Source organism: Ranitomeya variabilis, chromosome 4 (assembly GCF_051348905.1).
Source record: "Ranitomeya variabilis isolate aRanVar5 chromosome 4, aRanVar5.hap1, whole genome shotgun sequence".
NCBI classification, from domain to species: domain Eukaryota; kingdom Metazoa; phylum Chordata; class Amphibia; order Anura; family Dendrobatidae; genus Ranitomeya; species Ranitomeya variabilis.
The window spans coordinates 263,036,152-263,108,240 of NC_135235.1; the positions used below are offsets into that span (position 1 = coordinate 263,036,152).

A 72,089-nucleotide genomic window follows, 5' to 3' on the forward strand; every position below is an offset into this window, starting at 1 on the left:
ACTCTCCCACTGTTTTTTTATGTATTTTTTTTTTTTATTTTCAGGGAGACTTTAGAAACCAAATAATATTAAAAAAACCAAAAAATAAATAGGCTTTCTATGGCCCACTGAATGAAAGGGAGAGAGGTGGCACACCCAGGAGTCAAGACTGGCACACAAGCTGAAAGGGCAATATTACTCTCCCACTGTTTTTTTATGTATTTTTTTTTTTTATTTTCAGGGAGACTTTAGAAACCAAATAATATTAAAAAAACCAAAAAATAAATAGGCTTTCTATGGCCCACAATTAGAGAGAGAGGTGGCACACCCAGGAGTCAAGACTGGCACACAAGCTGAAATGGCAATATTACTCTCCCACTGTTTTTTTATGTTTTTTTTTTTTATTTTCAGGGAGACTTTAGAAACCAAATAATATTAAAAAAAAAACAAAAAAACAAGGCTTTCTATGGCCCACTGAATGAGAGGGAGAGAGGTGGCACACCCAGGAGTCAAGACTGGCACACAAGCTGAAATGGCAATATTACTCTCCCACTGTTTTTTTATGTATTTTTTTTTTTTATTTTCAGGGAGACTTTAGAAACCAAATAATATTAAAAAAACCAAAAAATAAATAGGCTTTCTATGGCCCACTGAATGAAAGGGAGAGAGGTGGCACACCCAGGAGTCAAGACTGGCACACAAGCTGAAAGGGCAATATTACTCTCCCACTGTTTTTTTATGTTTTTTTTTTTTTTTCAGGGAGACTTTAGAAACCAAATAATATTAAAAAAAAAAAAAAAAATAGGCTTGCTATAGCCCACTGAATGAGAGATAGCACACACAGCAGTGGCACACAAGCCCTGACTGAGGCCAATATTTTTCTCCCACTGATTGATGTAGTGTTTTTGTGTTGAGGTAGATTTTAGAACACAAATCACGGAAAAAATAAATAGGCTTTCTATGGCCCACTGAATGAAAGGGAGAGAGGTGGCACACCCAGGAGTCAAGACTGGCACACAAGCTGAAAGGGCAATATTACTCTCCCACTGTTTTTTTATGTATTTTTTGTTTTTTCAGGGAGACTTTAGAAACCCAATAATATTTAAAAAAAAAAATAAATAGGCTTTCTATGGCCCACTGAATGAGAGGGAGAGAGGTGGCACACCCAGGAGTCAAGACTGGCACACAAGCTGAAAGGGCAATATTATTCTCCCACTGTTTTTTTAGGTTTTTTTTTTTTTTTTCAGGGAGAATTAGAAACCAAATAATATTAAAAAAAAAAAAAAAAAATAGGCTTGCTATAGCCCACTGAATGAGAGATAGCACACACAGCAGTGGCACACAAGCCCTGACTGAGGCCAATATTTTTCTCCCACTGATTGATGTACTGTTTTTGTGTTGAGGTAGATTTTAGAACACAAATCACGGAAAAAATAAATAGGCTTTCTATGGCCCACTCAGTGAGAGATGGCACACACAGGGATGGCACTGTAGCAGAAATGCCAATCTTAATCTCCCACAAAAAAAAAAAACAAAAAAAAAAAAAAAACTGTCCTACAATTACTATCTCCCTGCAGTAATGTAAGCCAGGTATGGCAGGCAGCAATAGGAGTGGACTGATGCACAAATTAAATAAAAAGTGTGGAAAAACAGAAAAGATAGCTGTGCAGAAAGGAAGGAACAAGAGGATATGTGCTTTGAAAAAAGCAGTTGGTTTCCACAGTGGCGTACACACAGCAATACAGCTATCACGGAGCCTTCTAGGGCAGCCCAATGAGCTACAGCGCTGAGGGGAAAAAAAAAAAAAAATAGCTTCCACAGTCCCTGCACACCGAAGGTGGTGTTGGACAGTGGAAATCGCTGCAGCACAAGCGGTTTGGTGGTTAGTGGACCCTGCCTAACGCTCTCCCTGCTTCTGATGAAGCGGCAGCAACCTGTCCCTAAGCTCAGATCAGCAGCAGTAAGATGGCGGTCGGCGGGAACGCCCCTTTATAGCCCCTGTGACGCCGCAGACAGCAAGCCAATCACTGCAATGCCCTTCTCTAAGATGGTGGGGACCAGGATCTATGTCATCACGCTGCCCACACTCTGCGTTCACCTTCATTGGCTGAGAAATGGCGCTTTTCGCGTCATTGAAACGCGACTTTGGCGCGAAAGTCGCGTACCGCATGGCCGACAAGCACAGGGGTCGGATCGGGTTTCATGAGACGCCGACTTAGCCAAAAGTCGGCGACTTTTGAAAATGATCGACCCGTTTCGCTCAACCCTACTAACTACCAAACGTCCCTAAAGGTTGCAGCACCCTCGGCCAATGAAGCTAGTCAGCAACGCTACATCCCTTCCCTCACTGTAAACCCACCATTTCCCGCACCACCTGCAGTATGTGTGCAGCTTTCGTCGCCAGGCCAAAGCAGTCAGGGAATCACCAGGTTTGCAGTAGGAAACACTGCATGTAGGGCACCGGCAAGAATACCATCTCCAACCCTCTCTCACTCACCCATGTCCACCTGCACCACCGCTAGTTCCACGATCTCCAGCTCTCCAGTCCAGCTCACCCTACATGAGACTCTTGTTAGGAAAAGGAAGTACTCATCCTCGCATCCGCGTACACAGGGTTTGAACGCCCACATTGCTAGACTAATCTCATTAGAGATGATGCCCTAACGGTTAGTTGAAAGCGAAGCTTTCAAAGCGCTGATGGACTACGCTGTACCACGCTACGAGCTACCCAGTCGGCTCTTCTTTTCTAGAAAAGCCATCCCAGCCCTCCAACAGCATGTTAAAGACCGCATCGTCCATGCACTCAGGCAGTCTGTGACTACAAAGGTGCACCTGACAACAGATGCATGGACCAGTAGGCATGGCCAGGGACGTTACGTGTCCATCACGGCACGCTGGGTGAATGTGGTGGATGCAGGGTCCACAGGGGACAGCAATATTGGGACAGTTCTGCCTAGCCCACGGTCAAGGAAAGAGTTGGCTGTAGGCGTTCGCCCCCCCTCCTCTTCCTCCTCCTCCTGCAGAAGCGAGAGCTCGTCCACAGACCGCAGTCACACATCCACTCCATCCGCAGCTGCCACTGTTGCACACCAGGTGTGCCATTATGGGACAGCTAGTGGCAAGCGTCAGCAGGCTGTATTGGCAATGAAGTGTTTGGGCGACAACAGACACACCGCGGAAGTTCTGTCCGAGTTCTTGCAGAAAGAAACTCAGTCATGGCTGGGCACTGTACATCTTGAGGCAGGCAAGGTAGTGAGTGATAACGAAAGGAATTTCATGGCTGCCATAGCCCTTTCCCAACTGAAACACATTCCTTGCCTGGCTCACACCTTAAACCTGGTGGTGCAGTGCTTCCTGAAAAGTTATCCGGGGTTACCCGACCTGCTCCTCAAAGTGCGCAGACTTTGCTCGCATATCCGCCGTTCACCCGTACACTCCAGCCGTATGCAGAACTATCAGCGGTCTTTGAACCTTCACCAGCATCGCCTAATCATCGACGTTGCAACAAGGTGGAACTCCACACTGCACATGCTTCAGAGACTGTGCGAACAGAGGCGTGCTGTTATGTTTTTGTGGGAGGATACACATACATGGGCAGGCAGTTGGATCGCAGACATGGAGTTGTCAGGTGTGCAGTGGTCGAAGCTACAAGACCTGTTTCAAGTCCTTCAGTGTTTTGAGGAATGCATATGGCTGGTTAGTGCAGACAACGCCATAATAAGCATGAGCATCCCGCTAATGCGTCTGCTGATGCAAAGTTTGACGCACATAAAGGAGCAGGCGTCTGCAGCCGAGGAAGAGGAAAGCCTTGATGACAGTCAGCCATTGTCTGGTCAGGGCCGTGTAGAGGACGCAGTAGCGGGCGAAGAGGAGGAGGAGGACGAGGAGGATGATGGTAATGAGTACTTTTTTAATGAGGAAGCTTCTCCTGGGCCAACAGAAATTAGTGGCGTTGCAAGGCCGGGTTCTGTTTTTTTAAGGGAGACAAGTGACGTAGATTTGCCTGTAACTGCCCCTCAAACCAGCACAACCGCAGATTTGACAACTGGAACTTTGGCCCACATGGCGGATTATGCCTTGCGTATCCTCAAAAGGGACCCACGCATTATTAAATTGATGAGCGATGATGATTACTGGTTGGCCTGCATCCTTGACCCTCGCTATAAAGGCAAATTGCAAAATATTATGCCACATGAGAACCTCGAACAAATATTAGCAACCAAACAAGCTACTCTTGTAGACCGTTTGATTCAGGCATTTTAAGCACACAGCGACGGTGATGGTTCTCACACAAGCTGCAGGGGGCTACAGGGCAGAGGTGTTAGAGGTGCACAGATCAGAAGTGGCATTGGACAGAGGGGTTTTCTGACCAGGTTGTGGAGTGATTTTGCAATGACCGCAGACAGAACAGGTACTGCAGCATCTATTCAAAGTGACAGGAGACAACATTTGTCCAGTATGGTTACTAACTATTTTTCATCCCTTATCGATGTTCTCCCTCAACCATCATTCCCATTTGATTACTGGGCATCCAAATTAGACACCTGGCCTGAATTGGCAGAATATGCATTGCAGGAGCTTGCTTGCCCAGCAGCTAGTGTGCTATCAGAAAGCGTATTCAGTGCTGCTGGTTCAATATTAACCGAAAAAAGGACTTGTCTGGCTACCCAAAATGTGGATGATCTCACCTTCATTAAAATGAACCACTCCTGGATTTCAAATTATTTTGCCCCACCTTTCCCGGCTGACACCTAGCTTTCCTCTAAAAAGGTCTTGCTTGTGGACTGGTCTTACTGAGTGTTCCAATCTCTTAATTTGCAGCAGCTGTTTGTCCAGCATACGACATGTTTACACCTCCCCCAATGGGAAAACTCCCCCCACGGGGCCGTGGTCTCGCCACTTGGCGCAACCACCCGTTACAGTGCTGTTTGTCTGAAGAGGTGGGTGTGCCCGCTTTTGGTCGACGGCACTGCCACTGGGTCCTTCATAGTACAATGAAGTGTCTCTGGCGGTGGTGGTGCGCACCCAACGTCAGACACACCGTTGTAACATGAAGGGCCCTGGGACGGTACCGCCGGCCACAATAGAGTTCCCACCCCCCCCAGGCTCAAACTGTGCTCTACCACGTGCAAAATTATCTCGCACAGCTCCACCAATGTTTAGTCTATGCGCTGACATCATTCAATGCCTGGCACTGACAATACCAATTTGTTGACATCTATGATGCTAGTTAAAGTAGTCTGGGTCAGTGTCCTATATTGACACCAGTAAATACTAATTTACTGCCAAATTACTTTGTCAGAAACTCAGCAGATGAGCCCACCCCTGTACCTAAGTATGCCACACTTTTTTTTGTTGTTGTTGTTTTGCGAGACATTAACATCTATTTATTTTTTGTGAGTACTAACTGTGTCAGACACTCCTTGCAATCCTCCTCCGCTGACCACAATGCTGCCTGTGTATCCATGTAACCGATTTAAAACTGCCATGAGCCTATTTTTTGTTATTTTAGGCCTTCGTTAGCCTGTCTGCGGGCCTTCATTAGCCTGTCTGCGGTCCCTCCTTGCAATACTCCTCCACTGACCACAATGCTGCCTGTGTATCCATGTAACCAATTTAAAACTGCCTTGAGCCTATTTTTAGTTATTTTAGGCCTTCGTTAGCCTGTCTGCGGTCCCTCCTTGCAATACTCCTCCACTGACCACACCAATGCTGCCCGTGTACCCCTGGAACCTATTTAAAAGTTCATAGAGCCTATTTATATATTTTATTTAATATTAATGAAGCCATGATGGACTACGCTGTACCACGCTACAAGCTAACCAGTCGACACTTCTTTTGCGAGAAAAGCCATCCCAACCCTCCACCAGCATGTAAAAGACCGCATTGTCCATGCACTCTGGCAATCTGTGAGTACAAAGGTGCAACTGACAACAGATGCATGGACCTGTAGGCATGGCCACGGAAGGTTACGTGTCCATTACGGCGCAATGGGTTAATGTGGTGGATGCATGGTCCAAAGGGAACAGCCTACTAAGTCTGTCTGCAGTCCCTAATTCAAATTGTCCTCCGCTGTCTAAATCTGAGCTTCAACCTTCAGGCTCTCATAAAGTGCTTTTTTAACCAAAAATTGGTGTTTGGGGCCAAATAACTCTGTTTGCCGCTCCCTGGTGTTTCCCTCAACTGAATAAATCTGAGCTTCAACCTTCTGGCTCTCATTTTTTTTTTTTTCTTTTAAATTGGTGGTTGGGGCCTTATGCCTCTGTTTGCCGCTCCCTGATGTTCCCCTCAACTGAATAAATCTGAGCTTGAACCTTCTGGCTCTCATTAAGTGCTGTTTTTTTTAAAAATTGGTGGTTAGGGCCTACTAACGGTGTCTGTCCCTCCCTGGTGTTTGTCCTCAACTGTATAAAGCTGAGCTTCAACCCTCTGGCTTTCGGCCTATAGTATCAGATATTAAACTGCATTTGGCCTTCAACTTTGGTTACGGCCTACTAACGGTGTCTGCCCCTCCCTGGTGTTTGTCCTCAACTGTATAAAGCTGAGCTTCAACCTTCTGGCTCTCATTAAGTGCTGTTTTTTAAAAAATTGGTGGTTAGGGCCTACTAACGGTGTCTGCCCCTCCCTGGTGTTTGTCCTCAACTGTATAAAGCTGAGCTTCAACCTTCTGGCTTTCTGCCTATAGTATCAGATATTAAACTGCATTTGGCCTTCAACTTTGGTTACGGCCTACTAACGGTGTCTGCCGCTCCCTGGTGTTTGTCCTCAACTGAATAAATCTGAGCTTCAACCTTCTGGCTCTCATTAAGTGCTGTTTTTTAAAAAATTGGTGGTTAGGGCCTACTAACGGTGTCTGCCCCTGCCTGGTGTTTGTCCTCAACTGAATAAATCTGAGCTTCAACCTTCTGGCTCTCATTAAGTGCTGTTTTTTTAAAAATTGGTGGTTAGGGCCTACTAACGGTATCTGCCCCTCCCTGGTGTTTGTCCTCAACTGAATAAATCTGAGCTTCAACCTTCTGGCTCTCATTAAGTGCTGTTTTTTAAAAAATTGGTGGTTAGGGCCTACTAACGGTGTCTGCCCCTCCCTGGTGTTTGTCCTCAACTGTATAAAGCTGAGCTTCAACCTTCTGGCTTTCGGCCTATAGTATCAGATATTAAACTGGATTTGGCCTTCAACTTTGGTTACGGCCTACTAACGGTGTCTGCCCCTCCCTGGTGTTTGTCCTCAACTGTATAAAGCTGAGCTTCAACCTTCTGGCTCTCATTAAGTGCTGTTTTTTAAAAAATTGGTGGTTAGGGCCTACTAACGGTGTCTGCCCCTCCCTGGTGTTTGTCCTCAACTGTATAAAGCTGAGCTTCAACCTTCTGGCTTTCGGCCTATAGTATCAGATATTAAACTGCATTTGGCCTTCAACTTTGGTTGCGGCCTACTAACGGTGTCTGCCCCTCCCTGGTGTTTGTCCTCAACTGTATAAAGCTGAGCTTCAACCTTCTGGCCCTCATTAAGTGCTGTTTTTTAAAAAATTGGTGGTTAGGGCCTACTAACGGTGTCTGCCCCTCCCTGGTGTTTGTCCTCAACTGTATAACGCTGAGCTTCAACCTTCTGGCTTTCGGCCTATAGTATCAGATATTAAACTGCATTTGGCCTTCAACTTTGGTTACGGCCTACTAACAGTGTCTGCCCCTCCTTGGTGTTTGTCCTCAACTGTATAAAGCTGAGCTTCAACCTTCTGGCTCTCATTAAGTGCTGTTTTTTAAAAAATTGGTGGTTAGGGCCTACTAACGGTGTCTGCCCCTCCCTGTTGTTTGTCCTCAACTGTATAAAGCTGAGCTTCAACCTTCTGACTTTCGGCCTATAGTATCAGATATTAAACTGCATTTGGCCTTCAACTTTGGTTACGGCCTACTAACGGTGTCTGCCCCTCCCTGGTGTTTGTCCTCAACTGAATAAATCTGAGCTTCAACCTTCTGGCTCTCATTAAGTGCTGTTTTTTAAAAAATTGGTGGTTAGGGCCTTCTAACGGTGTCTGCCCCTCCCTGGTGTTTGTCCTCAACTGTATAAAGCTGAGCTTCAACCTTCTGGCTTTCGGCCTATAGTATCAGATATTAAACTGCATTTGGCCTTCAACTTTGGTTACGGCCTACTAACGGTGTCTGCCACTCCCTGGTGTTTGTCCTCAACTGAATAAATCTGAGCTTCAACCTTCTGGCTCTCCTTAAGTGCTGTTTTTTAAAAAACTTGGTGGTTATGGCCTACTAACGGTGTCTGCCGCTCCCTGGTGTTGTCCTCCACTGTATAAACCTGAGCTTCAGTCTTTAGGCTTTTGGCCTATAGTAGCAGATATTAAACTGCATTTGGCCTACTAGTGTGGTTGGGCCCTTAAAACAGTGTCTGCTGCTCCTGGGTTTGCTACTCCACTGAACAAAGCAATGCCGCCTGTTTAGTCCTGTTACCAATTTTGAACTGCATTTAGCCTACTTTATTCTTTGGCCCTATATCTGTGTTTCCTCCTCATCCTGCCCATTGCCCAGCCACTGCTAGATGAGTCTGCTGGTACATTGACCCAGACCACTACATTCCCCTTGCACTCTACACAGCCAGAATCTGACCCTGCTGAAAGTAAGGTTCCCCTTCCCGCATGTTATACCACCTTACACAGGGACAAAGAGGAAGGTGCAGATGAAAGTGCAGGTTCCTTCATCAGGTGGGGGAGCATACTCGTTGGCGACGTCACTGGCACAGGGCCCCTCAGAGTACGCAAAAGTGTCGCTGCCGGTGGGAGGCGCCCCCGCCGTGCAAACACACCGCCGTACTTTGAGGGGCCCTGTGCCAGTGCCAATGCGAACGAGTGGGCCTCCCTGCTTGCTCAGGATCACAGCACTTGCAAAGTTGAAATACTTACCTCTCACTGCTCTACTGCCGTGACGTAGTCCACGTTTCCTGGGCCCACTAAAACCTTGAACCAGCCCTACCCCCCACAACTTTTGCCAAATGACCCCCAATTTCCAATGCCCAACTAATATAATAAAGTTAATTAAGATTGACAAGCTTCAAAAACAAGAATGGATGTTTTTGGCATTAAAATGGGCACTGTAGGTGTTTTCCTAGCCTCCACTCACTGCCGACTATGCTTCCCCATTGACTTGCATTGGGTTTCGGGTTTCGGTCTATCCCCGACTTTTAGCGATAATCGGCCGACTGCACTCGACTCGACTCTGGAAAAAGTCTGGTTTCACAAAACCCGACTCGATCTTAAAAAAATGAAAGTCGCTCAACCCTAGTGGGGGACAGTTAAATAAAATAGGAATGGTTATTATTGATGAAAATCACATCCCTTTTAGAATTTATACCTTGGGGGTCTCTAATTTTCAAATTAATGATCGAGTAGGTTTTCCGGGTAAAAAGGAAATATTTATATAAGAGTTCATTCGGACAAGATGCTGATTAAAAGCAGATATCTGTCAAAAATCAATTTGATCTGATTTGATTTTTGTTACTGCTTGCTCATAAATAATTTTTTTTCAAAACTTAGTAAGTGTGAAAAGTTTTGTCTTAGTAAAGGACACAAGTAGGAAAATCGGACATCTGTCTTCTTATAATGACTTTATTGTGTGCATTTATATTATTAAAGATCCAACTCCTTGGTGGAAGACATGAGTGTGAATGGATTTTCTTCAGTATTTTCCCCAGGGATACATTGTGCACAATACATTTTATAATAAAGAAAGAACAATTATATTTTTATACACTTGAATCATGCATTAGACACAGATTAAGGCTTTTTGTAGGATTTAAGCTCTACATAAAACATTTGACATGGCTACTTATCTTGTGTCATACACTTACATCTCTTTGTGAGCTGCAATGAATATCATGGCCTTATAATCATTGTGGTCATTCATAACTGTTCTCTTTTTAACCTCACAGCGATCAATGATAAAACCTTCTCCAACTAGAGCTTTCCTGGCAAAATCCTCATCATAATTCAAAGCATGGAACTTTTGTTTCCCAATTGTGTAAAATGTCATCTCTATGCAACCAATTATTAGAATGTGTCCTCCAGGTTTCAGCAACTTTAAGAACTTCCTGAGATATCTGATGTAATCATCTTTATCTTTGCAGATCATATCCAGAAGCCAAGCACTGATGATACAATCTGCTGGTGGTAAGACGATCGGATGCATCATATTTTCTTTCTCAAGGTCACATTTCACAATATGTTGAAGGGCTGATCGCACTTTTCCTTCTTTGTCCTGTAACTGATCACTGAAATAAATGAGAAAAATTGTGAAAATTATGGTCCCCCAGTCAATACTGAATAAGACGGATTTATAGCTCAGTGGTTAGCGCTGGATCATTGACTTCCAGTTGGGGAAATACTTGAATCCTCCAAGACTATTATATATTGTTTCAATATAATTGTTTTGTTCCGTTCAAATGCATAAATCTGTAGGTCTCAATTCACTTATATGAGGCCATATATAGTGTCTTATCGTTCTCTGTTCATGTATTATACGCTGGCAAAATTTTTTACAAAATAGAAAACTGCAGCAAATAGCGCTTTCCTGTACAGAGAGCCACTGCAAAAAAACGTATACCATTAAATGGTCTGTGAAGGATGAGGGAGACTCCATTTTGGATTTATTACTTCACGCCCCATAGATTATCCAGAGATCTCCCTTGCACAACAGGGGTGTGGCCCCCACCCTTGGGACAAGTACACAATTCCCAAAAGCACAGAACTTCGCGATTTGGCCAGAGAATTAGAGGCCACGTGTTAATAAAGGCAAGGAGAAGCGGAGCTGAAAACCCCCTGATGTCTTTTGTGCAAGGCGGCCAGCATCAATTATCTATCAATGTAAACTCTAGACCGAGCGTCACCGACATCTAGAGATGAGTTATGAGAGTACCGTGCATCTCAGGGTTTAATCCCATATGCCACCAGAATCCTGGGAGACCTCCACACACCCCTGCATCTCATATTTCTCTAGCTGTCTCAGATAACAAGCTATCGAGACTGGCCCTTCAGAACCTCTTAGTTGACCTAAGTTTGGACTCTCCATTTTGGTTTAGCCCCAACTAACCCATTGAGATGTCAGTCGTCCTGCTTGGACCCTTTGAAGTTATGACCCATCCTAGATATTGGGAATTATTTCTGCTAGGAGGTCAAGGGAGGAGAATTCAGTCCAACTCACAGGGGCGGTGGCAAATATGGGAGGAGGCGAGCTAGGGGTTAAAAGCTAGCTGCACACCTTTAGCCTTTGTCATTGTTATGCCATGGAAGCCGCATCACGTCACGCATGGAGACGGACCAGAAACTAAGAAGGTTCCTGTGGATACGAGAGCTTTCCTCCATCCACAAGGTAGAAGAAACGGTAACATGACACATACAGCTAACTGTTATCCCAACCTGTACCCTCTGTATATATTTGTAGTATCTAGTGCACCTTTCGACAATTAAAATGTCAATTAATTTTGGCTTGCTCTTTTATCTCGAAACCCGATTTTCTACATCAGGGAGTGTGGCTAGTACTTTCATACTACCTGAGGTTGGTTTCTAACCCGATATAAGCTTGTTAAAGGATCGGGCTAATATCTAACCAGGAATTGGTGGCAGCATACCATTCCAATGTTATTGGGGGAGGAGTGTGGCAGAGATAGATCGGAGGTTTATATATATATATATATCACTGCAGAGTGCCCCTCTTAGGGTTGGCGGATTGTACTAAATAAATAATAAAGTGCAATCGCAACCTGGGGTCCACCGTGCAGAGATGTAAAACTACTGCTAGTGAGCAATGGTGGAACTAAACGGAGAGCAAAACACCTTGAACGCACAGTGTTAAACGCCACACTGTGTGAACAGGACCAAGAGTACCCAGCACAGTTACTTCACAGAGTTTTACTGCTAAAAGTAAATAAGGTACTAAACCCTGTTAAACGTCACAGGGAAAATATGCTGAGTCCAGGAAAAGAACTCATATGATGCTAGGTGCAAGACCCTGATGCTGTACCAGAGAAGTATAGCCTGAGGGTTGGACTTGCTCTGCAACTCAACCGTGCTAACTGCACATGTGAAGGAGACAGACGGTAAGCTAATGGAAGTTAACAGTCCTAACTCTACCTGCTTGCATAAGCACTCTCTGAGGAAGAAACGTACAGCCAAAGGATTAAACTTGCTCTGCAACTCAACCATGCTAACCGCACACGTGAAGAAGACAGACGCTAAGCCAAGGGTACGAAACCACACACACCGAATAAGAGTGATACTAGCACACCTGTGTGTCCCGCTGACAGCCTTTTAAACCCTAGGCTGCACCTCAAACACTCACACCCAGCCAGCCGTGTCATCACCCATGGGCCAATCCAGAGCTGCCACATCACCAGAGAAGATAACAGCTGAGTACCAATGAAAAGATGCCACATCATGGACATGCTCAGTAAGGTGATTTCTAGACTTAGACTCCAGAGCGGAAGGCTGCACCTGACTATCACTAACTACAATAGACTTAGCTGAAGAGCCAGCAGTAACCAGAGGTATAACATGAGCCTGAGCAAGACACTGGGACCGATGTCTGTGCTGAGCAGCAACCCCAATGGCAGTACCAGAATGGGAGACCACAGCACCAGTCAATGCTTGGGATCTAGAAGCAGGAGAATCTCAGCACCTAACAGCCCCAATAACCAGTACGTGACAGGGAGGACTCTCCAGCGGCTACTTATCCTAGGTGCAGTTCCCTGAATGACCTGAAGGGAAGGGGGTGCCAGAGAGCTGTGACTGTGTAAGCTCTGTCACAGGATGGTAATGGCGGGGAGATATCTGTATCCCCCGGCTCTCGTCTCGTGTTTTCCTCACATGCTCTTTGGTCAATGATAACTAATTCCCACTGGGTGGCTAATCTGAAGAATACATTGGATATATACATTAGAGCTGATCTTTGTATACTGCCATTTTATTCCTCCAACCAAAATGTGACAGAAACTGAGCCTTACTGTGCCCTTCCAACAATACTCATTACTCTACAGCTAAAAAGGTGAATTTTCTTAGTGACATCTAAATTTTAATTTAAAATAGGTTGCGATTGCAAAATAAGGTAGACAAAAGATACACAAAATTACACTAAGACCGCAGTCATAGCATTTGTTATAAGAATAGTACGTAAACTAGCACCATGGGAAATGATGAAAAGGACCACTTGGGGTGATGTCCAGTACAGACCAAAAGTTTGGACACACCTTCTCAATTAAAGATTTTTCTGTATTTTCATGACTATGAAAATTGTAAATTCATACTGAAGACATCAAAACTATGAATTAACACATGTGGAATTACTGTATATACTTAACAAAAAAAGTGTGAAACAACTGAAACAACTGAAAATATGTCTTATATTCTAGGTTCTTCAAAGTAGCCACCATTTGCTTTGATGACTGCTTTGCACACTCTTGGCATTCTCTTGATGAGCTTCAAGAGGCAGTCACTGGAAATAGTCTTCCAATAATCTTGAAGGAGTTCCCAGAGATGCTTAGCACTTGTTGGCCCTTTTGCCTTCACTCTGCGGTCCAGCTCACCCCAAACCATCTCGATTGGGTTCAGGTCTGGTGACTTTGGAGGCCAGGTCATCTGGCGTAGCACCCCATCAATCTCCTTCTTAGTCAAATAACCCTTACACAGCCTGGAAGACTCGCTGCCACCGTGACTACCCCTTTAATTGTGACCAGACCCGGTACCGAGTACCTCACTGCCCTCATATACACTCCTGTATATTTAGACTTATGTAAAAATGTTATGCTTACATGTATTGCACTTGCTCCAGATTTCCCAGTAAAATTTGCTATGGTTCAATATGTTAAAAACTTTAGCTGTGGCTCGCACAAGTTTCCTACACATGGAACTGAGGGTGAAACATCCAAATAAACTCCATTCGATGAAGAACTAAATATTGCTAATTACATGCGGGCTTAATCGCAGTTTGGCAATGCCAATTGCCACCCTGAAATGTCTTTAAGCAGGGACTTATTATTCCCACGTCTGCTAATATAGGTCCATTTTGAAATATCTAATATGAATATAATAATATTGCACACTGGATAAATGGACCAGAATGTGCCAACCTTAGTAGTCCCGCTACTTGCACCTGTTGGTAAGATGTCCACTTTTGCAAAGTCCACGTAAAATGTAGTTGGAATGCTGAAGTGTTCCATTACAGATGACGGCGCGCCTGGAAGATTTAAAGCTGAAGCTGCTTGCTAAAATCCCCACCCGTGTAAGTTGAAGACTCAGGTGAATTCAGTATGCAGGTAAACTTGAACAACCCAGTGTCACGCGACTTCACGATGGTTGTAAGGAAGCCGTTTACTTCACACCACACCAAAAGTTTTTTACATATTGAACCATGGGAAAATTTGTAGGGAAATCTGGGGCAAGTGCAATACATGTAAGGATGAAAAATTTTACATAAATCTAAATAAATGGGAGTGTACACGTCACCTCAAGTGGTCCTTTTCATAAATTCCCATAGCACTAGTTGGTGTACTACTATTGTAATGCATTTTCTTTTTTGCAAACTGTGGAATTGGCTATTCAATCAGCAGCTGGGGAAATTAAGGATATTTAGTGCCAGGGTACGCTCTTTATTATTATTACACAGTCATATCATTTGCACTGTAGAAACAATGACAGTGGAATTCCCATAATTTTTGGACAAATGCTTAACCTGTTTCCTTCTATGTCAGCATGAGCTTGTGTGGCATGGTTCCAATCAAACGCTCCTGTACGTTCATTCACCCATCTTTTCAGCTCTATGATGCATCTGTCTCTCATCTTCAGCACTATGATGTGCTTGAAAAAGTCACAAGCTGCAAACAGATGATGAACCATGGAACCAAGACTGAGGTCAATCAAGATGTTGCCTTGAACATGACCTGCAAAGAAAATCCAAATATTTAAATATTTATACATAGAGATGAAACTGTCACAATATCAGTTACGAATATCTAAATATACTACTTTTACTGTAAACTACATGTGGATTAAACATTTATTTTTTTTTTTTTATGTTTTGTGATATTCATTGACCTTTTTGCAACAAATTCTTCAAGTTGGAGACAGGGCTGTGGAGTCAGTAAGTCAAACCTCCGACTCATCAATTTCCATGACACTCCGACTTCCTCATACATGGCTCATGTTTAAGTTTAAGTGATAAACTTACTGTAGTAAAACGGTAACATCAGGCTTTTAATCATTATTATGATACAATAATCAAGCCTTTTAGATAGAATATAAAATATATTTATTGGAATACAACTTTAGAACAAAAAGCTTTTTGCACTCTGCAGTAAGTGGAAAAAAAACAGTTTTCAACAAAAACGCACTGAATAACATTTGTGCAGTCTACGAATTTGTTCTGAGAAATAGTATCGCCTCCACCAGATCCTCCGTCATAGTGACCTCAAATCTGACCTAATTATTTTAAGGCTAGAGACCAACCTCTATACGATAACTTGGGTTGGTGGCAAAGCAGTAACAACATGGGCAACATCTCTAACAATTTCAGTGTATAAAGGAATTGCCTCGTGCACAGTCAGTTTTGATGAACGATTGAACTCTTTTACTTCTTTGAGAGCAAGTGAAAAATTATGCTGAAATATGGTCAATCGGTTTTCTATGGGAGTGGAATCCTTTTCCTTGTGGCAACACTTTGTCTGCTCCATGTCGTCCAAATACTTTTCGAAATCAAACTCCTCATCTGATGAGGATGAAGAAACGGCAGCAGCAGCACTGGCAGGACTCGAGTCCTCTTGCTCTTTGCCATCTTGCAGCCCACTCATCCTAACTGCTACCTCAATCAGAGCTTCTTTTCCTTTAGTAAGGTGTTAATCTTCCAGCAATATATGATGACTCGGGTCCAAATAAACAGCTGCTAGAAGAATTTCATTTTTAATAGCAGTGTCTCTCTCCATTTCATTGAAGCAGCAATGCCATCTGCAGCCATCTGCAATTAAACCTCCTCTTTGGAACAGGCAAAACAACAAGTTCACTTTATAAAAATGCCAGGAGTTAAATCCTCTGCTTGTAACTTTTTAGTCACTGAAAATGGGTGAAGAAGCAATTCCTTTATATTCAGCCACCTGTGTCTGTTGACTTTCATATAGTGTTACCTGAGGGTTGGCCATATCTACAAGGAAGGGTTTCAGCTCAAGCAGTCGATCAATCATTATATAGGTGCTGCCCCACTGAGTGGCTTGATCCACAATTGCCCCTTTTCCAGCACGTCTCTTCCAGATAGAATCAATTTTAGGGTTTCTGACAGCAATAGCCAACTTCCTCACTTTGCTAATCAGAGTTCCAGCATGTCCATCTTGCAGACTATCTTTTATTGACAGTAGCAGCCTGTGCACAACACAGCACTTGTGATGAATAGGAAAGAGGTGTGAAGCAGCTTCAACAAGGTCATCTAATTGTTAAGAATCATTTTGCTGTTCCTCTGTAGTATTATCTGTTTGCTCCTATGTTATGGGAACAGGACTGTGGCCTTCCATCTACAACATACTGAATGTGAAATGTTCTTCTAGCTGCTGCTCACCTTCATTATTCTCATTCATCAGTTTAATTGTACTTATCATGTTTGAAGCATTATCAGTTACAATAGCAAGAACCTGTTCTTTTTTTAATTCATAATCTTGCAGAACTATTTCCACTAAGGTCTGGAGAAACTGTCTGCTGTGATGAGCTTTAGTATCTTTTACAGTCAGCGTCTTAGTATCAATTTTTTGGCTGTCACAAACATATCAAACGTTGATAGCAAAATAGTTCAATCAGTGACGTGTGCAGGTACCCATTTAAAAACACAATTTTTAATTAAGAAAGCCTTTGAACCCAGGCACTGGATGGCCATAGGAAAACCAACCCTACATTCTTCAGTTGGTCCTGCCATACTGTTTCCTTATGCATTGAATGCAAGGGCCGCCTTGACCCAAATTTGCATGCACCAAATCCACCCTTGGAAGAAACATGGTGGAGGGCCTCATAAGAAAAAATAGTTTAGCAAAGGAAATGTTTTAGCACAGCCAGTGAGGAAGGTGCCTGCAGTAAATTTCCAAACCATTAACTATAGTATATAGTTATACTTGGTACACTCAGGTTTATGTGGTGAAAAAAACAGTTTTAATGTATTGTAAAATACATACAGTAGTCACAGCAAACGTTTCTGTCTTGGAAGACCTTCATCAGTGTACTATTAGAAGTAAGAGCTGGGTATACGATTTTAACCCATTAAGAGTGCACTGGATTTAATTCATCGGATAAGCCAGGCGTGCTGGTTTGTAGAGGTCGTTTAATGGCCTATCAATACTGTATATCTGGAGCTATGTGCAAAGGTGCAGCATCCCTCCAGAACTGCGGTAGACACCGAGTCTTTGCACATAGCTCCAGAACACAAGGAATGGACATTAGACCAGTGGAAATCTGTGCTTTGGTCTGATGAGTCCAAATTTGAGATCTTTTGTTCCAACCACCGTGTCTTTGTGCGACGCAGAAAAGTTGAAAGGATGGACTCTACATGCCTGGTTCCCACCGTGAAGCATGGAGGAGGAGGTGTGATGGTGTGGGGGTGCTTTGCTGATGACACTGTTGGTTATTCAAAATTGAAGGCATACTGAACCAGCATGGCTACCACAGCATCTTGCAGCGGCATGCTATTCTATCCGGTTTGTGTTTAGTTGGACCATCATTTATTTTTCAACAGGACAATGACTCCAAACACACCTCCAGGCTGTGTAAGGGCTATTTGACCAAGAAGGAGAGTGATGGGGTGCTACTCCAGATGACCTGGCCTTCACAGTCACCAGACGTGAACCCAATCGAGATGGTTTGGGGTGAGCTGGACCGCAGAGTGAAGGCAAAAAGGCCAACAAATGCTAAGCATCTTTGGGAACTCCTTCAAGATTGTTAGAAGACCATTCCCGGTGCCGCAATGGAGCCTTCTCAGCAGAGACATCAGTCCCAGCATCTGGCTCGGGCAGATACTGTGCGCTTGGTTACTGCTGCCCTTCCAGGCTCAGAAAAATACCAAATATATTGAATAACGGAGTATAAATCAATTTGTAAACCAAAAAAGCAAAAGATACCCCTAAAATATAACTTTTAATATTCTTAGGTAAAATTATCCTCAGGTAAGAGACAGTTAGTTAATCATAACAATATAATCTTAACACTAAAAAGGATAGAGGTAAGCTGGTGAGGGGGTGACCTTTCCCTTACTCACCCTACCTTACTGGGAAGGTTGGCACCTTAAGTTCGACATAGCACATATATTCATGTAAAAAATAAAGAATTAAAAAAAAAATATGGATATACTCACCCCTCCGGCGGCCCCTGGACCTTACCGAAGTAACCGGCAGCCTCCGTTCCTAAGAATGAGGAGTGAAGGACCTTCGATGACATCGCGGCTTATGATTGGTCACGTGACCGCTCATGTGACTGCTCACGCGACCAATCACAAGCCGCGACGTCATCGCAGGTCCTAAACTTTCTTAGGAACGGAAGCTGCCGGTTACATCGGTAAGGTCCAGGGTCCGCCGGAGGGGTGAGTATATCCATATTTTTTATTTTAATTCTTTATTTTTTACATGAATATGGATCCCAGGGCCTGAAGGAGAGTCTCCTCTCCTCCAGACCCTGGGAACCATACACTGGGAACTTCCGATTCCGATTTCCGATATCACAAAAATATCGGAACTCGGTATCGGAATTCCGATACAGCAAATATCGGCCGATACCCGATACTTGCGGTATCGGAATGCTCAACACTAATAACGATGCTACTCTACATATAACCTCCCTGGCCTTTACTAAGCAGGCCACACGGCTCCCTTGTACTGACTACTAAAGCCAAACAGGAACAGACTCACGATGATGTTGGGGACTCAGGTCCAGTCCCAGGGGGGCCCCCAGCAGTCTAATATGGTTGTGCGCACGGCTTTCTGGCAGCTCTGTGAAGCGTGGTCTTCTCCTTGCTTCTGGATCCTAGGGATGCTCCTGGAAGCTGTAAGTCTCTTTCTCAGTATCTTTGTGGCTTCACAAACTAGCACAGAACAGCCACCTTTGCTGTACCTCGAAAATTCTTGCAAATTTCACAAGTACACTCCGTCCCAGGCTATGGGACCTTTCTTGTAGCAAACAGCACAAAGTTCTCTCTGTAGCAGCTTCAGCTCACACACCCAGTTCAGGCTAAACTCCTCCCCTAATTCTAGGGCAGCTCATCTTCACAGTCTATAGCAGGGGAAAGCAGAACATTCCAACACACCAGACAAGGGGGTGCTGTCTCTTAAAGTGGCAGCGTGTTACTGTCCATAAAAGCACCACCCTCTTACATTTGTGCAGCACTATATGGGGGCCATAACATTTGTGCAGCACTATATAGGGGCCATAATGTTTGTGCAGCACTATATGGGGGCCATAATGTTTGTGCAGCACTATATGGGGGCCATAACATTTGTGCAAGCACCATATGGGGGCCATAACATTTGTGTAGGACTATATGGGGGCCATAATGTTTGTGCAGCACTATATGGGGGCCATAACGTTTGTGCAGCACTATATGGGGGCCATAACCTTTGTGCAGCACTATATGGGGGCCATAACCTTTGTGCAGCACTATAACGGGGCAAGTGTTTGTATGGAGCATCTATGGGGCCATAGCGTTTGTGCAGCACTATATGGGGAAAATGCCTGTATAGAGCATCTTATGGGGCCATATTGTTTGTGCAGCACTATATGGGGCAAGTGTCTGTATAGAGCATCTTATGGGGCCATAACATTTGTGCAGCACTATAACGGGGCAAGTGTCTGTATGGGGCCATAATGTTTCTGCAGCACTATATGGGGCAAATGTCTCTAAGGAGCATCTTATGGGGCCATAATTAACGTGTCTGCAGCACTATATGGGGCAAATGTCTCTATGGAGCATCTTATGGGGCCATAATCAACGTTTCTGCAGCACTATATTGGGCAAATGTGTCTATGGAGCATCTTATGGGGCCATTATTAACCTTTATGCAGTATTATATGGGGCTCCTGATTCAATATGGATATTCAAAAACACTTAACCTACTGATGTCTCAATTAATTTTACTTTTATTGGTATCTATTTTAACATTATGGAGATTCAGGAATGTATCTTGGCTTGGTCATACAGTTTCAATAGAGTTAAGGTTCAAATGGGGGAGGTTTATTTTTTTTTGGGGGGGAGGCGCCAAACTGATCCTTTGCCCCAGGTGCAGGAAAGGCTAGATACACCTCTGATACTACGTGGCTGTGCTATATACTATGTGGCTGTGCTATACACTACGTGGCTGTACTATATCCTGCACCCAGAACCCCCGACATCCAGCGCCCCGTACCCCCGACATCCTGCGACCAATCAGCGACAGACGCAGTCCAGCCATGAATTGACGCGGGATTTAAATCATGCTTCGCTGATTTGTCGCGCCTGGCCGGCCGCTACCAATCAGCGATATTGGCGCGGGATTTAAACACCGCTTCGGTCATTGGTCGTGCCTGGCCGGCCATGATCAATCAGCGAATTGGCACCGGATTTGAACCACGCTTCGCTGATCGGCCTGCCGGGCATGACCAATCAGCGATATTGGCATGGATTTTAACCCCCACTCACAGCGCGACGTACATACATACATATATACATATTCTAGAATACCCGATGCATTAGAATCAGGCCACCATCTAGTTCAGACATAACCACAATTACTAGAGAATTTCACTGCCAAAAATTAGCAGTGAGGCCCAGAGAACTTCCGCTGTAAAAGGTTCTCATGGCCGCACGGCCATTCGCTATAGTAAGCCTATTATCTTGTGTGTGTGGATGTATGCTTGTTCTGGTAAATCCTCCTAAACATACCCTTTCCTAGTGATGTTGAATGGTCCCGAATGATGAAGCAATCTAGCACCAGACAGTGCTATCCAGCTTAGGAGCATGATATTACTGCGTCAACCAGCAGCGACCGCCAGTGCGGCGCCTTGCGCAATTAGTGCGCTTTCCTAGCCCTAGTTAGGGTGGTTAGTGGCATCCGCCAGAACAGCGCTGCACGCACTCAGTGCAGTAAATTATTAGTTAGTTTTTCCCTGGCACCGCAAACCCAGTGCCGAGCTCAAATGGTCTAAAGGGACTCTAACTCTGCATCTTTGGGCAGAGTCCTGTGACTCTATACTTGCATTCCCTCTGCAGTATTGTGGCCCTCTTACGCAACTGGGTTCACTTCCTTCATACTGGGTGAAGCTTACCCGTGTGTGTTCTCATTATACTGCCATTTTCTGTCCGCCATTACCGAGCAGCAGGTATCATCTCTGCACGGCGGACCTCGGGCTGCGAATGCACCTTATTCCATCTTTATAATTATTTGTTGAATTCCGCCAGCCCTAACAGTGGGTGAGGGACCAGTGTATGCCTGCTGTGCTGGGAGTCCTGATACCTCATGCAACAGCTAAAACTGAATTTTTGCCCAGCCATACTCGGGTGACACAAATATCATCTTGGTAGACCACAAATGTTATAAAAATGTTAGGAAAGTGCACAAGTAGTTGACTGATCAATTCACGCACAGTAGAAATTTGATAATGGCACAGCAGCAGTTAGCCATGGGTCATGCATGAGGTAGCAGAGTCTGGACCAGCATTTAGAGCTTGGAATTAAAGCTTCAATTAAGATGAGGTGGATTTTTGCTCAACCACACTCAGACGGCACAAATATTATCTTGGTAGACCACAAATCTTATAGAAATGTAGGGATAGTAACACAGGTAGTTGACTGAAAGTACCGTATTTTCCGGCGTATAAGACGACTTTTTAACCCCTAAAAATTGTCCCAAAAGTCGGGGGTCGTCTTATATGCCGGGTACGGCGTGTGCAGGGAGCGATCCTGGATGTTCCCAGGGTCTGAAGGAGAGGAGACTCTCCTTCAGGCCCTGGGATCCATATTCATGTTAAAAATAAAGAATAAAAATAAAAAATATGTATATACTCACCCCTCCGAGAAGCCTGGCTCTCACCGATGTAAGCGTCTGCCTCCGTTCCTAAGAATTGCAGAGCGTAAAGGACCTTCGATGATGTCACGGTCAGGTGACTGGTCACATGAGCGGTCACGGACCAATCACAGGCCAGTCACCTGACCGTGACATCATCGAGGGTCCTTCATGCTGCAATTCTTAGGAACAGAGGCAGACGCTTACACCAGTGAGAGCCAGGCTTCTCGGAAGGGTGAGTATATACATATTTTTTATTTTTATTCTTTATTTTTAACATGAATATGGATCCCAGGGCCTGAAGGAGAGTCTCCTCTCCTTCAGACCCTGGGAACCACACGCTGTATAAGATGACTGGGCGTATAAGATGACCCCAGTCTTATACAGCGAGCATATCCCAAATTCCATATTTTATATGGAAAAGTTGGGGGTCGTCTTATACGCCCAGTCGTCTTATACACCAGAAAATACGGTAAGTGCAGGCCTGCCGGTCTGGGAAACCTACTGCTACAGGCAAGACACATGAAGGAGACCCAACTTGGAGTCCAAACATTTCAAGAGTAGAAAAAGTATAATAGGCCTCTGGCATTCCTTCCATTACAAGCAACCCACCAGACGGAGAGCCAACTTTGAGTCTCCACCTTTCCAATAATTATTGTCACACACCACTAGAGTGGCATGAATTTCCCCAGAGTAGAAAAAGTATAATCAGCCACTGACATTCCTTCCATTACAGGTAACCCACCAGATAGAGACCCAACTTTGAGTCTCCACCTTTCCAATAATTATTGTCACACACCACTAAAGTGGCATACATTTCCCCAGAGTAGAAATAGCATAATGTGCCTCTGACACCCCTTCTACTACAGGCAACCCATCAGATGAACACCGACTTTGAGACTTCACATTTCCAAAAATTATTGTCACACACCAGTAAAGTGGCATTAATTTCCTCTGAGTAGAAATAGTATAATGTGCCTCTAAATAAATAATTAAAAAAAACAGCATAAGTTCCCCTGTATTTTTGATAACCAGCTAGCCAAAACTGACATCTTGGGGCTGCAACCATTAGCTGTCAGCTTTAACAAGGTTGGTTCTCAAGAATAGAGGGGTCCCCACACTGTTTTTTAAATTATTTAAATAAATAATTTAAAAACAACGGCATGGGGACCCTTATATTTAACAACCAGCCTTGCTAAAGTAGACATCTGGGGTGGCACCGCTGTAGCGGTGGCAAGTGGAGTTCATATTTGCGGGTTTCATGTCACCTTTGTATTGTCTGGCGACATCAAGTCCACGGCTTACTAATGGAGAAGCGCCTATAAGACACCTATCCATTACTAATCCAATAGTTATATTGTAAATTAATATACAGCCTAAATAAAGTCCTTTATTTGAAAGAATGGCACAGACTCCTTTAATGGTTCTAAATTAAATCATACTCATGTCATTGACCATTCCATTGATGCCATTGTCTCCTGTAATAAAAAGAAAAGCAAAAAACAACCATATACCTCACCTGTCCGTCGTTCTGTCCCACTCTGTAATCCATGTCAGGGGATAAACAGTTTTCAACCTGGATGGTGCCAACATGTCCAGGATGAGAACCACTGGGAGAATGAGTTGCTGCGAGCGCAGCATCAGTGACTAGTTGTGATGTCATCAAAGTTATCGCCGGTCACTGAAGCTGCATTCCCAGCCGGGCCCGTGAACTGCGGTGACCTCAGTGAGATCCCCACTAGCACAGAGAGAAAGTCTCACAGTGCATCACTGAGCTCAGAGAGTTCACTGTGAGAAATTTTTCCCAGTGATCTGTGGTGAGCTCTCTGAGCTCAGCGCTCCACTGTGAGACTTTTTCTCACTGTGCTAGCGTGAATCTCGCAGCATCTCATTCATTGGTTGTTGTCAGGACTGTGCTTCATAGACATTCTGCTTGATTGCATTTTCCTCTGAAGTTTCCTATAGACTGCTAAGCTGCGTTAAATATTTACACCAAGTGTTGTGGACTTGAGTTTCTCTCTGCACCTGTTTGAATCACCGTGTGATAATATAGACTTTACCACTTATAAAACTGTGTCCTGTAGTTGTCTTGTTCCACGCAAAGAGTCTCCTGAGTTATCCCCTATAATTATTACAGTTGTTCTCAGCCTGGACGATTGCATCTTGGCACGAGGTTGAAAACTGTTTATCACCAGACATGGATTACGGCATGGGAGAGAACTACGGATAGGGGAGGGATATGGTTGTTTTATACTTTGTTTTATTACAGGAGATAAGGGCTTCAATGGAATGGGCAATGGCATGAGTATAATTTAATTTATAATCATTAAAGGAGTCTGTGTCATTCTTTCAATTTAAGGACGTTATTCTGGCTGTGTGTTTTTATTTACAATATAACAATAGGATCAGTAATGGATAAGTGTCTCATAGATGCCTCTCCATTACGAAGCTGTGGGCTTGATTTTACCGTAAACATCAACCTCCCAAATATGAACCCCACTTGCCACTGCAACAGGGCAAAACACCAGAATTGGCATATCTAATCGATGCACCTTTTCTGCTGCTGCGGGTTGTTGTTTTTAGGCTGAGGAGTGACTATATCAATGGCCCCTTACCAGCCTGAGAATACCAGCCCCCAGTTTTCTGCTGCAGCAAGGCTAGTTGTCATAAATGAGGGGATTCACATTGTTTTTTAAATTATTTTTTTTTAAAAAGCATGACGACTAGGGTTGAGCGACCTTTACTTTTATAGGATCGGGTCGGGTTTCACGAAACCCGACTTTTTCAAAAGTCGGGTCGAGTGAAATCGGCCGATCCTATAAAAAAGTCGGGGTCGGGGTCGGCCGAAACTCGAAACCCAATGCAGTGCATTGGGTTTCCAATGGTTCCCAGGGTCTGAAGGAGTGGAAACTCTCCTTCAGGCCCTGGGATCCATATTTAAGTGTAAAATAAAGAATTAAAATAAAAAATATCGCTATACTTACCCTCTGACGGGCCCTGGTACTAACCGGGAACCTTCCTTCCTTAGAATCAGCCTTCCAGGACCTTGCGGTGACGTCGCGGTGACGATGCGGCTTGTGATTGGTCGCGCGGCCGCCCATGTGACCGCTCGCGTGACCAATCACAAGCCGTGACGTCACCGTGACGTCACCGAAGGTCCCGGAAGGGCTGATTCTTAGGAAGGAAGGCTGCGTAAGAGGCTGCAGAACAAAGAGCAGAAGAACATTAAGCATAACACTAAATATCAGAGCAAAATATATTATCTAAATTATAAGCAGAAGAAGACTAAGCAGTGTATGGGGGTGAGTCCATTCCTCCTCGTGGTGCCCCTGGATAAAGCCTGATGCTGCAGGCCAAACTGAACGCGGACAAATGTAACTCTTTTGTGACAGGCAGAATGGAAGGTGTAATCTTCAAACTTTTATAGATAACAACTACGGGAATGCCTGTCACAAATAAGAATATGATGAAGAAGTTGAATATGAAGAAGATAATAGTTAAATAAAAAGAATATGAACAATGTATCCCAAAAAATAATAGGTAGAAGATGAAGAAAAAGATGAATAAGGTGAAGAAGGTGATGTCAACGAAGCTGATGATGAGGATAATAAAGAAGAAGAAAGTGTGGGAGAAGTAAAAAAGAAGGTGAAGGGCGTGGAAGTAGTGAAACTTCAATAGCTGACAAATAGTGTTGAGCATTCCGATACTGCAAGTATCGGGTATCGGCCGATACTTGCTGTATCGGAATTCCGATACCGAGATCCGATACTTTTGTGGTATCGGGTATCGAAACAACATTAATGTAATAATGTGTAAAAGAGAGAATTAAAATAAAAAATATTGCTATACTCACCTCTCCGACGCAGCCCGGACCTCAGCGAGGGAACCGGCAGCGTTGTTTGTTTAAAATTCGCGCGTTTACTTGGTTACGTGAAGTCCCGGCTTGTGATTGGTCGCGGCGGCCATGTTGCCGGGACGCGGACCAATCACAGCAAGCCGTGACGTAATTTCAGGTCCTTGCAGGATTTTAAAATTACGTTCCGGCGTTGTGATTGGGCGCGTCGTGGTCACATGGGCGACGTAACCAATCACAAGCCGGGACGTCACGGGAGGCTGGACACGCGCACATTTTAAAATGCGCGCGTGTCCAGCCTCCCGTGACGTCCCGGCTTGTGATTGGTCGCGGCGGCCATGTTGCCGGGACGCGGACCAATCACAACGCCGGAACGTAATTTTAAAATCCTGCAGGAGCTGAAATTACGTCACGGCTTGCTGTGATTGGTCCGCGTCCGGGCAAAATTGCCGCCGCGACCAATCACAAGCCGTGACGTCACGGGAGGCTGGACACGCGCACATTTTAAAATGCGCGCGTCCAGCCTCCCGGCTTGTGATTGGTTGACCGCAATGCAACCAATCACAAGCCGGGACGTCACGGGAGGCTGGACAAGCGCGCATTTTAAAATACGCGCGTGTCCAGCCTCCCGTGACGTCACGGCTTGTGATTGGTTGCGTCGCCCATGTGACTGCGGCGCAACCAATCACAACGCCGGGACGTAATTTTAAAATCCTGCAGGACCTGAAATTACGTCACGGCTTGCTGTGATTGGTCCGCGTCCCGGCAACATGGCCGCCGCGACCAATCACAAGCCGGGACTTCACGTAACCAAGTAAACGCGCGAATTTTAAACAAAGAACGCTGCCGCTTCCCTCGGTAAGGTGCAGGCTGCATCGGAGAGGTGAGTATAGCAATATTTTTTATTTTAATTCTTTCTTTTACACATTAATATGGTTCCCAGGGCCTGAAGGAGAGTTTCCTCTCCTTCAGACCCTGGGAACCATCAGGAATACTTGAGTCCCATTGACTTGTATTGGTATCGGGTATCGGTATCGGATTAGATCCGATACTTTGCCGGTATCGGCCGATACTTTCCGATACCGATACTTTCAAGTATCGGACGGTATCGCTCAACACTACTGACAAAATAAAAAAAAAATTAACATAGTCCAAATCTTTCTAACGCCGAACATCATAAAAAAAAATAAAATTCCGGCTATTCTATTTGATTGGGCTAAACCTCTGTGCCTTTAATGTCTCCGCCACCTCCCCCAATACATCCTACATTATTCTTAGTTGTTTTCCTTCATGTAGAATGAACCTACAAGGAAAGAAAGGGTTTATTTTAATTCCGATATTTTTGTCCCATTGACTTGCATTGGGATCGGGGATCGGTATCGGATTGGATCCGATACTTTCCGATATCGGAAGGTATCGCTCAACACTACTCAACACTAGTGACAACCCCTCTATTCTTGATAACCAACCTTGATAACGCTGACAGCAGAGGGTTGCAGCCCTCAGCTCTCAGTTTTGCTGGCTGGCATAAATATAGGGGAACCCATGCCATTTTTTCCAAATTATTTATTTAGAGCACAGGCGCTGATGAATACTCCCATCAGCGGCTTCTGCTCTTGCAGCAGGCATAGACTGATGGGAGCAATAGTTTCATCAGCTGACTCCAGTGACCAGAGGTAAAATTTATACCTCTGATTACAGCTGCGGGCTCCCGCTGTCATTTGACAGCATGGGAACTGCGACTGTCTGACCTGTGGTAATGATTTTACCGCCGATCAGAAGCAGTGTTTGCCATGCTGTCATGCACATGACAGTGTGACAAACACCTTGTGTTCAGGGGACCAAGCCCGAACAGTAACACAGACTCCCTGTTAAAGTCCGTGTTCGGTGTCCATGCCCGAACAGTAGGTGTTCGGTACGGATGCCGGACTTTACTGTTCAGGTTCAACCTTTTCTACTCTTGAGACCTGACTGCAACACAGTATTAGCCCAAACTATTTGGATTAGGAAATGGGGCCTAGTGCCTGCACCCCAATATTAGCCCAAATGATTTGGATTAGGAAATGTAACCCCCAGACTCCTGACTGCAACACAATATTAGCCCAAAAGATTTGGATTAGGAAATGAGGCCTCTTGAGTCCTGACTGCAACGCGGTATTAGCCCAAATGATTTGGATTAAGAAATGTGGACTCCTGCCTGCACAATACTAATAGCACAAACTAGTCTGATACTGGAAGTTCTATTTTACACAGGACATGATCCTATCTAACTATATGACAACTTGCAGCAGCAGGAGCAGAAGAATCCTCTCTGTGCTGTTACACTGACAAAATGGCGAAAGCAAAGTAACATGCCTGCTTTTTATATGGAGAGGGACATGTGACTTCTGCAGCCAATGACAGAAGCCCTTCTGGACAGATATTGTGGATGGTTTCTGCTTCCTGATTGGCTGCAGGAATGTAAACACATTAAGTTAATTAAAAAAAGAAAGAAAACACTCCTCCGCCTCTGTAACCTATACACACACCCTCCCTCATAAAACATGTCCCTCCTGCACATCATACAGCACCACTATCCTATCCAAAGTCCCAACAAAAGCATTTACCCAATTGTGCCTGAATTTTGCTGACTTTGAGATAAAATGCTTGGGAATCTGAACACGAATTTAAATGAGCTATGTTCATGCCAAATTTGAGATTAACAAATCTTTTCCTAACAAGTTCACTCATATTTAGATTTATATGTATTTTTTATTGTTTTATTTTACAGTTTTCTAGGCACTATTACTTTTTTGTGAGGATCTCAAAGTCTCATTAATAGTATACATCGAGGGACACAATGGACATTATTACTGCATGTGTGGGGGGCTCAGGTTACGTTACAACGATATATGCATGTGTACAGTGCCTTGCGAAAGTATCCGGCTCCCTGGAACTTTTCATCCTTTTCCCACATATCATGCTTCAAGCATAAAGATATGCAATGTAAATGTTTGGTGAAGAATCAACAACAAGTGGTACACAATTGTTAAGTTGAACTAAATGCATTCGTTATTTAAAATTTTTGTGGAAATTCGAAAACTGAAAAGTGGGGCTGTCATGATCCGTTCTGGAGTTTAGTCCTGTCTGCTCTTTCTCTGGGTGGATCATGTCAAGGGTTAACTTTGCCCTGCCTCATTCTGGGCTCGGATTTGCTATTTAGCTCCCAGGTGTCCAGAGGGTGGTGTCAGCTATAGCTCTGTCTTCGGCATGTGAACCTGACTCTGGAAGCCCTTGATTTGTCCTACTGTGAACCCTGACTTGTCCTGTGTCTGTTATCTCCCCCTGCCTGCCCTTTCCCAGTGTCTCTTTGTCTGTAGATCTGCTTGACTCTCTGATTCTGACCTCCTGGCTTGGCTTTTTGACTCCATTTCAGTTTGTCCCTATTGTACCATATTTAGCCTATTCTGGTTTTTTGATCCCTTGCTACGTCCTGACTATCCATTCTGTCTAAATCCGTTTGTACTGTTGTGCTGTCTTGTGCTCTGGCTTTCCTAACCTCGCTCTCGCCACTAGGTGGCGTCTGTTCAGCTGCTCTGTGTGTGCAGTCTCGCTTCCCTACTATGCTCCCCCTGGTGGAGGTTGCGCTGTTCTGCACTGGAATTGCATGACAGGGGCTTGCAATATTATTCGGCCCCTTTACTTTCAGTGCAGCAAACTCACTCCAGAAGTTCATTGTGGATCTCTGAATGATCCAATGTTGTCCTAAATGCCTAATGATGATAAATATAATCCGTCTGTGTGTAATCAAGTCTCCAAATAAATGCACCTGCTCTGTGATAGTTTCAGGGTTCTGTTTGAAGCACAGAGAGCATCATGAAGACCAAGGAACACAACAGGCAGGTCCGTGATACTGTTGTGGAGAAGTTTAAAGCCTGATTTGGATACAAAATGAATTTCAAAACTTTAAACATCCCAAGGAGCACTGTGCAAGCGATTGAAATGGAAGGATTATCATACCACTGCAAATTTACCAAGACCTGGCCATCCCTCTAAACTTTCATCTCAAACAAGGAGAAGGCTGATCAGAGATGCAGCCAAGAGACCCATGATCACTCTGGATGAACATTGTAGATTTTGAGCCCTCGCAGGCAGGGTCCTCTCTCCTCCTGTACCAGTTGTGACTTGTATTGTTTAAGATTATTGTACTTGTTTTTATTATGTATACCCCTCCTCACATGTAAAGCGCCATGGAAAAAATGGCATTATAATAATAAATAATATTAACTGCAGAGATCTACAGCTGAGGTGGGACCGTCTGCCCATAGGACAACAATCATTCGTACACTGCGCAAATCTGGCCTTTATGGAAGAGTGGCAAGAAGAAAGCCATTTCTCAAATATATCCACAAAAAGTGTCGTTTAAAGCTTGCAACAAGCTACCTGGGAGACACACCAAACATTGGGAAGAAGGTGCTTTGGTCAGATTAATTTTTTTTATTATTATTATTTATTTATATAGCACAATTGATTCCGTGGTGCTGTACATGAGAAGGGGTTACATACAAGTTACAGATATCACTCACAGTAAGCAAACTAACAATAACAAATTGATACAGAGGGGTGAGGACCCTGCCCTTGTGGGCTTACATTCTACAGGATTCTGGGGAAAGAGACAATAGGTTGAGGGTTGCAGGAACTCTGGTGTTGGTGAGGCAGTATCTTCAGTAGTGATGAGGAGGCAGTGGGGTCAGTGCAGGCTATAGGCTTTCCTGAAGAGGTGGGTTTTCAGATTCCGTCTGAAGGATCCGAATGTGGTTGATAGTCGGACGTGTTGGGGCAAAGAATTCCAGAGGATGGGGGATATTCGGGAAAAGTCTTGGAGGCGGTTGAGTGAGGAGTGAATAAGTGAGGAAGAGAGAAGGAGGTCTTGGGAGGACCGGAGATTGCGTGAGGGAAGATATCGGGAGATCAGTTCAGAGATATATGGAGGAGACAGGTTATGGATGGCTTTGTAGTTCAGTATTAGTAATTTGAACTGGATACGCTGAGGGTATGGGAGCCAGTGAAGAGATTTGCAGAGGGGGGAAGCGGAGGAGTAGCGAGGAGAGAGATGAATTAGTTGGGCAGCAGAGTTAAGGATGGACTGGAGAGGTGCAAGGGTGTTGCCAGGGAGGTCACAGGAAAGGATGTTGCAGTAGTCAAGGCGGGAGATGATGAGGGCATGCACAAGCAAGATGAAACCAAAATCAAACTTTTGGCAACAATGCCAAATGATATGTTTGGCGTAAAGGCAACACAGTTCATCACCCTGAACACACCATCCCCACTGTCAAACATGGTGGTGGCAGCATCGTGGATTGGGCCTGATTTTTTTCAGCAGGGACAGGGTAGATGGTTAAAATTGATGGGAAGATAGATGGAGCCAAATATAGGACCAATCTTGAAGAAAACCTGTTGGAGTCTGCAAAAGACCTAAGACTGGGACGGAGATTTGTCTTCAAATAAGACAATGATCCCAAACATAAAGCAAAATCTACAATGGAATGGTTCACAAATAAATGTATCCAGGTGTTAGAAGGGCCAAGTCAAAGTCAAGACCTCAATCCAATCAAAAATCTGTGGAAAGAGCTGAAAACTGCTGTTCACAAACGATCTCCATCAAACCTCACTGAGCTCGAGCTGTTTGCCATGGAAGAATGGGCAAGAATTTCAGTCTCTCAATGTACAAAACTGATAGAGACATATCCCAAGCGACTTGCAGCTGTAATCGCAGCAAAAGGTGGTGCAACAAAGTATTTGTCAGATCTAACGGATCTCAAAGAGTGAACCCGCAGAACCACGACAACGAACCTCCCAAGGGTGAGCTGGCCTGGTGGACCACCCCCAAAACAGGGATCATTAGGGGCAGGCCCAAGGGAGACTATTGCCGCAGAAGCTGATACAGGGGAACAGGAAGCAGGAGAGGAAAGACGCGGTAGTGGCTAAGGCGGAGAAACAGGACGGGCTGGATATGGCAGATGCCCAGGACTGGCAGGGTATGGCGGAGACACAGGACGGACTGGATATGGCGGACGCCCAGGACTGGCAGGATATGGCAGAGACACAGGACCGACTGGATATGGTGAAAACACAGGACGGACTGGATGTGGCAGAAACACAGGACAAGCAGGATATGACGGATGACCAGGACTGACAGGGTAAGGCGCAGACACAAAACGGACAGAGAATCACACTGGAAAGCAATAAGGCACAGAAGGACCTGGGTCAAGTGAGGACAAATGACAATCAGGCATGGAGCAGAGGAAGGAGTTACCTTAAATAGACTGAGTACTGCAGAACCTTCAGCTTGCGCCTTTTGAGGTAGTCTATTGTGAATTTTGATGTGTGTTTAGGGTCATTATTATTGATGAGCGAATATACTCGTTGCTCGGGTTGTCCCGAGCACGCTCGGGTGGTCTCCGAGTATTTATTGCTGCTCTGAGATTTAGTTTTCCTTGCCCCAGCTGGATGATTTACAGCTGCTAGCCAGGCTTAGTACATGTGGGGGTTGCCTGGTTGCTAGGGAATCACCGCATGTAATCAAGCTGTCTAGTAGCTGCAAATCATCCAGCTGAGGCAAGGAAAACTAAATCTCCGAGCAGTCATAAATACTCGGAGATTACCTGAGCGTTCTTGGAAAAACCTGCGCAATGAGTATACTCTCTCATCACTTATCATTATCCATTTGTAGAAGCCATCCTCTTTTCAACTGTAGCTTTTTTACAGATGGTGTTATGTATTATGTTTTATGGCTGTGCTGTCAGATATCTCGTGGCTAGGGGTTCCCTTTTTATCCCAGCAGGCAGCATAAAACTATATATCTATATGTATATAGATATTGTATATATAGTAGAGGGCAGTGGCCAACACTTAACAGCTAAGACCATTTAATATGATGTGAAGTAATTATAATCAGCACAGGAGAAATCAAACACAGGGTCTACCTCTCTGTCTAAGTAAACCCACAAACATTATGTTTGCATTAAGAATTTGCTGAAATTTCATTGAATCCATTCTTCCCTTTACCCATGCCATTGTCTGTAACACAATCCCAAAGCATGAGTTGCAACACCCATGCTTACTGGTTGATGAGATGCTCTTTCCTGAAATTTTGAGCCATTTTTTCTCCAGACATTCTTTTGATTATTGTGGCCAAAGAGTTTTATTTTAACCTCATCGGTCCACAGAACTTGTTTCCAAAATTTATCAGGCTTGTTTGGATGTTCTTTTGCACACTTCTGATGATGAATTTTATGGTGAGTGTGCAGGAGAGGTTTTCTTCTGATGACTCTTCCATAAAGGCCATATTTGTGCAGATGTCTCTGAACCATAGAACAATGTACCACAACTCCAGAATCTGCTAAATCTTTCTGAATGTCTTTTTCAGTCAAACAGGGGTTCTGATTTGCCTCTCTTGCAATCCAACGAGCAGCTGCACTCAAAATTTTGGTTGGTCTTCCAGACATTATCTTGACCTCCATTGTTTCTACTAACTGCCTTTTCTTAATTACATTTTAAATTGAGCAAAGGGCGACTTGAAAATTATTTGCTATCTTCTTTTTCATTTTCATTTTCAGAGTGCTAGGCAGCTACTTAGAGGAACCCACTGCTGCAACCCTAATGGAATAATGGTCTGAAACCTTGGTCAAACTTATATGAGAACACAAATCTCAAAGGGTGCCGAAACTGTTGCATCAGCCAATTTTTCTTTTTTGTAATTTTTAAAATGAAAAACAAAACAAAACACCTACATATATATCTATATCTATATCTATATCTATATCTATATCTATATATATATATATATATATATATATAACTATCTATATATATGTATATATATACTGTATATATATAGTATATATACAGTATAGACCAAAAGATTGGACACACCTTCTTATTTAAAGATTTTTCTGTATTTTCATGACTATGAAAGTTGTACATTCACACTGAAGGCATCAAAACTATGAATTAACACATGTGGAATTATATACTTAACAAAAAAGTGTGAATCAACTGAAATTATGTCTTATATTCTATGTTCTTCAAAGTAGCCACCATTTGCTTTGATGACTGCTTTGCACACTCTTGGCATTCTCTTGATGAGCTTCAAGAGGTAGTCACTGGGAATGGTTTTCACTTCACAGGTGTGCCCTGTCAGGTTTAATAAGTGGGATTTCTTGCCTTATAAATGGGGTAGGGACCATCAGTTGTGTTGTGCAAAAGTCTGGTGGATACCCGTCTGATATTCCTACTGAATAGACTGCTAGAATTTGTATTATGGCAAGAAAAAAGCAGCTAAGTAAAAAAAACGAATGGCCATCATTACTTTAAGAAATGAAGGTCTGTCAGTCCAAAAAATTGGGAAAACTTTGAAAGTGTCTCCAAGTGTAGTGGCAAAAACCATCAAGTGCTACAAAGAAACTGGCTCAAATGAGGATCGCCCCAGGAAAGGAAGACCAACAGTCACCTCTGCTTCTGAAGATAAGTTTGTTCAAGTCACCAGCCTCATAAATCGCAGGTTAACTGCAGCTCTGATTAGAGACCAGGTCAATGCCACACAGAGATCTAGCAGCAGACACACCTCTACAACAACTGTTAAGAGGAGACTTTGTGCAGCAGGCCTTCATGGTAAAATAGCTTCTAGGGAACCACTGCTAAGGACAGGCAACAAGCAGAAGAGATTTGTTTGGGCTAAAGAACCCAAGGAATGGATATTAGACCAGTGGAAATTTGTGCCTTGGTCTGATGAGTCCAAATTTGAGATCTTTGGTTCCAACCACCGTGTCTTTGTGCGACGCAGAAAAGGTGAACGGATGGACTCTACATGCCTGGTTCCCACATGAAGCATTGATGAAGAGGTGTGATTGTGTGGGGGTGCTTTGCTGGTGACACTGTTGGGGGTTTATTCAAAATAGAAGGCATACTGAACCAGAATGGCTACCACAGCATCTTGCAGTGGCATGCTATTCCATCCGGTTTGTGTTTTGTTGGACCCTCATTTATTTTTCAACAGGACAATGACACCAAACACACCTCCAGGCTGTGTAAGGGCTATTTGACCAAGAAGGAGAGTGATGGGATGCTACGCCAGATGACCTGGCCTCCACAGTCACCAGACCTGAACCCAATCGAGATGGTTTGGGGTGAGATGGACCGCAGAGTGAAGGCAAAATGGCCAACAAGTGCTAAGCATCTCTGGGAACTCCTTCAAGATTGTTGGAAGACCATTCCCGGTGACTACCTCTTGAAGCTCATCAAGAGAATGCAAAGAGTGTGCAAAGCAGTCATCAAAGCAAAAAGTGGCTACTTTGAAGAACATATAATATAAGACATAATTTCAGTTGTTTCACACTTTTTTGTTAAGTATATAATTTCACATGTGTTAATTCATAGTTTTGATGCCTTCAGTGTGAATCTACAATTTTCCTAGTCATGAAAATACAGAAAAATCTTTAAATGAGAAGGTGTGTCCAAACTTTTGGTCTGTACTGTATATATATATATATATATATATATATATATATATATATATATATATATATATATATATATATATCCTAAAATACAAAGGAAATGTGTCAATTTTTAACTTTTGGCTTTTAAGAAATCATTTCATCTTCAACTTGCTTAACTGTTCACAATAGCAGTAATTTTAACCAGATGTGCCCAGACTTTTACATGCCACTATATGGACAAATTTTATCAAATAATAAACCAAAAGCTCTTAAATGCCCCAGATGCAGAGTAACAGTCCCAAATTTTGGTCTACTTCTTGCTCTCCCAGGTGGTCTGTTGAATGTTTTTTGCAGCCACCATACCCCCCTGATATATTTTCCTATAACGGTAGAAAGAAATGGTATATGGGTCTGTATAGGGGTTTGGTTAGGGGTGCGCCAAAAATTTGCCACAGCGTACATATTTTGTCCCTCTTTCTCTTCTGTGAAAGTTGGGAGGTATGATGCTGGTGCGCTCATTCATACCAATAAGTTATAAATTAGCACAATGCAAAAAATCTTCAGAAATTGACCTGAAGTTTGGAGACTTTAACATTGTATTTTACCTTTTGCAATGCATGGTAAATTAGTATCAAAATCCACATTGAATGTGGATTTTCTATTGATCGGCATTTGTAAATGTGAGCGTATCCTTACATCAGATTTTAAAGTAATTGCACCAACAAATGAAATCTTTGTTTAACAGTTTATTATCCTCAACTTATTTTCCATGGTTCTGAAAATTACAGAGGAAAACAGTTACACTACTAACTTGAGATGAGTCGGGCACTGTAATTCCACCTTAGATCCCACGAACCATTAAAAATCAAATTTGCCTTATTTGTATTTAGTTAAAACCATCTAAACAGAACAATTAGGATACTTACCCTCTGTAAAACTTTTCAGAAGATTTTCAATGGGAAATATCAAGGAATCCTCTATAGAGATCATATCAGGGTTATCTGACAAATAACTGTCCAAATGTTGTCTGGAATCAAAGCCATCTTCATGGTAGCGCTTATGGGTGCTGGAATCCATCGTCTAATCTATCACAGGCAGGGTGACTCTTTCTACTCCACTGCTCAAGACCTTTATATCATCACCAGAAATGTATTTACAAAGTTTGTTAACAAGGATTATGTTTGCTTATCATATCACAAGTTCTTCTCTTCATTTATACAGTCATTTAATTAAAATATAACATAAGCAAAACAAATAATGTTTAACCCATTAATGACCCTACTTTCAGGAGTACACAAAATGTTTAAGTTTGCTTTTCACCATTGAAATACTAATATTTTGTCCATGATTGTAAGCATCCAGTGACAAAGACTAGTGTTGAGCGATACCGTCCGATACTTGAAAGTATCGGTATCGGAAAGTATCGGCCGATACCGGCAAAGTATCGGATCTAATCCGATACCGATACCCGATACCAATACAAGTCAATGGGACTCAAGTATCGGACGGTATCCCTGATGGTTCCCAGGGTCTGAAGGAGAGGAAACTCTCCTTCAGGCCCTGGGATCCATATTAATGTGTAAAAGAAAGAATTAAAATAAAAAAATATTGATATACTCACCTCTCCGACGCAGCCTGCACCTTACCGAGGGAACCGGCAGCCTTCTTTGCTTAAAAGGCGGGCGTTTACTGCCTTCCGTGACGTCACGGCTTGTGATTGGTCGCGTGCCGCCCATGTGGCCGCGACGCGACCAATCACAGCAAGCCGTGACGTCATTTTCAGGTCCTGAATGCCTAATTCTAGGCATTCAGGATTTGAAAATTACGTTACGGCTTGTGATTGGTCGCGTCGCGGTCACATGGGCGACGCGACCAATCACAAGCCGTGACGTCACAGGAGGCAGGAAACGCGCGCATTTTAAAATTACGTCACGGCTTGTGATTGGTTGCGTGCCGCCCATGTGACCGCGACGTGACCAATCACAGCAAGCCGTGACGTAATTTTCAGGTCCTGAATGCCTAATTCTATGTGACCATGTGACCGCGACGCGACCAATCACAAGCCGTGATGTAATTTTCAAATCCTGAATGCCTAGAATTAGGCATTCAGGACCTGAAAATTACGTCACGGCTTGCTGTGATTGGTCACGTCGCGGTCACATGGGCGGCACGCAACCAATCACAAGCCGTGACGTAATTTTAAAATGCGCGCGTTTCCTGCCTCCCGTGACGTCACGGCTTGTGATTGGTCGCGTCGCCCATGTGACCGCGACGCGACCAATCACAAGCCGTAATGTAATTTTCAAATCCTAAATGCCTAGAATTAGGCATTCAGGACCTGAAAATTACGTCACGGCTTGCTGTGATTGGTCGCGTCACGGCCACATGGGCGGCACGCGACCAATCACAAGCCATGACGTCACGGAAGGCAGTAAACGTGCGCATTTCAAGCAAAGAAGGCTGCCGGTTCCCTCGGTAAGGTGCAGACTGCGTCGGAGAGGTGAGTATATCCCTATTTTTTATTTTAATTCTTTATTTTACACATTAATGTTGTTTCGATACCGATACCCGATACCACAAAAGTATCGGATCTCGGTATCGGAATTCCGATACCCGCAAGTATCGGCCGATACCCGATACTTGCGGTATCGGAATGCTCAACATTAACAAAGACTGATGAAACATGAGACGGAATGCCTCACCACTAGGGTTGATCGAAACGGATCGTTCATTTTCATAAGTCGCCGACTTTTGGCAAAGTCGGCGTCTCATGAAACCGAGCCGATCCCTGTGTGGGGTCGGCCATGCGGTACGCGACTTTCGCGCCAAAGTCGCGTTTCAATGACGCTAAAAGCGCCATTTCTCAGCCAATGAAGGTGGATGCAGAGTGTGGGCAGCGTGATGACATAGATGTCAGTCCCCACCATCTTAGAGAAGGGCATTGCAGTGATTGGCTTGCTTTCTGCGGCGTCACAGGGGCTATAAAGGGGCGTTCCCGCCGACCGCCATCTTACTGCTGCTGATCTGAGCGTAGGGAGAGGTTGCTGCCGCTTCGTCAGAAGCAGGGATAGTGATAGGCAGGGTACATAAAGCTGCAAACCGCTTGTGCTGTAGCGATTTCCACTGTCCAACACCACCTTTTGTTTGCAGGGACAGTGGAAGCTACATTTTTTTTTCCTCAGCGCTGTCGCTCATTGGGCTGCCCTAGAAGGCTCCCTGACCCTGATAGCTGCGTTGCTGTGCCTGTGTGTGTATGACGCTGTGCAAACCAACTGCTTTTTTCAAAGCACAAATCCTGTTGTTCCTTCCTTTCTGCACAGCTATCTTGTGTGTTTGTCCACACTTTTGTGTGCAGCAGTCCTTTTTATAGCTGCCTGCCATACTTTTCTGAGATAACTGCAGGGAGATAAATATTGGCAAGTCTGCCTCTGTGCCATTGCTGTGGGTGGCATCTCTCTCATTGTGTGGCACCGAAAATGAAAACCACTGTGTGATACTTGGCCATTTTTTTTTTGGCTACATTCTCCCTTTTCCAAAAAAAAAAATTAGTGGGAGATAAATATTGGCAAGTCTGCCTCCGTGCCATTGCTGTGGGTGGCATCTCTCTCTCATTGTGTGGCACCGAAAAAACCACTGTGTGATACTTGGCCATTTTTTTTTTTGGCTAAATTCTCCCTTTTCCAAAATAAAAATTAGTGGGAGATAAATATTGGCAAGTCTGCCTCCATGACATTGCTGTGGGTGGCATCTCTCTCTCATTGTGTGCCACCGAAAACCACTGTGTGATACTTGGCCATTTTTTTTTTTTTGGCTAAATTCTCCCTTTTCAAAAAAAAAATTAGTGGGAGATAAATATTGGCAAGTCTGCCTCCGTGCCATTGCTGTGTGTGGCATCTCTCTCTCATTGTGTGGCACCGAAAAGCACTGTGTAATACTGGGCATTTTTGTTTTTTGGGTACATTCTCCCTTTTCAAAAAAAAATAATTAGTGGGAGGTAAATATTGGCAAGTCTGCCTCCGTGCCAGTCCTGTGTGTGGCATCTGTCTCTCATTGTGTGCCACCGAAAACCAGTGTGTGATACTTGGCCATTTTTTTTGTTTTTGGGTACATTCTCCCTTTTCAAAAAAAAATAATTAGTGGGAGATAAATATTGGCAAGTCTGCCTCTGTGCCAGTCCTGTGTGTGGCATCTGTCTCTCATTGTGTGCCACCGAAAAGCACTGTGTAATACTGGGCCTTTTTGTTTTTTGGGGTAAATTCTCCCTTTAAAAAAAAAAATTATTAGTGGGAGATAAATATTGGCAAGTCTGCCTCCGTGCCAGTCCTGTGTGTGGCATCTGTCTCTCATTGTGTGCCACCGAAAAGCACTGTGTAATACTGGGCATTTTTGTTTTTTGGGTACATTCTCCCTTTTCAAAAAAAAATAGTTAGTGGGAGATAAATATTGGCAAGTCTGCCTCCGTGCCAGTCCTGTGTGTGGCATCTGTCTCTCATTGTGTGCCACCAAAAACCAGTGTGTGATACTTGGCCATTTTTTTTGTTTTTGGGTACATTCTCCCTTTTCAAACAAAAATAATTAGTGGGAGATAAATATTGGCAAGTCTGCCTCCGTGCCAGTCCTGTGTGTGGCATCTGTCTCTCATTGTGTGCCACCGAAAACCAGTGTGTGATACTTGGCCTTTTTTTTTTTTTTGGGTACATTCTCCCTTTTCAAAAAAAAAAATAATTAGTGGGAGATAAATATTGGCAAGTCTGCCTCTGTGCCAGTCCTGTGTGTGGCATCTGTCTCTCATTGTGTGCCACCGAAAAGCAATGTGTAATACTGGGCCTTTTTGTTTTTTGGGTAAATTCTCCCTTTTCAAAAAAAAATAGTTAGTGGGAGATAAATATTGGCAAGTCTGCCTCCGTGCCAGTCCTGTGTGTGGCATCTGTCTCTCATTGTGTGCCACCGAAAAGCACTGTGTAATACTGGGCCTTTTTGGTTTTTGGGTAAATTCTCCCTTTTCAAAAAAAAATAGTTAGTGGGAGATAAATATTGGCAAGTCTGCCTCCGTGCCAGTCCTGTGTGTGGCATCTGTCTCTCATTGTGTGCCACCGAAAAGCACTGTGTAATACTGGGCCTTTTTGTTTTTTGGGTAAATTCTCCCTTTTCAAAAAAAAATAGTTAGTGGGAGATAAATATTGGCAAGTCTGCCTCCGTGCCAGTCCTGTGTGTGGCATCTGTCTCTCATTGTGTGCCACCGAAAAGCACTGTGTAATACTGGGCCTTTTTGTTTTTTGGGTAAATTCTCCCTTTTAAAAAAAAAATAGTTAGTGGGAGATAAATATTGGCAAGTCTGCCTCCGTGCCAGTCCTGTGTGTGGCATCTGTCTCTCATTGTGTGCCACCGAAAAGCACTGTGTAATACTGGGCATTTTTGTTTTTTGGGTACATTCTCCCTTTTCAAAAAAAAATAATTAGTGGGAGATAAATATTGGCAAGTCTGCCTCTGTGCCAGTCCTGTGTGTGGCATCTGTCTCTCATTGTGTGCCACCGAAAAGCACTGTGTAATACTGGGCCTTTTTGTTTTTTGGGTAAATTCTCCCTTTTAAAAAAAAAATAGTGGGAGGTAAATATTGGCAAGTCTGCCTCCGTGCCAGTCCTGTGTGTGGCATCTGTCTCTCATTGTGTGCCACCGAAAAGCACTGTGTAATACTGGGCCTTTTGGGGTTTTTTGGGTAAATTCTCCCTTTTAAAAAAAAATTATTAGTGGGAGATAAATATTGGCAAGTCTGCCTCCGTGCCAGTCCTGTGTGTGGCATCTATCTCTCATTGTGTGCCACCGAAAAGCACTGTGTAATACTGGGCCTTTTTGTTTTTTGGGTAAATTCTCCCTTTTCAAAAAAAAATAGTTAGTGGGAGATAAATATTGGCAAGTCTGCCTCCGTGCCAGTCCTGTGTGTGGCATCTGTCTCTCATTGTGTGCCACCGAAAAGCACTGTGTAATACTGGGCCTTTTTGTTTTTTGGGTAAATTCTCCCTTTTCAAAAAAAAATAGTTAGTGGGAGATAAATATTGGCAAGTCTGCCTCTGTGCCAGTCCTGTGTGTGGCATCTGTCTCTCATTGTGTGCCACCGAAAAGCACTGTGTAATACTGGGCCTTTTTGTTTTTTGGGTAAATTCTCCCTTTTAAAAAAAAAATAGTTAGTGGGAGATAAATATTGGCAAGTCTGCCTCCGTGCCAGTCCTGTGTGTGGCATCTGTCTCTCATTGTGTGCTACCGAAAAGCACTGTGTAATACTGGGCATTTTTGTTTTTTGGGTACATTCTCCCTTTTAAAAAAAAAATAATTAGTGGGGGATAAATATTGGCAAGTCTGCCTCTGTGCCAGTCCTGTGTGTGGCATCTGTCTCTCATTGTGTGCCACCAAAAAGCACTGTGTAATACTGGGCATTTTTGTTTTTTGGGTACATTCTCCCTTTTCAAAAAAAAATAATTAGTGGGAGATAAATATTGGCAAGTCTGCTTGAGTGCTGCTCCTGTGTGTGCCATCTGTCTCAAATTATTGGGGCACAGAAAACCTAGTGTGTAACATTGGGCCTGATTTTCCTTTCAGTGTCAGGCACCTATAAAGGTATATATAAATCCTACAGAAGTTTGAGTTCACCTTATAAGTTGTTTTACAGTAACAAATAGCGTTACTTTGGTTACGTTTTGCAAACAATGAGGAAGTCTAGTGGAAGAGGTCGTGGCCGTGGGCGGTCATTGTCAGCTGGTAATGATGGTAGTGGTGGTGGAGCATCAGGTGGTCGTGGTAAAAGCAGTACAGCACCTAAGTCTCGAGTTGTTGAGCCAAAAACGTTGTCTGCCTACACAAGGCCTCGAACGCTCTCTTTTCTGGGAGTAGGAAAACCACTTTTGAAGCCGGAGCAGGAGGAACAAGTATTGGCTTTCATTGCTGACTCTGCCTCTAGCTCTTTCGCCTCCTCCTTGGAAAGTGCCAAATGTCAGAGCAGTGCATCATCAGTGGATGCTCCCGGTCAGGAACAAGTCGCTTCCTTGTGTCCTTCACCCAGAACAACAGTGAAGGATGCGTCAGTCGACACAACAGGTTACTCCATGGAGCTCTTTACACATACCGTTCCTGGGTTAGACAGTGAAACAGTTAACAGGCCATGCCCATTAGAAGTTGAATCGGACATGGAGTGCACAGATGCACAGCCACAGCCAGATTACTATGCTGTTCCTTTGACTCAGACCAGAACATTGCCCTCGCAGTGTACTGAGGCAGAATCAAACCCAGCGGAGACTATGGTGCCCCGTCACGAATGCTATACCACCGGCTTACACGGTGACACAGACGAAGTTGCACACGACATAGAAGAGGAGGTCATAGATGACCCAGTTGTTGACCCCGATTGGCAGCCATTGGGGGAACAGGGTGCAGGCGGCAGTAGTTCAGAAGCGGAGGAGGAGCCGCAGCAGGCATCAACATCACAACAGGTTCCATCTACCGGGCCCGTATCTGGCCAAAAACGCGTGGCAAAACCAAAACCTGTTGGAGGACAGCGTGGCCATCCGGTTAAAGAAGCTCAGTCTGCAATGCCTGAAAAGTTATCCGATAGTAGAAAGAGTGCAGTCTGGCATTTTTTTAAACAACATCCAAATGATCAGCGCAAAGTCATCTGTCAAAAATGTTCAACTACCTTAAGCAGAGGTCAGAATCTTAAAAGTCTAAATACAAGTTGCATGCATAGACATTTATCCACCATGCATTTGCAAGCCTGGAATAACTACCAAATGTCCCTAAAGGTTGCAGCACCCTCGGCCAATGAAGCTAGTCAGCAACGCTACATCCCTTCCCTCACTGTAAACCCACCATTTCCCGCACCACCGGCAGTATCTGCAGCTTTCGTCGCCAGGCCAAAGCAGTCAGGGAATCACCAGGTTTGCAGTAGGAAACACTGCATGTAGGGCACCGGCAAGAATACCATCTCCAACCCTCTCTCACTCACCCATGTCCACCGGCACCACCGCTAGTTCCACGATCTCCAGCTCTCCAGTCCAGCTCACCCTACATGAGACTCTTGTTAGGAAAAGGAAGTACTCATCCTCGCATCCGTGTACAGTGTACACAGGGTTTGAACACCCACATTGCTAGACTAATCTCATTAGAGATGATGCCCTACCTGTTAGTTGAAAGCGAAGCTCTTTCAAAGCGCTGATGGACTACACTGTACCATGCTACGAGCTACCCTGTCGGCACTTCTTTTCTAGAAAAGCCATCCCAGCCCTCCAACAGCATGTTAAATACCGCATCGTCCATGCACTCAAGCAGTCTGTGACTACAAAGGTGCACCTGACAACAGATGCATGGACCAGTAGGCATGGCCAGGGACGTTACGTGTCCATCACGGCACACTGGGTGAATGTGGTGGATGCAGGGTCCACAGGGGACAGCAATATTGGGACAGTTTTGCCTAGTCCACGGTCAAGGAAAGAGTTGGCTGTAGGCATTCGCCCCCCCTCCTCCTCTTCCTCCTCCTCATGCAGAAGCGAGAGCTTGTCCACACACCGCAGTCGCACATCCACTCCATCCGCAGCTGCCACTGTTGCACACCAGGTGTGCCATTATGGGACAGCTAGTGGCAAGCGTCAGCAGGCTGTATTGGCAATGAAGTGTTTGGGCGACAACAGACACACCGCGGAAGTTCTGTCCGAGTTCTTGCAGAATGAAACTCAGTCATGGCTGGGCACTGTACACCTTGAGGCAGGCAAGGTTGTGAGAGATAACGGAAGGAATTTCATGGCTGCCATAGCCCTTTCCCAACTGAAACACATTCCTTGCCTGGCTCACACCTTAAACCTGGTGGTGCAGTGCTTCCTGAAAAGTTACCCGGGGTTACCCGACCTGCTCCTCAAAGTGTGCAGACTTTGCTCACATATCCGCCGTTCGCCCGTACACTCCAGCCGTATGCAGAACTATCAGCGGTCTTTGAACCTTCCCCAGCATCGCCTAATCATCGACATTTCAACAAGGTGGAACTCCACACTGCACATGCTTCAGAGACTGTGCGAACAGAGGCGTGCTGTTATGTTTTTGTGGGAGGATACACATACACGGGCAGGCAGTTGGATGGCAGACATGGAGTTGTCAGGTGTGCAGTGGTTGAAGCTACAAGACCTGTGTCAAGTCCTTCAGTGTTTTAAGGAATGCATACGGCTGGTTAGTGCAGACAACGCCATAATAAGCATGAGCATCCCCCTAATGCGTCTGCTGATGCAAAGTTTGACGCACATAAAGGAGCAGGCGTCTGCAGCCGAGGAAGAGGAAAGCCTTGATGACAGTCAGCCATTGTCTGGTCAGGGCCGTGTAGAGGACGCGGTAGCGGGCGAAGAGGAGGAGGAGGACGAGGAGGATGATGGGGATGAGTACTTTTTGAATGAGGAAGCTTCTCCTGGGCCAACAGAAATTAGTGGCGTTGCAAGGCCGGGTTCTGTTTTTTTAAGGGAGACAAGTGACGTAGATTTGCCTGTAACAGCCCCTCCAACCAGCACAACCGCAGATTTGACAACTGGAACTTTGGCCCACATGGCGGATTATGCCTTACGTATCCTCAAAAGGGACACACGCATTATTAAAATGATGAGCGATGACGATTACTGGTTGGCCTGCATCCTTGACCCTCGCTATAAAGGCAAGTTGCAAAATATTATGCCACATGAGAACCTCGAACAAATATTAGCAACCAAACAAGCTACTCTTGTAGACCGTTTGATTCAGGCATTCCCAGCACACAGCGCCGGTGATGGTTCTCAGTCTCACACAAGCTGCAGGGGGCTACATGGCAGAGGTGTTAGAGGTGCACAGATCAGAAGTGGCGTTGGATAGAGGGGTTTTCTGACCAGGTTGTGGAGTGATTTCGCAATGACCGCAGACAGGACAGGTACTGCAGCATCTATTCAAAGTGACAGGAGACAACATTTGTCCAGTATGGTTACTAACTATTTTTCTTCCCTTATCGATGTTCTCCCTCAACCGTCATTCCCATTTGATTACTGGGCATCAAAATTAGACTCCTGGCCTGAATTGGCAGAATATGCGTTGCAGGAGCTTGCTTGCCCAGCAGCTAGTGTGCTATCAGAAAGAGTATTCAGTGCTGCTGGTTCAATATTAACCGAAAAAAGGACTCGTCTGGCTACCCAAAATGTGGATGATCTCACCTTCTTTAAAATGAACCACTCCTGGATTTCAAATTATTTTGCCCCACCTTTCCCGGCTGACACCTAGCTTTACTATAAAAAGGTCTTGCTTGTGGACTGGTCTTACTGAGTGTTCCAATCTCTTAATTTGCAGCAGCTGTTTGTCCAGCATACGACATGTTTACACCTCCCCCAATGGGAAAAATCCCCCCACGGGGCAGTTGTCTTGCCACTTGGCGCAAGCACCCGTTACAGTGCTGTTTGTCTGAAGAGGTGGGTGTGCCCGCTTTTGGTCGACAGCACTGCCACTGGGTCCCTCATAGTACAATGTAGTGTCTCTGGCGGTGGTGGTGCGCACCCAACGTCAGACACACCGTTGTAACATGAGGGGCCCTGGGGCGGTACCGCCGGCCACAAGAGAGTTCCCCCCCCCCAGCTCAAACTGTGCTCTACCACGTGCAAAATTATCTCGCACAGCTCCACCAATGTTTAGTCTATGCGCTGAAATCATTCAATGCCTGGCACTGACAAACAATACCAATTTGTTGACATCTATGATGCTAGTTAAAGTAGTCTGGGTCAGTGTCCTATATTGACACCAGTAAATACTAATTTACTGCCAAATTACTTTGTCATAAACTCTGCAGATGAGCCCACCCCTGTACCTAAGCATGCCACCCTTTTTTTATTTATAGTTGTTTTGCGAGACATTAACATGTATTTTTTTTTTGGGAGTACTAACTGTGTCAGACACTCCATGCAATCCTAATCCACTGACCACAATGCTGCCTGCCTGTGTATCCATGTAACCGATTTAAAACTGCCATGAGCCTATTGTTTGTTATTTTAGGCCTTTGTTAGCCTGTCTGCGGTCCCCACTTCCATTACTCCTCCTCCACTGACCACAATGCTGCCTGCCTGTGTATCCATGTAACCGATTTAAAACTGCCATGAGCCTATTGTTTGTTATTTTAGGCTTTTGATAGCCTGTCTGCGGTCCCTACTTGCATTACTCTTCCACTGACCACAATGCTGCCTGTGTATCCATGTAACCGATTTAAAACTGCCATGAGCCTATTGTTTGTTATATTAGGCCTTTGATAGCCTGTCTGCGGTCCCTACTTGCATTACTCCTCCACTGACCACAATGCTGCCTGCCTGTGTATCCATGTAACCGATTTAAAACTGCCATGAGCCTATTGTTTGTTATTTTAGACCTTTGTTAGCCTGTCTGCGGTTCCTACTTGCATTACTCCTCCTCCACTGACCACAATGCTGCCTGCCTGTGTATCCATGCAACCGATTTAAAACTGCCATGAGCCTATTGTTTGTTATTTTAGGCCTTTGTTAGCCTGTCTGCAGTCCCTACTTGCATTACTCCTCCTCCACTGACCACAATGCTGCCTGCCTGTCTATCCATGTAACCGATTTAAAACTGCCATGAGCCTATTGTTTGTTATTTTAGGCCTTTGATAGCCTGTCTGCAGTCCCTACTTGCATTACTCCTCCACTGACCACAATGCTGCCTGTGTATCCATGTAACCGATTTAAAACTGCCATGAGCCTATTGTTTGTTATTTTAGGCCTTTAATAGCCTGTCTGCGGTCCCTACTTGCATTACTCCTCCACTGACCACAATGCTGCCTGCCTGTGTATCCATGTAACCGATTTAAAACTGCCATGAGCCTATTGTTTGTTATTTTAGGCCTTTGATAGCCTGTCTGCGGTCCCTACTTGCATTACTCCTCCACTGACCACAATGCTGCCTGTGTATCCATGTAACCGATTTAAAACTGCCATGAGCCTATTGTTTGTTATTTTAGGCCTTTGTTAGCCTGTCTGCGGTCCCCACTTCCATTACTCCTCCTCCACTGACCACAATGCTGCCTGCCTGTGTATCCATGTAACCGATTTAAAACTGCCATGAGTCTATTGTTTGTTATTTTAGGCTTTTGATAGCCTGTCTGCGGTCCCTACTTGCATTACTCTTCCACTGACCACAATGCTGCCTGTGTATCCATGTAACCGATTTAAAACTGCCATGAGCCTATTGTTTGTTATTTTAGGCCTTTGATAGCCTGTCTGCGGTCCCTACTTGCATTACTCCTCCACTGACCACAATGCTGCCTGCCTGTGTATCCATGTAACCGATTTAAAACTGCCATGAGCCTATTGTTTGTTATTTTAGGCCTTTGTTAGCCTGTCTGCGGTCCCCACTTCCATTACTCCTCCTCCACTGACCACAATGCTGCCTGCCTGTGTATCCATGTAACCGATTTAAAACTGCCATGAGCCTATTGTTTGTTATTTTAGACCTTTGTTAGCCTGTCTGCGGTTCCTACTTGCATTACTCCTCCTCCACTGACCACAATGCTGCCTGCCTGTGTATCCATGCAACCGATTTAAAACTGCCATGAGCCTATTGTTTGTTATTTTAGGCCTTTGTTAGCCTGTCTGCAGTCCCTACTTGCATTACTCCTCCTCCACTGACCACAATGCTGCCTGCCTGTCTATCCATGTAACCGATTTAAAACTGCCATGAGCCTATTGTTTGTTATTTTAGGCCTTTGATAGCCTGTCTGCAGTCCCTACTTGCATTACTCCTCCACTGACCACAATGCTGCCTGTGTATCCATGTAACTGATTTAAAACTGCCATGAGCCTATTGTTTGTTATTTTAGGCCTTTAATAGCCTGTCTGCGGTCCCTACTTGCATTACTCCTCCACTGACCACAATGCTGCCTGCCTGTGTATCCATGTAACCGATTTAAAACTGCCATGAGCCTATTGTTTGTTATTTTAGGCCTTTGATAGCCTGTCTGCGGTCCCTACTTGCATTACTCCTCCACTGACCACAATGCTGCCTGTGTATCCATGTAACCGATTTAAAACTGCCATGAGCCTATTGTTTGTTATTTTAGGCCTTTAATAGCCTGTCTGCGGTCCCTACTTGCATTACTCCTCCACTGACCACAATGCTGCCTGTGTATCCATGTAACCGATTTAAAACTGCCATGAGCCTATTGTTTGTTATTTTAGGCCTTTAATAGCCTGTCTGCGGTCCCTACTTGCATTACTCCTCCACTGACCACAATGCTGCCTGCCTGTGTATCCATGTAACCGATTTAAAACTGCCATGAGCCTATTGTTTGTTATTTTAGGCCTTTGTTAGCCTGTCTGCGGTTCCTACTTGCATTACTCCTCCTCCACTGACCACAATGCTGCCTGCCTGAGTATCCATGCAACCGATTTAAAACTGCCATGAGCCTATTGTTTGTTATTTTAGGCCTTTGTTTGCCTGTCTGCAGTCCCTACTTGCATTACTCCTCCTCCACTGACCACAATGCTGCCTGCCTGTCTATCCATGTAACCGATTTAAAACTGCCATGAGCCTATTGTTTGTTATTTTAGGCCTTTGATAGCCTGTCTGCAGTCCCTACTTGCATTACTCCTCCACTGACCACAATGCTGCCTGTGTATCCATGTAACCGATTTAAAACTGCCATGAGCCTATTGTTTGTTATTTTAGGCCTTTAATAGCCTGTCTGCGGTCCCTACTTGCATTACTCCTCCACTGACCACAATGCTGCCTGCCTGTGTATCCATGTAACCGATTTAAAACTGCCATGAGCCTATTGTTTGTTATTTTAGGCCTTTGATAGCCTGTCTGTGGTCCCTACTTGCATTACTCCTCCACTGACCACAATGCTGCCTGTGTATCCATGTAACCGATTTAAAACTGCCATGAGCCTATTGTTTGTTATTTTAGGCCTTTAATAGCCTGTCTGCGGTCCCTACTTGCATTACTCCTCCACTGACCACAATGCTGCCTGTGTATCCATGTAACCGATTTAAAACTGCCATGAGCCTATTGTTTGTTATTTTAGGCCTTTAATAGCCTGTCTGCGGTCCCTACTTGCATTACTCCTCCACTGACCACAATGCTGCCTGCCTGTGTATCCATGTAACCGATTTAAAACTGCCATGAGCCTATTGTTTGTTATTTTAGGCCTTTGATAGCTTGTCTGCGGTCCCTACTTGCATTACTCCTCCACTGACCACAATGCTGCCTGTGTATCCATGTAACCGATTTAAAACCGCCATGAGCCTATTGTTTGTTATTTTAGGCCTTTGATAGCCTGTCTGCGGTCCCTACTTGCATTACTCCTCCACTGACCACAATGCTGCCTGTGTATCCATGTAACCGATTTAAAACTGCCATGAGCCTATTGTTTGTTATTTTAGGCCTTTGATAGCCTGTCTGCGGTCCCTACTTGCATTACTCCTCCACTGACCACAATGCTGCCTGCCTGTGTATCCATGTAACCGATTTAAAACTGCCATGAGCCTATTGTTTGTTTTTTTAGGCCTTTGATAGCCTGTCTGCGGTCCCTACTTGCATTACTCCTCCACTGACCACAATGCTGCCTGCCTGTGTATCCATGTAACCGATTTAAAACTGCCATGAGCCTATTGTTTGTTATTTTAGGCCTTTGTTAGCCTGTCTGCGGTCCCAACTTGCATTACTCCTCCTCCACTGACCACAATGCTGCCTGTGCATCCATGTAACCGATTTAAAACTGCCATGAGCATATTGTTTGTTATTTTAGGCCTTTGATAGCCTGTCTGCGGTCCCTACTTGCATTACTCCTCCTCCACTGACCACAATGCTGCCTGTGCATCCATGTAACCGATTTAAAACTGCCATGAGCCTATTGTTTGTTATTTTAGGCCTTTGTTAGCCTGTCTGCGGTCCCTCACCAATGCTGCCCGTTTACCCCTGGAACCTATTTAACAGTGCATAGAGCCTATTTTTTTATTTTATTTAATATTAATAAAGCCATGATGGACTACGCTGTACCACGCTATGAGCTACCCAGTTGACAATTGTTTTGCGAGAAAAGCCATCCCACCCCTCCACCAGCATGTAAAAGACCGCATTGTCCATGCACTCTGTCAATCTGTGAGTCCAAAGGTACACCTGACAACAGACACATGGACCTGTAGGCATGGCCACGGAAGGTTACGTGTCCTTTGTGGCGCAATAGGTTAATGTATTGGATGCATGGTCCACACAGGGGACAGCCTGGTAAGTCTGTCTGCAGTCCCTAATTCAAGTTGTCCTCAAATGAATAAATCTGAGCTTCAACCTTCTGGCTCTCATTAAGTGCTGATTTTTTAAAAAATTGGTGGTTACGGCCTACTAACTCTGTTTGCCACTCCCTGGTGTTGTCCTAAACTGAATAAAGCTGAGCTTCTACCTTCTGGCTCTTATTAAGCTTTTTTTTTTTTTTTTTAATTGCTGGATGGGGCCTAATACCTCTGTTTGCTGCTCCCTGGTGTTTGTCCTCATCTGAATAAAGCTGAGCTTCAACCTTCTGGCTCTTATTAAGCTTTTTTTTTTTTTTTTTTTATTGCTGGATGGGGCCTAATACCTCTGTTTGCTGCTCCCTGGTGTTTGTCCTCATCTGAATAAAGCTGAGCTTCTACCTTCTGGCTCTTATTAAGCTTTTTTTTTTTTTTTTTAATTGCTGGATGGGGCCTAATACCTCTGTTTGCTGCTCCCTGGTGTTTGTCCTCATCTGAATAAAGCTGAGCTTCAACCTTCTGGCTCTTATTAAGCTTTTTTTTTTTTTTTTTTTATTGCTGGATGGGGCCTAATACCTCTGTTTGCTGCTCCCTGGTGTTTGTCCTCATCTGAATAAAGCTGAGCTTCAACCTTCTGGCTCTTATTAAGCTTTTTTTTTTTTTTTTTTTTTTTTTAAAAAAATAGGTGTTTAGGGCCTACTAACGGTGTCTGCCCCTGCCTGGTGTTTGTCCTCAACTGAATAAAGCTGAGCTTCTACCTTCTTGCTCTCATTAAGTGCTGTTTTTTTTAAAAAAAAATTGGTGTTTAGGGCCTACTAACGGTGTCTGCCCCTGCCTGGTGTTTGCCCTCTACTGAATAAAGCTGAGCTTCTACCTTCCGGCTCTTATTAAGCTTTTTTTTTTTTTTTTTTTAATCGCTGGATGGGGCCTAATACCTCTGTTTGCTGCTCCCTGGTGTTTGTCCTCATCTGAATAAAGCTGAGCTTCAACCTTCTGGCTCTTATTAAGCTTTTTTTTAAAAAAAAAATAGGTGTTTAGGGCCTACTAACGGTGTCTGCCCCTGCCTGGTGTTTTTCCTCAACTGAATAAAGCTGAGCTTCTACCTTCTGGCTCTAATTCAGTGCTGTTTTTTTAAAAATTGGTGTTTAGGGCCTACTAACGGTGTCTGCCCCTGCCTGGTGTTTTTCCTCAACTGAATAAAGCTGAGCTTCTACCTTCTGGCTCTAATTCAGTGCTGTTTTTTTAAAAAAAATTGGTGTTTAGGGCCTACCAACGGTGTCTGCCCCTGCTTGGTGTTTGTCCTCAACTGAATAAAGCTGAGCTTCTACCTTCTGGCTCTCATTAAGTGCTGTTTTTTTAAAAAAAATTGGTGTTTAGGGCCTACTAACGGTGTCTGCCCCTGCCTGGTGTTTGTCCTCAACTGAATAAAGCTGAGCTTCTACCTTCTGGCTTTTGGACTACAGTAGCAGATATTAAACTGCATTTGGCCTACTAGTGTGTTTGGGCCCTTAAAACAGTGTCTGCTGCTCCTGGGTTTTCTACTCCACTGAACAAAGCAATGCCGCCTGTTTATTCCTGTTACCAATTTTGAACTGCATTTAGCCTACTTTATTCCTTGGCCCTATATCTGTTTCCTCCTCATCCTGCCCATTGCCCAGCCACTGCTAGATGAGTCTGCTGGTACATTGACCTACACCACTACATTCCCCTTGCACTCTACACAGCCAGAATCTGACCCTGCTGAAAGTAAGGTTCCCCTTCCCGCATGTTATACCACCTTACACAGGGACAAAGAGGAAGGTGCAGATGAAAGTGCAGGTTCCTTCATCAGGTGGGGGGGCATACTCGTTGGCGACGTCACTGGCACAGGGCCCCTCAGAGTACGCAAAAGTGTCGCTGCTGGTGGGAGGCGCCCCCGCCGTGCAAACACACCGCTGTACTTTGAGGAGCCCTGTGCCAGTGCCAATGCCAACGAGTGGGCCCCCCCTGCTTGCTTAGGATCACAGCACTTGCAAACTTGACATACTTACCTCTCACTGCTCCACCGCCGTGACGTAGTCCACGTTTCCTGGGCCCACTAAAACCTTGAACCAGCCCTACCCCCCACAACTTTTGCCAAATGACCCCCAATTTCCAATGCCCAACTATTATTATAAAGTTAATTAAGATTGACAAGCTTCAGAAACAAGAATGGATGTTTTTTCCATTAAAATGGGCACTGTAGGTGTTTTCCTGGCCTCCACTCACTGCCGACTATGCTTCCCCATTGACTTGCATTGGGTTTCGTGTTTCGGTCGATCCCCAACTTTTAGCGATAATCGGCCGACTGCTCGACTCGACTCTGGACAAAGTCGGGTTTCACAAAACCCGACTCGATCTTAAAAAAATGAAAGTCGCTCAACCCTACTCACCACAATAATTGACTTGAGTATGCTGCTTATTACAGTTGTTCTCAAAAGTTTACATACTCAGGCAGAATTTTTGCTTTCTTGGCTTTTTTTCAGACAATATGAATGATAATACCAAAACTTTTTCTCCACTCATGGTTAGTGGTTGGGTGAAGTTTTTTTTTGTCAAACTACAGTGTTTTCTCTTTTTAAATCATAATGGCAACCCAAAACATCCAAATGACCCTAATCAAAAGTTTATATACCTGTAACAACTTTGCTGGCATCACGGCATGGCCTCTCATCTCTCACACTATCTTATCCACTGCTCCAGGCCATGATGTGGTTTCTGTTTCATGCCAGCCCCAAACTCTGTGTCTCTGCTTTCTGCATGCTTCCTGGCTGTGTGCATAGGGGGGCGGTGCCTGAACTCTCTGGTTCTTATAGGAATCAGGAGCATCTGTCTAATCTGTTCCCGACCAACTGCCAGGAGGCCTCCAGTATTTAGTGCAGTTTTACCCAGTGGACTGGGCCTGTGCAATGTGTTAGCTCAGTTTGTGTTGTTCTTCTGAGTTTGCCAGGCCTTGCTCTGAGTTGCTCCCTCTCTGGTGGCTTTTCTCTGTGTTATTGCCTTGATCTTGTTGTCCGCCCTCGAGGAGGCAGAATATCCTGGTCCCTGTGTCTTTGTCTTTGTTTTTTGTCTTGTTCCATTTCCTTGTCTGGACTTAGTCTTATCTCAGTCTCCTTGTCTGTGGCGTCTTTCCTCGTGTTCTCAGTCTGCTTACACTCCGCACTCTTGCGGCTCTGCCTGCTCTGTACCTTTGTGGCTTTACCTCTGCTCTACACTCCTGCGGTTCTGCTCCTTTCTACTCTGCTTATCTTCTGCTGCTGCAGTAATCTCTTGCTGCAGCTCATCTCCACATTCCTTGCTGTTCTGTTCTGCTTTGCTGCTGCAGAAACCTCTTGTTGCAGCTCCTCTCCACATTCTTTGTGCCTCCACTCTGCTTAGCTTCTGCAGCTGCAGTAATCTCTTGCTGCAGCTCCTCTATGTATTCGGCTGCTTTCACACTAGCGTCGGTATGGGGCCATCGTACTGCGTCGGCCCGACGTCCTGATGCATACTGTGCAAAAAATGCCCGACGTGGGCAGCGGAAGCAGTCTTAGGACACTTCCGCTGCCCCATTGCAAGGTCCAGGAAGGAGGGGGTGAAGTTTCGGCCGCGCATGCGCGGTCGAAAATGGCGGTCTCGACGCACAAAAAAATGTTACATGTAACTTTTTTTTGTGGCGGCGGTCCGCCAAAACATGACGCAACCATCGCACGACGGTTGCGACGTCTGGCACTGCGTCGCAATGTGTCGCTAATAAAAGTCTATGGAGAAAAAACTAATCCTGCGGGCAACTTTGCAGGATGCGTTTTTTCTCCACAACGACGCAATGCGATGTGCAGTGCACGATGCTAGTGTGAAAGTAGCCTATCTTGTGTTTCTGCTCTGCTTAGCTTTTATTGCTGCGCTATCTCTTGCTGCTCTACCGCTCCTATCCGCAGCCTTGCGGTTCTCTTCCTGTGTGAACAGGTCCCAACCTGTTCCTTCATTCTCCTTTCCTTCTGGCTTGTTTCTGTACCTGCATCTCCTGTGTGAACAGGTCCCAACCTGTTCCTTCATACCTCATTCCTTTCTGCTTGTTTCCTTTCCTGCACCTCCTGTGTGAACAGGTCCCTACCTGTTTCTCCATACTACATATAAGTGCCTGCACCTCCAGTGTGGACAGGTCCCTACCTGTTCCTTCATACACCACATCAACCAGCCCTGTGTTCCTGCCGTCCCTGCCAGTCCTGTGTTCCTGCCATCCCTGTGTTCTCTGCCGTGTCTCTGCCAGCCCTGTGTTCTCTGCCGTGTCTCTGCCAGCCCTGTGTTCTCTGGCAAGCCTGCCAGCCCTGTGTTCTCTGCCGTGTCTCTGCCAGCCCTGTGTTCTCTGCCGTGTCTCTGCCAGCCCTGTGTCTCAGCCATGCCAGCCTACTCGTCTGAGTTTCAGCCGTGCTCTTCTGCCAGTCCTGCTTGATGCCCACACCAATCCTGATGTTCCTGTCTCCCAAGAGGGATCAGCAGCCACAGCCAGACCCCCCCTGGTGTAGCACCTGGCAGCTGCCTGCTGCACAAGCCTGACCTCACCATCAAGGGCTCCAGTGAAAACCCAGGAAGCTGTCAGTCACGCCCCTTCCAGGGTAGTCTGGTTTGTGGCACAGTGGGGGCACAAACCCCCCAAGCTCACGCCCACCAGTCAGGGCTTGAGCGTGACAGTTTGCACAGGCCATAGCCTCTGCTGTATTCCATGTCCTACCGCTCGCAGAGCATGATGAACTTTTTTCCTGCCCATATGAGCAACCTGAAAAATTCGTTCCACCAAGGGTGGTTCAGATTAAGGAGACTTCAGACCCAATCATAGTCTCAAATGCTCTCTTCAAGCAACTTCAGGCCTATGAGGAGGAGGAGCATGACCCAGCAGACCCGCCTAGGTTCTATGGGAATCCAGAAGAATGCCAAAGCTTCCTGGAACAGTGCTTGCCCTACATCCTGCAGAATACAGCTTGTTTCCCCTCTGACTGGGTTAAGGTGGATTACATTATGTCCTACCTAGCAGGAGATGCTTTATTATGGATTCGTCCCCTCTGGGAAGCAGGGGATCCTATCATCATGAGCCTAGGGGCTTTCCTGGTAGCCTTCTGTAAAGTCTTTGACAAGCCTCTTCCTGCTGCTCCTGTGAAGTCTTCCCCATCTAGATCCGAGAGGCACTCCAGATGGGCGAAACCCGTGAAGAAACCTCCACATCAAGCCATGACCGTCTGTGACCCTCCAGTTCCTCTACCTGTTAAAGCAGCTACTCAAATAGAACCCAAAAAGACTGTCAAGAGTGAACTGGCAAAGCACCAGTCTAAGACCAGTCGTAAGAAGGGCTTACTATGTCGCTGCTGTTGTGAGGAATACCTGGATAGCCTCTGTCCAGGGGATCTAAAGCTCCAAAACTACGGGCCAGTAGGAGAGACTGCCCTTGGTGAGAATAACTCCCTTCCGCTAAAGTCTGTGTCTGTTCCAGTGCCTTGTGGGAGCTTCGGTCCTGCAGATGTGTTCAAGCTACAAACCAGATGGAGTCTAAGTGTGGTTCCTGTTCCACTGCTCCAGAATCCTGTGAAGGTGTTTTGTGATTGCTGAGTCCTACTTATGAACAGTCCAGTGTCGAAGGAACAACTACAGCTCCAAATCGGAGCATTATATGTAAAGAAATTTGTTTTTCACTTGCTGACCAGTTTGCCCATCAATCGTTCTGAGCCGGGTACTCTACTGTCCAGTCCGGTCCGAAGACCCAGCATGGTGCTGCATTTTGAACTACCTAGTCTCCAGAGGTCTATAGTTAAAGGTCCACCAGTCAGGGCGTGAGCGTGACAATACCCTGGTGATTTTGACCTGATAACATGCACAGAAGTTGGCACAAATGGGTTTGAATGGCTACTAAAGGTAACATCCTCACCTGTGACTTATTGGGAATTCTGAAGAGACAAGTTGTCATCACTCTCTATTCAGCATCCGGGCTCTAAAAGAGCTCATTCTCGAAGAATTGAATACGTTCGATGTTGCAATATGCTGCCAACGTGCTCATTCCTGGTCTAGAAGACTTGGTGATTTCCTTATAAATAATGGAGATCATATAAATACTAATGTAGCAGATTTTGATGTGGGATGTGGGGTGTACTCATTTTTGCATCAACTAATTTGAGTAAAATGGAACATTGTGTAATGCAAGATATATTGTTAACCTTTTTGTGTCATGCTATGGGCTAAAAAAAAGTTCTATGAAATCCAGTCTCATCCAAATTTTGGAAAATGTTATTTTATTCAGTGAGATATTGATTAAGATCTTACTTTTCAAAGGGCAATGTAGTCATTTAGGTTCAAACTCACCTGTGGCAAGCAACAGGTATGGGCAATATGAAAATCACACCTAAAACCAGATAAAAAGGGAGACATTGACTCAGTCTTTGCATTGTGTGTCTCTGTGTGTCACACTTTGCATGGAGAACAGAAAGAGGAGAAAAATATTGTCTGAGGACTTGAGAACCAAAATTGTTAAAGAATATCAACAATCTCAAAGTCACAAGTCCAGTCGCAGCTAGACGCCTTTTTGCTGAATTCGCGTGCAGCAGATTACAAAAAATCTGATTTCGCCATCATGCAGCTTTTTGCAGAATTTGAGAAGAATTCATTAATACTTATTAATTACTTATTACTTACAAAATTACTTAATTAATGGTATATTACACTAAACTTGCAAACAAAAATACTCTTTAAAGACTGTACATTTTTATTGATATCAATTAAAATCTCATTTTCAACACCATTCGTGTTCACACAGGAACTAAATAAATTTACAATACATGGATATATACCTACAAATAGATATACAAACAGATAGAGGGATGTTCTCTCTGCTCTAGACTGTTAAGCCATCCCTACCTAACAGCAAAGGTTGGAACCCTAGGGATTTATGAATTGGCACCCCTGCTCCACAGCGGCTTAGCCTCGCTGCCCTCGGTTTGCCCTATAACAGAGGCTACTTATCAATACAGAAATACTATCTTTGTCCTATTTGGGGCAGAGTAAGATAGTGTCCAGTTTTAGGACACAAGGTTGTCCACCCTTGTCAGACCAATCTCTGCCAAGAGAAACATAGAAAGATCAGTGGGACAGTCATGTCAGCAAAAATTATATTTAACATTTAATGTCATCCCTCCTAGTCATCCAGAATATGTAGATTTCAGGGGATAGTTTCCCTACAAACATCAAACAAATTATTGCCGTTGTCCATGTTTGAAGTGACTTTGGCGGTCCTATATATTGGGAAACCCCCAAAAGTGATACCATTTTAAAAACAGCACCCCTCAAAGTATTCAAAATTGTTTTCATGTTGTTTATTACTAGTGTTGAGCGATACTTTCCGATATCGGAAAGTATCGGTATCGGAAAGTATCGGCCGATACCGTCAAAATATCGGATCTAATCCGATACCGATACCCGATCCCAATGCAAGTCAATGGGACGAAAATATCGGAATTAAAATAAACCCTTTATAAACTTGTAGGTTCATTCTACATGAAGGAAAACAACTAAGAATAATGTAGGATGTATTGGGGGACGTGGCGGAGACATTAAAGGCACAGAGGTTTAGCCCAATGTAATAGAATAGCAGGTTTTTTGTTTTTTTTATGACGTTCGGCGGTAGAAAGATTTTGACTATGTTAATTTTTTTTTATTTTGTCAGATATTGATGTTTCACTACTTCCACGCCCTTCACCTTCTTTTTTACTTCTCCCACACTTTCTTCTTCATTATCCTCATCATCAGCTTCTTTGACATCAACTTCTTCACCTTATTCATCTTCTTCTTCATCTTCTACCTATTATTTTTTTTCTTACATTGTTCATATTCTTTTTATTTTACTATTATCTTCATCATATTCTACTTCTTCATCATATTCTTATTTGTGACAGGCATTCCCGTAGTTGTTATCTATAAAAGTTTGAAGATTACACCTTCCGTTCTGCCTGTCACAAAAGAGTTACATTTGTCCGCGTTCAGTTTGGCCTGCAGCATCAGGCTTTATCCAGGGGCACCACGAGGAGGAACGGACTCACCCCCATACACTGCTTAGTCTTCTTCTGCTTATAATTTAGATAATATTTTTTGCTCTGATATTTAGTGTTATGCTTAATGTTCTTCTGCTCTTTGTTCTGCAGCCTCTTGTTCTTCTGCTTCTCGGTCTTCCAGGTCGTCGTCGTCTCCAGGGTCGTCGTCTCCGGGGTCGTCGTCATCGGGGTGGTCTTCAGGGTCGTCGTCTCCGGGGTCGTCGTCATCGGGGTGGTCTTCGGGGTCATCGTCTCCAGGGTCGTCGTCATCACGGTGGTTGTCGTCTCTGGTGTCGTCGTCATCTTAGGGGTGGTCTTCCGGGTCATCGTGTTTAGTCTCTTGAACTTGGAAATGTAGCAGAAGGTACAAGAAGGCTGAGAAAATGCCGAGAACCAGCTGATGGAACTGGAACTCGGATGGCTACCCGAAGGTCCAAGAGCCAATGGAACTACCGAGGACCAGCTGACGTTACTGGAACCCGGTTACTAAGCAGGAGGTACCCGTGCCTGAAAGCACTACCAAGGACCACCTGACGTTGGTGGAACTCGGATACCCAGAGGGAGGCACCTAAGCCAAAGGCTCTGCCCGGAACCAGCTGACGGTACTGGAACCAGGATGGGGAGCAGAAGGTACAAGAGCAAAAGACACTGCCGAGAACCAGCTGACGGTGCTGGAACCCGGATGGGTAGCCGAAGGTCCAAGAGCCAATGGAACTACCGAAGACCAGCTGACGTTACTGGAACCCGGTTACTAAGCAGGAGGTACCCGTGCCTGAAAGCACTACCAAGGACCACCTGACGTTGGTGGAACTCGGATACCCAGAGGGAGGCACCTAAGCCAAAGGCTCTGCCCGGAACCAGCTGACGGTACTGGAACCAGGATGGGGAGCAGAAGGTACAAGAGCAAGTGTCTGCGTGGCTTTTGCAGGACACGATGCCGGCTGCACAGCAGGGGAACAGCTGGCGGTGCTGAACCCCACTGACACATTGGCTGGTGTTTTTCTCTGTGCAGCTAGCAGTACCGGGCCCCAACTGGCGGTGTTAGAGCCCGGGGTCAGCAGGAGGAGGAGATGGAGCAGAGTGTAGGCCGAAGCCTGCACTGGCGGCAGCTTTGGGTCTGTTGTGCCTGCGTGGCTGTTGCAGGACACGTTGCCGGCTGCACAGCAGGGGAACAGCTGGCGGTGCTGAACCCCACTGACACATTGGCTGGTGTTTGGCTCTGTGCAGCTAGCAGTACCGGGCCCCAACTGGCGGTGTTGGAGCCCGGGCTCTGCAGGGGGAGCAGAGTGTAGGCCGAAGCCTACTTGAACCAATTTCAAAGGTAACCTTTAACCCCCCCTCAGGGGTTACAAAGTAGAAGAGCCACAGCTTATGCAGCAGTAGTGCTGCACAAGTCAAAGGTTGCTCTTTTAATTTTGCTCCTTGCACACGCTGAATGAAACACGTATAACATTTAGCCCTTTATACAGTCAAACTGTGTTGGAGGCGCGAGTTCCCTTTGTAATGAGACGCAGCACAGATGTCAAGAATCCCACCTTGGTGCTGGGTGCAGCCTCCTGAGCGTTGTTATTTGCTGTACAGGAGTCTGCACTGTCGTGTTATCCCCTGGCCTAGCGCTGTTAGCGCTGCCCATCTTCTGACCTCATTTAATGTCGGCCGCTGCGGTTCGCGATGACCATGAATCCCAGCCCCGCGGTGTCTTAACATTGTTAAAACACTGCGGGGCTGGGATTCATGGCCTGGCGCAGCACATATGTTTGCCTCTCGCACTCGGGTCCTTACACCCGCTGCAGACTGTGCGGCGTCAGCTGATCCCTTATCGCATGCCACGGCCATGAAGCCGCACAGTCTGAAGAAGGCGGAAGGAGATGAGGGACAGGCGAACTGATGCACTGCTCATGCCCATCAATCACACCCTCGCAGTCCCAAGAAATAAGACACCGAGGGGCGTTGTGTGGGTCAGGGCGGCCGCAGAGGCGCAGGCAGCCAAACAATGATGCCAGAAGACGGGCAGCGCTACCAAGGGGGTTGCAGCGTGTCATTACAAAGGAAAGTCACACCCCCGGGACGGTTAAATGGTCACACAGAGGACACATTTCAGACGTGTTTTCAGTTCCACATGTGCGAGGAGAATACGTTTATGAGCCACCTTGCACACATGCAGCATTACCGCTGTACAAGGTGGCCTTAAAAACGTACAAACGCCTGGGGGAGGGGGGACAGGTTCCCATCAATTTCAGTTCTTGTGTCTGCGTGGCTTTTGCAGGACACGATGCCGGCTGCACAGCAGGGGAACAGCTGGCGGTGCTGAACCCCACTGACACATTGGCTGGTGTTTTTCTCTGTGCAGCTAGCAGTACCGGGCCCCAACTGGCGGTGTTAGAGCCCGGGGTCAGCAGGAGGAGGAGATGGAGCAGAGTGTAGGCCGAAGCCTGCACTGGCGGCAGCTTTGGGTCTGTTGTGCCTGCGTGGCTGTTGCAGGACACGTTGCCGGCTGCACAGCAGGGGAACAGCTGGCGGTGCTGAACCCCACTGACACATTGGCTGGTGTTTGGCTCTGTGCAGCTAGCAATACCGGGCCCCAACTGGCGGTGTTGGAGCCCGGGCTCTGCAGGGGGAGCAGAGTGTAGGCCGAAGCCTACTTGAACCAATTTCAAAGGTAACCTTTACCCCCCCCTCAGGGGTTACAAAGTAGAAGAGCCACAGCTTATGCAGCAGTAGTGCTGCACAAGTCAAAGGTTGCTCTTTTAATTTTGCTCCTTGCACACGCTGAAAGGAACACGTATAACATTTAGGCCCTTACACAGTCAAACTGATTTTGAGGCGTGAGTTCCCTTCGTAAAGAGACGCAGTACAGCTGGCAAAAATGCCACCTTGGTGCTTTGCGCGGCCTCCTGAGCATCGTTATTTGTTGCACAGGAGTCTGCGCTGTCGTGTTATCCCTTGGCCTTGCGCTGTTAGTGCTGCCCGTCCTCTGACATCATTTGATGTCGGCCGGTGCGGTTCGCGATGTCCATGAATCCCAGCCCCGCAGTGTCTTGACATAGTTAAAACACTGCGGGGCTGGGATTCAAGGCCTGGCGCAGTACATATGTTCGCCTCTCACACTCGGGTCCTTACACCCGCTTCAGACTGTGCGGCGTCAGCTGATCCCTTATCGCATGCCGCGGCCATGAAGCCGCACAGTCTGAGGAAGGCGGAAGGAGATGAGGGACAGGCGAAGAAATGCACCGTTCATGCCCATCAATCACACCCTCGCAGTCCAAATAAATAAGACACCGAGGGGCGTTGTGTGGGGCAAGGCGGCCGCAGAGGCGCAGGCAGCCAAACAATGATATCAGAAGACGGGCAGCGCTACCAAGGAGCTTGTTGCGTGTCAATACAAAGGAAAATCACACCTGAGGGACGTTTTAATGGTCGCAGAGGACTCATTTTTAGACGTGTTCACTTCAACATGGGCAAGGAGATTAAGTTTCTGAGCCACCTTGCACACATGCAGCATTACTGTCGTACAAGGTGGCTGTAAAACGTAAAAACGCCTGGGGGAGGGGGGACAGGTTTCCTTCAATTTCAGTTCTTGTGTCTGCGTGGCTGTTGCAGGACACGTTGCCGGCTACACAGCAGGGGAACAGCTGGCGGTGCTGAACCCCACTGACACATTGGCTGGTGTTTGGCTCTGTGCAGCTAGCACATCTGGGCCCCAACTGGCGGTGTTAGAGCCCAGGGTCAGCAGGAGGAGGAGAGGGAGCAGAGTGTAGGCCGAAGCCTGCACTGGAGCAAGTTGAAAGGGAAACTTTAACCCCCCCCCCCAGGCGTTTGTAGCTGAAAGAGCCATCGTGTACAGCACTAATGCTGGAAAAGGTAAACTTAGCTCTTTTAATTATGGTCCTTGCACATGCTGAACCTAACACTTATAAAAAGTGTCCTCTCCTACCGTGATACCGTCCGGTAGGTGGAACTTTCCTTTGTGATGTGACGCAGCACAGCCGTCATTCTTACCCCCTTGGCGCCGTGCGCCGCCTCCTCAGCGTTGTTTGAATCAGTCCCGGAGCCTGCGCTGTTAGGTTAGCCCTTGGCCATGCACACATTTTGCGCTGCCCGTCTTCTGACATCATTTGGTGTCAGGCTGGCTGCGCCTGTGCGGCCGCGCTGGCCGAGAGCCCGCCTCGTACTGTCTTCTGATTTAATCCCACTGGGGGCCTGAGATCCATGGACATGCGCAGTGCATATCTGAACCTCCACCTCTCACTCATCTCCCTACGGCTTCTTCTGACTGTGCGGTGTCACGGCCGTGGCATGCTATTAGGGACCAGCTGACACCGCACAGTTTGAATAAGCCGTAGGGAGATGAGTGAGAGGTGGAGGTTCAGATATGCACTGCGCATGTCCATGGATCTCTGGCCCCCAGTGGGATTAAATCAGAAGACAGTACAAGGCGGGCTCTCGGCCAGCGCGGCCACACAGGCGCAGCCAGCCTGACACCAAATGATGTCAGAAGACGGGCAGCGCAAAATGTGTGCATGGCCAAGGGCTAACCTAACAGCGCAGGCTCCGGGACTGATTCAAACAACGCTGAGGAGGCGGCGCACGGCGCCAAGGGGGTAAGAATGACGACTGTGCTGCGTCACATCACAAAGGAAAGTTCCACCTACCGGACGGTATCACGGTAGGAGGGGACACTTTTCATAAGTGTTAGGATCAGCATGTGCAAGGAGCACCACGAAAAGAGGCACTTTTTCCCTTTGCATCATTACTGCTGCACAAGGTGGCTCCTTCAGTAACAAACGCCTGGGGGGGGGGGGACAGGTTCCCTTAAATTTAACTTGTTGTGCCTGCGTGGCGGTCGCAGTACACGTTGCCGGCTGCACAGCAGGGGAACAGCTGGCGGTGCTGAACCCCACTAACACATTGGCGAGGTGTTTGGCTCTGTGCGTACAGCACTTCTGGACGGCAACTGGCGGTGTTGGAGCCCAGGGACAGGTGGAGGAGGAGGAGGTAGGAGGGATTGCCACACACACAGCAGGGGAACAGCTGACATTACTGAACCCCAATAACAGAGGAGGGACTGTTGACTGTGCGTACAGCACTTCTGGACGGCAACTGGCGGTGTTGGAGCCCAGGGACAGGTGGAGGAGGAGGAGGTAGGAGGGATTGCCACACACACAGCTGGGGAACAGCTGACGTTACTGAACCCCAATAACAGAGGAGGGACTGTTGACTGTGCGTACAGCACTTCTGGACGGCAACTGGCGGTGTTGGAGCACAGGGACAGGTGGAGGAGGAGGAGGTAGGAGGGATTGCCACACACACAGCAGGGGAACAGCTGACGTTACTGAACCCCAATAACAGAGGAGGGACTGTTGACTGTGCGTACAGCACTTCTGGATGGCAACTGGCGGTGTTGGAGCACAGGGACAGGTGGAGGAGGAGGAGGTAGGAGGGATTGCCTGTTGTGAATTTGCTTTTTGCTCCCTCTAGTGGTTACTAGTTTTTTGACTCTGGTTTTTCTGTCATTCCTTTTATCCGCACCTGGGTCGTTAGTTAGGGGTGTTGCTATATAAGCTCCCTGGACCTTCAGTTCAATGCCTGGCAACGTAGTTATCAGAGCTAGCCTGCTGTGCTCTTGTCTACTGATCCTGGTTCCAGTTATATCAGCTAAGTCTGCCTTTTGCTTTTTGCTATTTGTTTTGGTTTTGTATTTTTGTCCAGCTTGTTCCAAATCTATATCCTGACCTTTGCTGGAAGCTCTAGGGAGCTGGTGTTCTCCCCCCGGACCGTTAGACGGTTCGGGGGTTCTTGAATTTCCAGTGTGGATTTTGATAGGGTTTTTGTTGACCATATAAGTTACCTTTCTTTATTCTGCTATTAGTAAGCGGGCCTCTCTGTGCTAAACCTGGTTCATTTCTGTGTTTGTCATTTCCTCTTACCTCACCGTCATTATTTGTGGGGGGCTTCTATCCAGCTTTGGGGTCCCCTTCTCTGGAGGCAAGAAAGGTCTTTGTTTTCCTCTACTAGGGGTAGCTAGATTCTCCGGCTGGCGCGTGTCATCTAGAATCAACGTAGGAATGATCCCCGGCTACTTCTAGTGTTGGCGTTAGGAGTAGATATATGGTCAACCCAGTTACCACTGCCCTATGAGCTGGATTTTTGTATTCTGCAGACTTCCACGTTCCTCTGAGACCCTCGCCATTGGGGTCATAACAGTTTGCCAGGCCAGTATTAAATGTTTAATGCATTGCAGAAGAGGGATTATAAGAAAGAGGATTCTGAGTTTTTTTTTTTTTTTCTTTTTCCCCTTTACCTCAGAGTGGCTATGCTTGCTGCAGACATGAATGTCCAGACCTTGATTACAAGTGTGGACCAGCTGGCTACTCGTGTGCAGGGCATACAAGACTATGTTATCAGAAATTCTAGGTCAGAACCTAAAATACCGATTCCTGAACTGTTTTCCGGAGACAGGTTTAAGTTTAGGAATTTCGTGAATAATTGTAAATTGTTTTTGTCCCTGAGACCCTGTTCATCTGGAGATTCTGCTCAGCAAGTAAAAATTGTTATTTCGTTCTTACGGGGCGACCCTCAGGATTGGGCTTTTTCGCTGGCGCCAGGAGATCCGGCATTGGCTGATCTTGATGCGTTTTTTCTGGCGCTCGGTTTACTTTATGAGGAACCCAATCTTGAGACTCAGGCAGAAAAGGCCTTGCTGGCTATGTCTCAGGGGCAGGACGAGGCTGAAGTGTATTGCCAAAAATTTCGGAAATGGTCCGTGCTGACACATTGGAACGAGTGTGCACTGGCCGCTAATTTTAGAAATGGCCTTTCTGAAGCCATTAAGAATGTTATGGTGGGTTTTCCCATTCCCACAGGTCTGAATGATACTATGGCACTGGCTATTCAAATTGACCGGCGGTTGCGGGAGCGCAAAACCGCAAATTCCCTCATGGTGTTGTCTGAACAGACACCTAATTCGGTGCAATGTGATAGAAAAACCGCAAATTCCCTCATGGTGTTGTCTGAACAGACACCTGATTTAATGCAATGTGATAGAATCCTGACTAGAAATGAGCGGAAAATTCATAGACGCCGGAATGGCTTGTGCTACTACTGTGGTGATTCTACACATGTTATCTCAGCATGCTCTAAACGTATAGCTAAGGTTGTTAGTCCTGTCACCGTTGGTAATTTGCAACCTAAATTTATTCTGTCTGTAACTTTGATTTGCTCACTGTCATCTTATCCTGTCATGGCGTTTGTAGATTCAGGTGCTGCCCTGAGTCTCATGGATCTCTCATTTGCTAAGCGCTGTGGTTTTACTCTTGAACCATTAGAAAATCCTATTCCTCTTAGGGGTATTGATGCTACACCATTGGCAGCAAATAAACCGCAGTATTGGACACAGGTTACCATGTGCATGACTCCTGAACACCGCGAGGTGATACGTTTCCTGGTTTTACATAAAATGCATGATTTGGTTGTTTTAGGGCTGCCATGGTTACAGACCCATAATCCAGTCCTGGACTGGAAGGCTATGTCAGTCTCAAGTTGGGGCTGTCGTGGTATTCATGGGGATTCCCTGCCTGTGTCTATTGCTTCTTCTACGCCTTCGGAAGTTCCAGAGTATTTGTCTGATTATCAGGATGTCTTCAGTGAGTCTGAGTCCAGTGCACTGCCTCCTCATAGGGACTGTGACTGTGCTATAGATTTGATCCCAGGCAGTAAATTTCCTAAGGGAAGACTGTTTAATCTGTCGGTACCTGAACATACCGCTATGCGTTCATATATCAAGGAGTCTCTGGAGAAAGGACATATTCGTCCGTCTTCTTCCCCTCTTGGTGCGGGATTCTTTTTTGTGGCAAAAAAGGACGGATCTTTGAGACCTTGTATTGATTATCGGCTTTTAAATAAGATCACTGTCAAATTTCAGTATCCTTTACCGCTGTTGTCTGACTTGTTTGCCCGGATTAAGGGTGCCAAGTGGTTCACCAAGATAGACCTTCGTGGTGCGTACAACCTTGTGCGCATTAAGCAAGGTGATGAATGGAAAACCGCATTCAATACGCCCGAAGGTCATTTTGAGTACTTGGTGATGCCTTTTGGGCTCTCCAATGCGCCTTCAGTTTTTCAGTCCTTTATGCATGACATTTTCCGGAAGTATCTGGATAAATTTTTGATTGTTTATCTGGATGATATTTTGGTTTTTTCTGATAATTGGGATTCGCATGTGGAGCAGGTCAGGTTGGTCTTTAAAATTTTGCGTGAAAATTCTTTGTTTGTCAAGGGCTCAAAGTGTCTCTTTGGTGTACAGAAGGTTCCCTTTTTGGGGTTCATTTTTTCCCCTTCTGCTGTGGAGATGGACCCAGTCAAGGTCCGAGCTATTCTTGATTGGACTCAGCCCTCGTCAGTTAAGAGTCTTCAGAAGTTCTTGGGCTTCGCTAACTTCTACCGTCGTTTTATCGCTAATTTTTCTAGCATTGTGAAACCTTTGACGGATATGACCAAGAAGGGCTCCGATGTAGCTAACTGGGCTCCTGCTGCCGTGGAGGCTTTCCAGGAGTTGAAACGCCGGTTTACTTCGGCGCCTGTTTTGTGCCAGCCTGACGTCTCACTTCCCTTTCAGGTTGAGGTGGATGCTTCGGAGATTGGGGCAGGGGCCGTTTTGTCGCAGAGAGGCCCTGGTTGCTCTGTTATGAAACCTTGTGCCTTTTTCTCTAGGAAGTTTTCGCCTGCCGAGCGAAATTATGATGTGGGCAATCGGGAGTTGTTGGCCATGAAATGGGCATTTGAGGAGTGGCGTCATTGGCTCGAGGGTGCTAAGCATCGTGTGGTGGTCTTGACTGATCACAAAAATCTGATGTATCTCGAGTCTGCTAAACGCCTTAATCCGAGACAGGCCCGCTGGTCATTGTTTTTCTCCCGCTTTGATTTTGTTGTCTCGTATTTACCAGGTTCAAAGAATGTGAAGGCCGATGCTCTTTCTAGGAGCTTTGTGCCTGATGCTCCTGGAGTCGCGGATCCTGTTGGTATTCTTAAAGATGGAGTTATCTTGTCAGCTATTTCTCCGGATCTGCGACGTGTGTTGCAGAGATTTCAGGCTGATAGGCCTGAGTCTTGTCCACCTGACAGACTGTTTGTCCCGGATAAGTGGACCAGCAGAGTCATTTCCGAGGTTCATTCCTCGGTGTTGGCAGGTCACCCGGGAATCTTTGGCACCAGAGATCTGGTGGCCAGGTCCTTTTGGTGGCCTTCCTTGTCAAGGGATGTGCGGTCATTTGTGCAGTCCTGTGGGACTTGTGCTCGAGCTAAGCCTTGCTGTTCTCGTGCCAGCGGTTTGCTCTTGCCCTTGCCTGTCCCGAAGAGACCTTGGACACATATCTCCATGGATTTCATTTCTGATCTTCCGCTATCTCAGGGCATGTCCGTTATCTGGGTGATATGTGATCGCTTCTCCAAGATGGTCCATTTGGTTCCTTTGCCTAAGCTGCCTTCCTCTTACGATCTGGTTCCTGTGTTTTTCCAGAACGTGGTTCGTTTGCACGGCATCCCTGAGAATATTGTGTCAGACAGAGGATCCCAGTTCGTTTCCAGGTTCTGGCGATCCTTTTGTAGTAGGATGGGCATTGATTTGTCGTTTTCGTCTGCGTTCCATCCTCAGACTAATGGACAGACGGAGCGAACCAATCAGACTTTGGAGGCTTATTTGAGGTGTTTTGTCTCTGCTGATCAGGACGATTGGGTGACATTCTTGCCGTTGGCTGAGTTTGCCCTTAATAATCGGGCTAGTTCCGCCACCTTGGTTTCGCCTTTTTTCTGCAACTCTGGTTTCCATCCTCGCTTTTCTTCGGGTCATGTGGAGCCTTCTGACTGTCCTGGGGTGGATTCTGTGGTGGATAGGTTGCAGCAGATCTGGAATCATGTGGTGGACAACTAGAAGTTGTCACAGGAGAAGGCTCAGCGCTTTGCCAACCGCCGCCGCGGTGTGGGTCCCCGACTACGCGTTGGGGATTTGGTATGGCTTTCTTCCCGCTTTGTTCCTATGAAGGTCTCCTCTCCTAAATTTAAACCTCGTTTTATTGGGCCTTACAAGATATTGGAAATCCTTAATCCTGTATCTTTTCGTCTGGATCTTCCTGTGTCGTTTGCTATTCACAATGTATTTCATAGGTCCTTGTTGCGGCGGTACATTGTGCCTGTAGTTCCTTCTGCTGAGCCTCCTGCTCCGGTGTTGGTTGAGGGCGAGTTGGAGTACGTGGTGGAGAAGATCTTGGATTCTCGCCTCTCCAGGCGGAGGCTTCAGTACCTGGTCAAGTGGAAGGGCTATGGTCAGGAGGATAATTCCTGGGTGGTCGCCTCTGATGTTCATGCGGCCGATTTAGTTCGTGCCTTTCATGCCGCTCGTCCTGATCGCCCTGGTGGTCGTGGTGAGGGTTCGGTGACCCCTCACTAAGGGGGGGGTACTGTTGTGAATTTGCTTTTTGCTCCCTCTAGTGGTTACTAGTTTTTTGACTCTGGTTTTTCTGTCATTCCTTTTATCCGCACCTGGGTCGTTAGTTAGGGGTGTTGCTATATAAGCTCCCTGGACCTTCAGTTCAATGCCTGGCAACGTAGTTATCAGGGCTAGCCTGCTGTGCTCTTGTCTACTGATCCTGGTTCCAGTTATATCAGCTAAGTCTGCCTTTTGCTTTTTGCTATTTGTTTTGGTTTTGTATTTTTGTCCAGCTTGTTCCAAATCTATATCCTGACCTTTGCTGGAAGCTCTAGGGAGCTGGTGTTCTCCCCCCGGACCGTTAGACGGTTCGGGGGTTCTTGAATTTCCAGTGTGGATTTTGATAGGGTTTTTGTTGACCATATAAGTTACCTTTCTTTATTCTGCTATTAGTAAGCGGGCCTCTCTGTGCTAAACCTGGTTCATTTCTGTGTTTGTCATTTCCTCTTACCTCACCGTCATTATTTGTGGGGGGCTTCTATCCAGCTTTGGGGTCCCCTTCTCTGGAGGCAAGAAAGGTCTTTGTTTTCCTCTACTAGGGGTAGCTAGATTCTCCGGCTGGCGCGTGTCATCTAGAATCAACGTAGGAATGATCCCCGGCTACTTCTAGTGTTGGCGTTAGGAGTAGATATATGGTCAACCCAGTTACCACTGCCCTATGAGCTGGATTTTTGTATTCTGCAGACTTCCACGTTCCTCTGAGACCCTCGCCATTGGGGTCATAACAATTGCCACACACACAGCTGGGGAACAGCTGACGTTACTGAACCCCAATAACAGAGGAGGGACTGTTGACTGTGCGTACAGCACTTCTGGACGGCAACTGGCGGTGTTGGAGCACAGGGACAGGTGGAGGAGGAGGAGGTAGGAGGAGGTAGGAGGGATTGCCACACACACAGCAAGGGAACAGCTGACGTTACTGAACCCCAATAACAGAGAAGGGACTGTTGACTGTGCGTACAGCACTTCTGGACGGCAACTGGCGGTGTTGGAGCCCAGGGACAGGTGGAGGAGGAGGAGGTAGGAGGGATTGCCACACACACAGCAGGGGAACAGCTGACGTTACTGAACCCCAATAACAGAGGAGGGACTGTTGACTGTGCGTACAGCACTTCTGGACGGCAACTGGCGGTGTTGGAGCCCAGGGACAGGTGGAGGAGGAGGAGGTAGGAGGGATTGCCACACACACAGCAGGGGAACAGCTGACGTTACTGAACCCCAATAACAGAGGAGGGACTGTTGACTGTGCGTACAGCACTTCTGGACGGCAACTGGCGGTGTTGGAGCCCAGGGACAGGTGGAGGAGGAGGAGGTAGGAGGAGGTAGGAGGGATTGCCACACACACAGCAGGGGAACAGCTGACGTTACTGAACCCCAATAACAGAGGAGGGACTGTTGACTGTGCGTACAGCACTTCTGGACGGCAACTGGCGGTGTTGGAGCCCAGGGACAGGTGGAGGAGGAGGAGGTAGGAGGGATTGCCACACACACAGCTGGGGAACAGCTGACGTTACTGAACCCCAATAACAGAGGAGGGACTGTTGACTGTGCGTACAGCACTTCTGGACGGCAACTGGCGGTGTTGGAGCCCAGGGACAGGTGGAGGAGGAGGAGGTAGGAGGGATTGCCACACACACAGCAGGGGAACAGCTGACGTTACTGAACCCCAATAACAGAGGAGGGACTGTTGACTGTGCGTACAGCACTTCTGGACGGCAACTGGCGGTGTTGGAGCACAGGGACAGGTGGAGGAGGAGGAGGTAGGAGGGATTGCCACACACACAGCAGGGGAACAGCTGACGTTACTGAACCCCAATAACAGAGGAGGGACTGTTGACTGTGCGTACAGCACTTCTGGACGGCAACTGGCGGTGTTGGAGCCCAGGGACAGGTGGAGGAGGAGGAGGTAGGAGGAGGTAGGAGGGATTGCCACACACAGAGCAGGGGAACAGCTGACGTTACTGAACCCCAATAACAGAGGAGGGACTGTTGACTGTGCGTACAGCACTTCTGGACGGCAACTGGCGGTGTTGGAGCCCAGGGACAGGTGGAGGAGGAGGAGGTAGGAGGGATTGCCACACACACAGCTGGGGAACAGCTGACGTTACTGAACCCCAATAACAGAGGAGGGACTGTTGACTGTGCGTACAGCACTTCTGGACGGCAACTGGCGGTGTTGGAGCCCAGGGACAGGTGGAGGAGGAGGAGGTAGGAGGGATTGCCACACACACAGCAGGGGAACAGCTGACGTTACTGAACCCCAATAACAGAGGAGGGACTGTTGACTGTGCAGACAGCACTTCTGGACGGCAACTGGCGGTGTTGGAGCCCAGGGACAGGAGGGGGAGGTGGAGGAGGTAGGAGGGATTGCCACACACACAGCTGGGGAACAGCTGACGTTACTGAACCCCAATAACAGAGGAGCGACTGTTGGGACTGTGCGTACAGCACTTCTGGACGGCAACTGGCGGTGTTGGAGCCCAGGGACAGGCGGAAAAGCAGAGGAACACAATGTAGGCCGAAGCCTGAGAAAGTCGAAAGGGAACCTTTAACCCCCCCCAAGGCGTTTGTAGCTGAAAGAGCCAGCTTGTGCAGCACAAAAGATGCAAAAGGAAAAGGTGGCTCTTTTCATCACGCTCCTTGCAAACACAGAACTAAACACTTATAAAATGTGTCCCCTGAAACCGTGAAACCGTCCCGGAGGTGGGACTTTCCTTCGTAATATGACGCAGCACAGCCGTCATTCCTACCCCCCCGGCGCCGCGCCCCGGCTCCTCAGCGTTGTTTGATTCCGTCCCGGAGCCTGCGCTGTTAAGTTATCCCTTGGCCAGGCACACTTAGCGCTGCCCATCTTCTGACATCATTTGGTGTCAGGCTGGCTGCGCCTGTGCGGCCGCGGTGGACGAGAGCCCGCCTCGCAGTGT

General features: G+C 45.9%; 1 protein-coding gene across 1 annotated transcript; it reads right to left on the bottom strand.

Annotated features, from left to right (window-relative positions):
* Positions 1–9,564: 9,564 nt before the first annotated feature.
* Positions 9,565–36,464, bottom strand: LOC143764294 (nicotinamide N-methyltransferase-like). Its single transcript, XM_077249725.1, has 3 exons — positions 36,277–36,464; positions 14,698–14,905; positions 9,565–10,246 (listed from the first exon to the last, which is right to left on the bottom strand). The coding sequence occupies exons 1-3, from the start codon at positions 36,425–36,427 to the stop codon at positions 9,823–9,825; spliced, it is 783 nt and encodes a 260-aa protein (XP_077105840.1). The 5' UTR covers positions 36,428–36,464; the 3' UTR covers positions 9,565–9,822.
* Positions 36,465–72,089: the final 35,625 nt, after the last annotated feature.

What these genes read in the sequence shown, in the direction of transcription:
- LOC143764294 (XM_077249725.1), bottom strand. Translation starts at nt 36,427, where the DNA reads ATGGATTCCAGCACCCATAAGCGCTACCATGAAGATGGCTTTGATTCC. An exon ending in TCTGAAAAGTTTTACAGAGG is followed by an intron (nt 14,906 to 36,276) that starts GTAAGTATCCTA and finishes TTTTCTTTGCAG; the next exon opens with GTCATGTTCAAGGCAACATC. An exon ending in GCTGACATAGAAGGAAACAG is followed by an intron (nt 10,247 to 14,697) that starts GTTAAGCATTTG and finishes CATTTATTTCAG; the next exon opens with TGATCAGTTACAGGACAAAG.